The sequence below is a fragment of the Lepidochelys olivacea genome (assembly GCF_965140295.1).
Source record: "Lepidochelys olivacea isolate rLepOli2 genome assembly, chromosome: 2".
In the NCBI taxonomy this organism is placed as follows: domain Eukaryota; kingdom Metazoa; phylum Chordata; order Testudines; family Cheloniidae; genus Lepidochelys; species Lepidochelys olivacea.
In genome coordinates, this window is record NC_140412.1 from 234,335,687 (window position 1) to 234,397,525 (window position 61,839).

General features: G+C 39.7%; 1 protein-coding gene and 1 long non-coding RNA gene across 2 annotated transcripts; one reads left to right on the forward strand and one right to left on the reverse strand.

Annotated features, from left to right (window-relative positions):
- Positions 1–22,049: 22,049 nt before the first annotated feature.
- Positions 22,050–40,605, reverse strand: LOC311515348. The gene is made up of 3 exons (XR_014710113.1): positions 40,514–40,605; positions 39,408–39,507; positions 22,050–22,951 (listed from the first exon to the last, which is right to left on the reverse strand). It is a non-coding gene; the product is annotated as an uncharacterized lncRNA (long non-coding RNA).
- Positions 40,606–42,287: 1,682 nt separating this feature from the next.
- Positions 42,288–60,528, forward strand: LOC311516792 (polycomb complex protein BMI-1). The gene is made up of 18 exons (XM_084621130.1): positions 42,288–42,501; positions 44,166–44,277; positions 44,376–44,439; positions 44,525–44,559; positions 44,905–44,965; positions 45,053–45,109; positions 45,205–45,264; positions 46,343–46,398; positions 51,262–51,374; positions 54,627–54,743; positions 55,090–55,186; positions 55,924–55,979; positions 56,081–56,131; positions 56,401–56,509; positions 56,596–56,641; positions 57,219–57,317; positions 57,846–57,926; positions 58,012–60,528. Exons 1-18 carry the CDS (start codon positions 42,363–42,365, stop codon positions 58,339–58,341), a joined length of 1,683 nt encoding a protein of 560 aa, XP_084477256.1. The 5' UTR covers positions 42,288–42,362; the 3' UTR covers positions 58,342–60,528.
- Positions 60,529–61,839: the final 1,311 nt, after the last annotated feature.

Below are 61,839 nucleotides of genomic sequence, written 5' to 3' on the forward strand. Positions count from 1 at the left end.
TCCCCTCTGGGCTCAACAACAATCCCACAACTCCCAACATTATTCAGTCTAATTTAGTTCTTCATATTTTCTAGATGACGGTACAACAATTTGTTTGCCTTTAACAAAACAGTGTTTATGTTTTTAGAATGAGAGTTGTCCTTTAAGACATTTTGCACTAAGAAATCGGTGTCTGTTTTTCCAGGTTATCTGTTCTAGCTTGTGCATCTGTTTTCTAATAACACACATTTTCAATTTTTGCATCTAAGTACTTATCGTTTGCATTTTATCAATTTTGCTCCCTGTATTTTCCAAAATTATTTTTCTCCTGTGGTTTCTGCTTGCTTATGTTTTATAAAGTCATGAGCATGCTGCTTGATTTTATAGAGCCTTTCACCCACAGGCTCTCAAAAGATTAATGAAGTCTCACAACACTCCTTTGAAAGAGTTGAGAAATAGTTCGATTTCCATTTTACAGATGGGGGAAAATAAGGCACAAAGAGGTGAAGGTAAAATTATTCACATCTGTGTGCCTAAACATATACAACTAAATCCATTCTCAGGCACTTAACATAAGCCATCTGATTTTCAGAATGAGTGCAGCTTTTGAAAATCTTTGAAAAAAATCAGACCACTCACTTAGGAGCCTCGCTTTAGGCACCCAAGTTTGAAAATTTTGGCCTGTGTGGTTTGCGCAAGATTACAATTAGTCAGTGGCAAAATCAGAGCAAAATCCAGCAATCCTTACTCCTAGTCCTATTTTCTAATCGGTAGACAACACTCTTCAGCTGTCTAGTGTAGCACTCCCTCTTTTAGCTCCTGTTAGCATATTTCTCTACATTGATCCTGCCAAGCTTATCCACAGAGGGAGTGGGTCCAAGGTAAGTAAACAGTAACCAGCAAAATGAAGAAAAAAAATTCACATGGAACAAGCCCGTGAGCTCTCTGTAGTGTCTTAACTTCTGACTTATCTCTGTCCCCACCAAGACCCCCTTGGTTCCTGCCTACCCCCAATGTTGGTTGTTTTTAATAATTTATTCCTTTAAATATGCAAAGGCCTGAATCCACTGTTGAGATTAACAGCCTTCAAAATCTTAGTTTTAAAAAGGAAGCTACTTTTCAGTTACAAGGGGAAAAAATAAAGCATCTAAAAGCACTAAGCTGTACCTATTTTACTTTTCTCCCCTGCAGTTTAAAAAACAACTTCAATAGCTATTTTTGAATTTTGATAAAAAAGAAAAACAAATCTTGAGGACCTTCTATGCTTAATTTCAGCCCAGAGTGATTTTTTGATGGCCAGCTGATGAATTCCTAAAAATAATGGTTCATATCATGAATACCCACACAAGCCTCTAACCAAGGACCTGATCCAATTTCCAATTAAATAAATAGGAATCCTTCCTTTGACTTCAGTGAGAGTTGGACCAGGCCTCATAAAAGCAACACCGTGTTGTTATATTAAAAGTGAAAATTTTTTACAAATGTGTTCTTGGTAAACATATAGCAGTTACTTGTTTATATTGAATGAGTCCTAACAATGTTTTTTGTGGTACTGCATGTGACTTGTATGTACTGATGCAAACAAATCAATATAAATCATGTGAAAAAATTACAGAGATACTAAATTTCCAGACCATACTATTCACATTATTATGATAATTTATTATGATTTTATATAGATAATAAGCTGTGGTATTCCTTCTAGTTTCACTGCCTCGTGCCAGCTGGATTCTGTGAGGGATGGTGTTAGAAATAGAAGGATACAGTAAAGTTAACTATGCTGTTTCCCTCCAACATCCATTTTGTTCCAAAGAAACACTTGCCAGAGATTAAAATATTCAAGATGGCTGTTTTCTGCACCCTTTCAGGGAGCTCTTGTTTTTCATGATTCAGACCTTTCAGATCTTCTGCTTTGTTCAGTCTATGAATATTTTATTCCACATCTAATCTGTCTCTCAAATAATTAGATATTGGCAAAAGTTCAAAAGAGCTACTTAAAATATACTTTTTAGGTTATAAATTGATATACCTTTTATTGTGCTATTTTGATCAGAGGTCTAATCTAACGTGATTTTAAATACCGTATGTAGCCTAGGTAAGATGCACACAGCCGGGTTTAGTGGACCCACACGGTGAAGGGTACAGTAGTTCAGCTTTAATGATACATTGAGCACACCGCAATATTCTGTTCATTTCAGAGAAATCACGTTTAATATCCATTGAATAGGATTTTCACCGGCTGTCTTTGTGGTCCACAGCTTAGGCCCAATCCCCAGGTCCTTCCTCGGGCCTGGATTGCCTCCTGGAGATCCATGAGTGCAAGGGGGTGTGTGCTCCCAGTGCACGGCTCCCCCCTTTCGCAGCAGACCGCGGGGGTGGGGGGCGGGGAGGGCCGCATCTGTAGCGTGATCTCCCGTCCCTGGCGCCGCGTGGGTGCCGCTCTGTGGGTGCTCAGCGCGCGCGGGGCCTCCGTGGGGCGGCAGGGGGCGAGGACGGGGCCCGGGCCGCTCTCTACCACACCGCCCCCCTCCTCGGCACCTGGATCCCCTGCCGAAAGCCCCTGGCTCCCCTCCGCGCCCGCTACGGAGCAGCTGCAGGGAGGCTCAGCCAATGGCAGCGCAGCCCCAGCGGGAGCCTGCTGCCAGGGGGAGGGGGCGGCCGAGCCGCCGCCGCCGCCGCTGCAGGACGCTGCTGGGTCCGTGCGGAAGGGGGGTTCCGGGAGCCCGGGAGGGCGAGGCCTGCACAGCCCGCACCTCCCCGGACGGGTCTCGGCGAGCGAGCGGAGCCGGGCAGAGTTTTCCGCCCGCCTGAGGCCCCACCCGTGGCGTTGTCTGGGGGAGGGGCCTGGGGTGTTCCCTCGGGCTGCACCCCCGCCCGGGACAACAGCAGTGTGGCCGAGCCGGGAATGAATCGGGGGCAAGCCCAGGGTTTGGCTGCCCAGGACCGGGTTTATTCTAGCGCTCCCCCAGCGCTGTGCCCGTGCAGGGGGGGACGGGACGCCGCGCCCGCCGGGTCCCATGGCAGTGCAAACTACGGGGCGATCGGGAAGGAGGCAGCGGAAAGCGATGGGGGAGTGTAGCAAGCTGCCCTGCGCCCCGAGTCGCTCAAGTGATTAACGCGGAAGCCAAACAAACTGCTGTTGGGTCACTTCTGCAAATGCCGTGAATAGAAGGGAATGCGGGATGGGGGGCCGCAGACAACATGGAAGGGGTGAAAAGTATTTTTTGGGGGGGGGGGATTATGGCAGAGATCAGCGGGTGGGGAAAGAAGGATTTATAGGACAAGTTACTGAAGGAAAAGCTGAAGGTGGGCAGGGTGAGAGACATCAGTGTAAACCAGTATCAACACACACCGGCCAGTTGTCCACTGAGCTTTGCTTTCTGCTGTCCCGTCTGAGCCATCAATGTGTCTTCATTAAAGCCTCCCCATCATCAAGTGTGCGCGCACGGATAGAGAAAACAGATTATATTCGTGTCTCTTACTGCAAAAATTGTGTAACAATATCATAGACAGTTGAGAGATTCTCTTGCCTTCAGTATTGTGTAATTCTCATCTTTTCAGCATGTCAACCGCTCATTTCAAACCTTCAACCGTTGCAGTAAAGTATCAGAGCAGACAGATACATAACGTGATGGTGGAATTTAAATAAATTTATTTTTGTAATGGATAAGGTCACTTCGCGTGTATCAAGTTTTTCTTATAAAAATTATCAAACACTACTAGGTATATTTAGATCACAGTATTTCTTCTCAATTGAATTTGAATAAAATTAATTCATTTAGGAAACGTGTTTTATTTGTGTTTATCAGCAAATTAAAATGAGCTTTTTTCATGCTTGATAATGGGAGGCTTCACTGATCAATAAATACATTTCCCCTCGGTCTTACACGGGTTCTGCTCCCTCCCCCCAAAACATTTCCCAGATTTCTCTCCCCTCCCCCACAACACACCCTTGATTTTAATTAGCTGGTGGGCAGATGGGTTGGGGTGCTTTTGTGAACGGAAGCAGTGCATAAATTTGAATGCACAAGCCTTGTAACTACCTTTATAAAATTAGTTTTACTAAGTCTTGCCAACATGCCTAGTTATACAGCTGTACAAATCAAGGGGATTTGAAATATCTTTTTGCTGTGTATATTACACATATACATAGGGACAATTATGCTATCCTGGCTAAATATGTTTCAACATTTTTCTGTAGACATATTTACTCAACACAATGTACTAACTGGGGCAGGATTTGCAGTCCATGAGGTAAATAATAACACACATATATAAAAGGTATTCTATGACTTACTCTAGAAAACAAGACGTATTTTATGGTTTCATTTTCCTTCCCCTTGTAGAGTCAGTTTTATAAAACCTTAACTCCTACGTAATTGCTACTAGTCTGCCTTTCTATAAATGCTGCCACAGCTGCATACATTCACATTTCAAGAGTTTTTGTGGCTGTGTGTAAATCTCTCATGTCTCGATAGCATATGAAAATAATGTACAAATCCAAACACATATATATGTATATATTTACATCTCTATTCACATACCCGGCTTTTGCCAAATGCAGTTAATGTAATGCCACAGGGCTTGATGCTTTTCTGGAAATAATGTGCAACAGCAACAAGAATAACATTTATTCAAATGATTATTAAAATAATAATAATAATAATAATACCACTATTGGGTAGGAATTATTTATAAATAAAACATTGTCAGCTATAATTGCTTGGTACTGTAGTGAAACATGTTTATACTGTTTGTCTGCACATGACCTGTGGCTGCCAATTTTTCAGAATGGTTTGCTGAAATTTAAAAGATCTAAACGAGAGAAAACAATGCCAGCAAATTGCTTTAGATATATTTTAAAGTTTTTGACTGCTTTCCTTTTTAATTGATTTTCAATTGTTTAAAAATACAGTTTTGTCAACGTCAAATCCAGCTAGGGCCATATCCTGTCACCACTGGAGAGCTGCAAGTCTAAATCTATTGCACGACATGACTTTTGAGAAAACTGTATGTTTTTATTTGAAACAGACACATTGAAAAGAAAGATCTGTGAAGTACAACTTTACCGTGGAAGTAGGCAATTTTTAATATGAATTCTGTTGTCTAGAAATTGTAAGTAGATCATTCCAGACTTTGCAGAAGCTGATCTCGAAAACAGCCGTATTTCCACCCAGTGAAAAGCTTCTTTGAATCAGGCCACGGGCTAAAATTTGGTAAAGGTGCCAACTCCTAATTGATACGTTTAGGTGAAGCTTCGAACGTAATTGCTTTTAACATTCATTTATGCAAAACACTTCACACGGCCAGTTGAAGGCTGATGAGCTGGTGCTCAAGGAGGGAAGAAATCGGGCCTGAAAATAGCTGCAGCTCCGGTATAAAACGTATAGAGGGGATTCAAACGTATTCTGGGAGAGTTTAACAAACCCAGAACTGCTGCTGGGGGACTGTCCAGACCGATTTCAAATGTTCCTGCGGAGACATTTGCAGCTGAAAGTGAATTTGGCTCGACTTTCCTATCGACCCTCTTATGTAAGATGTTTCCTTGGCATCTTCGCTTCTTGCTCCCCCTCCCCGCTGGTTATTTGAGCTCATATTTTAAATACTGTAAAATGCTGCTGCTGCCTTCGTAGGGTGGCCAGCTCCCTAGCTGACCATTTTAACTTCCACAAGATAATAACTAATAATCCCTTTTGCAAGTGGGGTTTTTCCCCCTTCGGGCTTCGGCTCCAGCGTACATCATTCAGATGGAGCAGGCCAGCCACAAGACTGACTTAAATGCAACGTTTCCTGACGCCCCGATCCTAATGACTCATGATCAGTACTTTATTCATGACTGTCACGACTATAGATTTAAAAGGGGACTTTCTTGTCCTCTTTTAGACCGGACTGGAGAGTAAATAAATCCCCCCCACCCCACCCCAGCCCAGCCCCCTGCAGCCCCGGGGCAGAGTTTGTGGCAGGGAATTTAAGGCGCTGGACGCTCGTGGCTCACGGAAAAGCAGCTGAAGTGGAGACTTGGGGGCCACAAGCAGCCCGGGGGGGGGGGGATAGGCGAGCCCTGGGGATGGTGGTGGGGAAACCTGGGGAGATGGGCAGCGGCGGTGCCGGGTGGGGAAGCAGGAGGGGCGGGATCAGTGGGGTCCTGGAGGGAGGAGGCGGAGACCGGGGGGGAAGAGGGGTAGAGACAGGTCCCCTCGGCACCCCCCCGGGGGACCGCGGCAGGGCGGGTGTTGCTCGGCAGCAAGCAGGGGGCGGGGAGTCTTTGCCCGGGAGAAGGCGGCGGGGGGGGGGGGAAGGATCCGGGCCGGGGGCCCCCCCTGCATCCCACCCCGCTCCCCAGGGATGGTGCGGGACGGGCAATAATCAGCTACTGTCCCTGCCGCTGGGGCGGCTGCTGCAGCCCCGGGCTCTCCCTCCCCTGCTGGGGTGGGCGCCCCGCTCCGGAACACAGGGCGGCTGCTGCGCCGCGGGCTCTAAGGAAGCCCCGAGCCCCCTTCACCTGCACAAAAGGGCGGCTCTTGCAGGGAGAAGCAAAAAGCAACTTCGTCCCTGGGTGGGCTCGAACCACCAACCTTTCGGTTAACAGCCGAACGCGCTAACCGATTGCGCCACAGAGACTCCGACGGCAAACAGCTTCCCAGGAACCCTGATAAGTAGTAAAGTCTCTGACACCATCATAGGAAAATGTTCTGTCTTGGTTTTCTATAAAATAACGTAGGCAAAATTTAAATAAACACAGGATTTGACTGTTAAATCTAATCGCACGAAATTACTTGGTAGGGAGAAAGGGAGGGTATTATAGGTTTTCTTTTTTGTACGAAATCTATAAGAGTTGAGTTATTTCTAAGCTCTCCCTTTAAGGAAACATTCTTTCGCTGGGAAATAAAGATTTTTACTTCCGTTACTGATTCATCCATTATGCATACACATCCAAAAGCTATTCCTGAATAGCATTCCAAATGTGCTTTATTAGAGCTTTCACTAGTGTGATTTTAATTGACTGGGGATTCTTGAAAAGGCAGGATTTTATTAGATGTACAAAAGCAACATTTGTGTTTTAATTTAGTGGTCAGAAACACCAGTGAAAGGGAAAGCTAACATTTCCCTTATTTTACATATTACATTATTAACCAAATCCATACCAGATATCCTGGAATAAATCCACATCTACACCTTCCTAGTGTAAGACCTACACCTCTAAAACACTCTTGAAGTTTTTCCTTATCTTCACTCACCCTTTTAAGGTTTTGCTTGAGGGCAAACCTGTCTCTGTCCAAGTAAAGCTAAAGCTAGTCAATCAGTCTGAAGAGTCACCATACAGGGATAATAGGTAATAACTCATCTCCTTGCAGAGTTTGTGCACCTACAATGCTCCCAGTTTCTGGCTACCTAAGAGCCAGAATGGGATCTGAGGCACCCTCTCCATCTCCTATTGAAATTAATGGGAGTCTCTTCATTGACCTGACTGAGAGTTGGATTAGGTCATGAGTTTGCATTCCCAGGAATGGTCAGCTCTCAGAATGTGTGTGATATCCTGTAATCTTTTTGTGTTTAGCATTGGAGTCATGGAATGGTATCTTGTAAGGGCTTGGTTCTTTACTCTGTACTGCCATTACCCACTGTGTGACCTTGGGGAAAAATCACTTAATTTCTGTGTCGCAGAATCCCCATTTATAAAAGAGGCAAAAGAGGCACTTTTTCAAAGGGCTTTGAGAACTTTGGCTAAAGATGCTATATAAGTGCAGTTACTATTACTCTGTTCTTCTGTGTACAATTTCACACTGTTGGTACTTTTGTTGGTAGCACCTTTCATGCATCTTTATGACTATTAAGAGGGTGGAGAGAGAGATGGGGATGATACCCAGGCCCCAAACAGCATTTAAAATAATCTTTTAAAATGAATTATTTTTAAGGCACCTTGCACCCTGTCAAGTGCTTTCCTGCTTCTGATAAACGGGCTATTCTCAGTGTGAAGAATACTGGTGGTGGTTCTATACATGTCTGAGTCCCATCAGCTCTCCCTCGCCCTGCTGTGCATAGTAACATGCACAAACACACACAGCAAAGACCAGAACAGCAGAGGTAGCATATCAGGACCCCAGTTCAGTAAAATACTTGAGCATGTGCCTAACTTTAGGTGCTAGTACTCCCATTGACTTCCATGGAACAACCCAAGTGCTTAAAGTTAGGCATGTGCCTAAATAACTTACTGAATTGAGGCCTAGGATATCCTCAGGACCAGCATGGTACTAATCAGTAATTTGGGAGTGCTTTTGAGCCTTGATCCCATTGGTTTACGTACATGTTTTACTTTACACACATGGGTAATCCTACTGAATTCAATGGACATACATAAGCCATTAGAAGATTGGAGTGTTGGAGCTTGCATGTAAGAGAGCGATGATGTAGGAAGTGGGAAGGGATTGGCTACTATTTAAACGGACTTTACACATATCCTATACCCTGTGCCCTCCTTAAAAAAAATGCAGTTTGATGATCTAGAAAACTGAGAAAAAGTTTCACATGTAATTTCAGCACTATGGGGGCTGGTGTCAGAGGGCTTTCCCAATTACACAATAATATTACCAAATTATTAACTACATTCCTACACTTTTTCTTGGGAAGCGTCCTTTCTGCAATTTGCTTTAGATGTATACAGACCTAGAAGAAAAGGAGTACTTGTGGCACCTTAGAGACTAACCAATTTATTAGAGCATAAGCTTTCGTGAGCTACAGCTCACTTCATCAGATGCATATCGTGGAAACTGCAGCAAACTTTATATATACACAGAGAATATGAACCAATACCTCCTCCCACCCCACTGTCCTGCTGGTAATAGCTTATCTAAAGTGATCATCAGGTGGGCCATTTCCTGGTCACCAGCAGGAGAGTGAATTTGTGTGGGGGGGTGGAGGGTGAGAAAACCTGGATTTGTGCTGGAAATGGCCCACCTGATGATCACTTTAGATAAGCTATTACCAGCAGGACAGTGGGGTGGGAGGAGGTATTGGTTCATATTCTCTGTGTATATATAAAGTCTGCTGCAGTTTCCACGATATGCATCTGATGAAGTGAGCTGTAGCTCACGAAAGCTTATGCTCTAATAAATTGGTTAGTCTCTAAGGTGCCACAAGTACTCCTTTTCTTTTTGCGAATACAGACTAACACGGCTGTTACTCTGAGACCTAGAAGAGTAATTTATCATTCTATACATCATTTTCTGAAAGCTAGCTGCTTTCAGGGTGCCATCCATTCTAGAGCCCAGCTAAACAGCCTTCTAGACATTGCAAATGTGGAAACACCCACTCCCATGTCTTCCAAAACATAATAATTGCTTATTCTGGAGTTGAAGCTTGGAGATATAGCTTAATGCTACAGAGTTTCTTGCACCTTTCTATGAAATATCTGATGCCAGCCACTCTCAGAGCTAGAATACTGAACTAGATGGGCCACTGGTCTAATCCAATATGGCAATTACTAAGTTTCTATGACAAAAAATAATCAAAGGCTGATTTCCCTCTGGAAATCCCATGGGCCAACTTTTATTTTTACAGAGCTCCCAACAACAAATCATAGAAAAGTGTGGTTTCAAAAGAGGGATTCAAAACTGAGGACGATTAAAGAGCAAGCTGGTTTTCTTGACTGAGAAAAATATTTTTATTCCCCCAGTAAAATGTATTTGTGAATGGCATCCATAGTCTTTGTATTTTTATCTGTATTATTTTAAATAAACATTGGTTAGTCATGAATTTTGAAAATGATTTAATACATGTTGGGTCTTTATTAGCTGTTGCTAATCGCAGGGTATTTAGTAACATCGGAAGTCGATCATTGTTCAGAATGTTTCAGAGAGTCATCTTTTATAGGAAGGGAAAATGGGGTAAGCTGCATGGTTCTGGATCACAAGGCTCAGTCAATACCATGTGACAGCCATTCAGTGACAGAGAGTATGTGAACTGAGTTGGTCGTCTCAGCCCAGTTCTTTCCTAACAGTCAAGTGTCAACATCACAGAACACCCACTACTACTGGCCATAATTCACAACCTGGCCGGCAATATCAGCTGAGGGGCCAAGGACTGAATGAGAGAGAACTTTCCGCTTACTCCTAGGCATGATCTCATCTGAGGCACAATAGTAAGAAAGTAAAGGGAGTTTGCATTGCCACTCCTTGTAATATACCTGTCCTGTGGATAATGTGAGCACTTCAGTCTTTAGGACTGTCAATTTAGCAGCTTTCACAAGCACTAAAAGAAACTCCTCAAATATAGAAAAGCATTTTAAAAATGGGAAGAGGAATAAAAATGGTCACTAGTACAAAAAGTATGAATCATGCCAGTGATGGCTACACTGATGTAGCTTCCACATGTCTCACGCACAATTCTGTTTGACAGTCCTTGGAAAGGGTAATCCTTGTCTTTGCAGTTTTGTAGAACTGCATCTACTTTTATCACTTCTTGCTCTACAAATTGCTTCAGAGCTACAAGAGACAAAGTGGAGAAGTTATTCTTTTCTGTTTAATATTTGGAAGCTTTATTTTTTGATAATCCAATTGCTGCTGCCCCCTCCCCCCAAACACTCAGAGTTCCAAATAACTATTCTTTTTGACTGTCCTGAGATAAATTTGGCTTCAGGTTTATAAGTAGTATTGAAGACAAATGTACCAGAATTATTTTGCTAGATTCCCTTATTTCCAAGGAAATGTCTCACTGTCTTTGTTTCTATACCTCACCACAGAGCTCAATAACAAAAGATCATAAAGCTGAAATCTGTTGCTATTCTTTTGGCTGGAACATTGTTTCTTTCTTTTTCTTTTTTTTTCTATTAGGGGCCTCACTGTGTAAGTAGAAACTGCCATAAAACCAAATAATTGTATATACTCAGAAGGAATTAAAAAGGGAATCTCTTGTGGTTTGCAACAAATCCTAAATTTGCAACACTGCTATTATCACTAAGTTTCTTACTGGAGCTTGAATAGCTCGTGAAATATAATTAATACTGAATATTGTTGAGATAAATAAGTCTGATGCTACTCAACTTTAGTGCAGCCACTACTGACTGAATGTTTTATGGAACACAGAGGGAGGCAGATGAATTCCTAGATTCTACGCTTCCAGAGACAGCAAAGCTTTTCTAAGGTTCCTGGTGGTCCAGCACTCTGAGGTTCAATATCCAAAAATTGGCTGCATCCAGGAAAGTAGGCTTATTCAGGACAGCACCTAAGCATGTGCTGAAGTCCCACTGAAGTCTAATTAGGAGTAGATCACAGTTTACAGTAGGATTTTCTTAAATTGGTAATGATGGGAGGACAAATTCTACAGCAGATTCAAACATTTAGAACTTTAAAAATCTTCTCTCAATTTGAAAAAAATAAGTGGATTTGTACCCTTACTCTACCTGTCACTCTGCTCAATAGATAAGCCCAAAGTGAATTAAAAATATAAAGAGAAAAAACACTTTTTCCTAAAAGGTTGATTGCCTGGTATTTAGTCCAGGATGAGCATCTTCATCTCCCTTCTGGAAAGCCTCTAAAATTGGGTTGCCAGTTGGTTTCTGTATGGTTGAGCCAGGATATGTTGGATGGTTAGATAAGCATCCCTACCATTCCTCTCTATTTCCCCTCATTATAAGTGACATCCTTCAATATAGACTGCCTAACACAAATGCTGTGATATCTCCCATTTTGGTTGTACATTACTTACATCATGCATGCCAACTCATAAGAGTCCAGTTACATAATGTTATAGATGTTAATCAATCCTTCATATTTTAAGAGTCCTACTCAGTTTTTTTCTATGTTTACCATGTTTTAGGATAGGTCTTCATCCAAAGTGTCCCAAAATTTGAATCTTAGTAGTCCAAGAAACAATATTCCCCACTAATTTCAGCATTGCCAAAAAAGATTCAGTGGATTGAAGAGTCTATAGATACATTCCCAAATCCTTAATAAACTAATTTCCAAAAGCATCTACTTCAGCTCCTGTCAAAATTAAGCAACATGGCCAACCACATTAGGGGAAAAAGCAGATAGCCCTATGGCTTCACTACAGACATTTCCAACTAGTGTCTTAAATCTATTTAAGGGTGTTTTCTGCCAGCTCAAAAATTTTGGTAATCCAGCCAACAATCTCAGGGAATTTAAAATGGCAAGTCTAATTAACATGATGGGCCCTTTCCTGAGGCCTTTGCCTAATCAGGAAATTTAAGAGAGGAGACTAACATCAAATTCAGGTGTTAATGCTTCTTTATGGGCACATTTACACCCTTATGTGGTTCCTGCGTTGCATATCAAAGGCCTTTTCGAGGGAGGTCTCTGTATAATCTGACACACAGAGTCTAAAGAACCACACTAAGGACTCCATATATTTTAGGCCTTCTGGGCTGCCTACAGTTCTCTGATAATAGAGTTTAGCTGTCAAAATTGGGGGCCCAAACTTTCATTTAATCTAATCTTCTATTGTGAAAATAATCTTAAACTACCTGGGGTTAGCCCTGGCATAATTCTGCCTGAATCCTCTCTCCCTGAGAAGCAGTGCTAAGAAGCTCCTTTCCATCACTGTCTACCTCAGTTGTCACTTGTAACACCAGAGGGATCCTGGTGAACTCCAGGACAGCATGAAATCTGATAGCCCAAACCTGCAAGAAAATATTGCTTCCCATGGTTAGTGCAGAAATGATGTGACTCAGGAAGCATAATTTCTTTCCCAAAAGGATTCTTTAAAAGGTATTTAGAGTCCCCAGACAAAAGCAAGAGACTATTCCTGCTTCTGCTTTGTGATTTGGGAAAGTGGTCAAGCACCAAATGTCTATCGGACTAAGAAAAGGGATCCAGATCAGACATGCCAAACCTGCAAAAAAACACAGAAATTTGGCTTGTTTTTGGCTTAATTGGCTTGTGAGTTGCTTGTTGGCTAGTTTTGGGCTTTTGGCTTGTAGCTTGTTGCGTCTTTTTTTTTTTTTTTTTTTTTATTGGCTCCCAGCAAGCAGGGGTAAGGGGCAAGCAGGGGCAAGGGGAAGGAGAGAGTCAGGGGTGCACAGCAGGCCCACCACAGTCCCAGACTGCATGCCAGGGGGAATCTAGTCACATAGAGTGTTAGGTTTCTTAGGGATTGGCTTGTTTTGGCCTTGTTTTGAAATGGGATTATCTTGATTTTTGGCTTATTGTGAAAGTTGGGGTGCTTATTTACCAAGTGAAAGTTGGCAACTGTGATCCAGACCTATATATTTGAATTAATTAAGTCAGTATAGGCCCTTTAAGACAAGGAATCTGAGGTGAAAATACATCTTGCTAATCCAATGAATGAAAACATCAGAATAAAACCAATGTGAAGATTGCATCCAAACACCTTCTCATGTTTCTGAGAGGCACAGATGCTATGGAAATGGAGGCCCAAAGCATACCTATATATAAAAGTGAGATTGATGGTCTTCTCAGTGCTAGGAAGGATAGGGGACAAAAATGGGACGTGGGTGCGGAGTAACAACATTTATAGTTAAAACCATAAAATGGAGGACAAAAAACAACTTTTCCTTCTTATAATTCTGGGAATTAAAATGAATCCTGCTTTATGATGACTTAACATATGTAGGGATTTGTGGAGACATTCTAAGTTAGATCTATAGGCACAGAGATTCAGGCAGTAAGGTAACAAGACTAAAGAAGTGATTTCCTTCTTCTGTGCTTCTGTCTTGGAGCAAATAAAGAGATAATGAATGAAAAATAAATCTCTGGGTCCTAAAATTAAATGTATCTATCTGTGACATTCTGTATCTTGGGGGAGGACTCTGTAAGCCCCATATTCCTCATTTACATATGATTGTGATCTTGCATATAAAGCATGCCTTGTAAGGTATCAGGGGAAAGGTTAGGAGTACTTGTGGCACCTTAGAGACTAACACATTTATTTGAGCATAAGCTTTCATGAGCTACAGCTCACTTCATCGGATGCATACATGTAGCTCATGAAAGCTTACGCTCAAATAAATGTGTTAGTCTCTAAGGTGTACAAGTACTCCTTTTCTTTTTGCGGATACAGACTAACACGGCTGCTACTCTGAAACCTGTCATTATGCAAGGGGAAAGGTTATGATCTGCTGAAAGTCATTTCTCTATCCCTACATGTATATCGCATCCATAGAGGAGTGTAGGAACAACAATGGTCTTATAGACCTGGATCTTGGTGTCCTGCCATTGGTCACAGTCTGTGAAAATGCATCAGAGAAATTTCCCAAAGGAAGCACTTGCGCACTGGATCTTGTGCTGGATCTCACTGTCGATTTCTGCATTTTGAGAAAGTTGGCTACTGAGCTCTCCAAAGTCTGATCCTCAATGGTGATTTGTGGTGGGTCATGTGCAAGGCCTGAAGCATGTGGATAGAGCACTTTAGTCTTCTCAATATTGAGTGAGCGTGACCTATCAACAGCACCTCAAGGGTTTGGAGAGGTATCACCAATGATATCTCTGGAAGACCCTTCGCGTCAAGTGGCAAGATCACCGTACTAATGCCAGCATCCTTGCTGAAGCCAAGGATTGAAGCAATGATCCTCATGCACCAACTTCACTGGGTTGGATATTGTATGTGGATGCTAGACTCTCACCTCAAGTTGTTGTAGCTTGTTGCTTCTTTTTTCTTGATTGGCTCCTGGCAAGGAGGGGTAGGGGGGGCAAGCAGGGGCAAGGGGGGAGAGAGTCAGGGGTGCACAACGGGGCCACCACAGTCCCAGACTGCACGCCAGGGGATCTAGTCACATAGAGTGTTGGGGTTCTTAAGGATTGGCTTGTTTTGGCCTTGTTTTGAAATGGGATTAGCTTGATTTTTGTGACAAGTCGGGGTGCTTATTTACCACATGAAAGTTGGTAACTGTGACAATGGCCACATGAGGGGGCCTTTTCTCCTGACCCCACCTATGCTACAAGCAACAAAGACACTGAGAAGAAGACTGAAGACCCCAACAGAGGAGACTGGCCCAGATTTAAGGGACAATTCTGTATATTAAGGATTGCAGTATCCAGTAGGGTGAGAAAAACTGCTTAATCTAGTTGCTGCCCAGTCTAACAGGGTTGAGAGTTTAGACTGCATGCATATATTTTATTTCTTTTGGTAACTAACTCTGACTTTTTGCCTATCACTTAATATCACGTAAAATCTATCTTTTATAGTCAATAAATTTGCTTAACTGTTTATCTCTACCTGTGAGTTTGTATGAAGTGTGTGGGAAATCTGCTCAGGTTTTGCAAAGACTGGTGTATGTCCACTTTCCATTGATGAAGTGGTGAACCAATTAATAAATTAGCACTACTCATCTTGAGCAGTGCAAGACGGTATCTTCCTGGGGTACAGTGCTGGGAGCTGTGTGTGGGGGGGCATTTGGCTCTAATGCCTTTCTCAATGTGATTCATGAGTGGTTCTGGGCGCATTCATGCAATCTAGCTGGGTGTGGGGCTCCACATACTGTTGTTCTGAGTGATCACAGTGCCTGAAGGGGTTTGCTGCTGGTCACTAGCAAGGCATTGTGAGAGACAGCCCAGGCTGGAGAGCGTTCAGGGGGCACAGCGGTCCCACAGTTCCAAGCTGCACCCCGGGGATCCCATCACACTATCTATCTGTCTTTAGTGACTGGTCCTGGAGAAAGAGGAAAAGAGAAAGAAAAGGGTGCAGAAAACAAAAGAAGGGAAGAAAATAAAGATATAAGGGAAAAGAGGACAGAGAGAACCAAGAGAAAAAAAGCAAAGGAAAAACATAAAAAGGAAGTATAATATTAAGATCAATTTTTTAGCAGTGCCATATTCTTGCTTCCTTGGATTTTTTGCCAATAGAAAGATGCCATTTTTGCAGCTTCAGCAGCCTCTGGTGGGATTGATGGCAAACGGAGAGAATACAGAGGGAATTAGCTTCTCTTAATGCCCCAGTTACTGCTGCCTTCTTGGATGGTGGTGTCTCCACTAAGGCAAAAGAACAGACAAGGTACCTATTGATTTACTCACAGTCAAGCCTCCCCCTCTTCCTTCTCTTGGCCCCTGGCTTCTCAGATCTTTCTATTAAACTTTTAATAGTGGGAAACCCTGGGCTCAGGGTAGCACTGCAGTCATTCATTAATGTCTACCTAGCAAACAAATAACTCTTTAGCTGCACCCTAGGTGTCCAGCTTGCTTTGTGCCTGGAGGGGGATTTGTAATCGAAACAGGGAAGCGCAGGAGCAAAGGGAAAAAATGGGCTATAATAACCTGGGAATGGGCCTTTCATTCAGGTAATGTACAAGACACATGTTAATGATTTCAGCTTAAGTACCAGGCAGAGAACTAACTAACCATGCAGAAAACCACCTGCATGTACCAATGTAGTTGCACGGGGACTTCTAAGGAAAGGGACAACAAGAGGTAGGTTGCTGGATTTGGGGGGGAATTGTTTTGTTGTTTCTTGTTTTATTTTTTTCAAAAATACCTTTTAAAATATCTCCCTAATGGAACAACATGCTAAAAATTCTCCCAGATATGTCCTCCTGTCCTTTTGGCATAATGTAGTTCTGTGGTTGGATTAGCAGTTTTTATGGATATTTAGATACAGTGAATTGACTTTTTTGGCAGCTGTACTGTAAATAGAACCAGGAGAGCAGGCAGGTATGGTCTAGGGTGGGAGAAGAAAAGACTGAAGTGTAATTAAGTCCATCTTCAGAATTCAAAATCTGCTTTGCAAAGACATTCAGGATGAATTTTTGTGCATAGCAAATTAACAAAAATATAGATACAAAGGAATCTAGTTTTGCTTTCTAGAATGTTATATCCAAAATGATTTGGATGCAAAAAGGACTTTTCTCATCTCTTTCTTTTTCTTCTTCTTCTATTTGTCGATCTAGGTCTGTCCTCTCTACAGTGCCAGCTGACTGAGGCACTAATTTGTCCACATTGCTGATGCCATAAGATGGACACACCAGACTGCTGCATGTAATAGTGAGATAATATAATAGTAATAATAATAATAATAAGATAAATACAACAAAAGGAAAATCACTTTAAAAAGGGAGAGAGGACTGTAAATTCCTTAAATAGAGGCTAGATTTCCTTTTTCATCCCTAAATATTTGCAATCAATACTTCACTACTACCCAGGCTACTCAATAATCCAATGACAGTATCAGAGATGTAGTTAGTTACTACAAATTGCCGACGGGGCTTTGATGGGTCTTACAGAAGAGCTATCATTTTTTGGATAATCTCTTACAGAACACCCTGGAGCCTTAGACTTTAATATAAAAATATGTCTATAGGAAGGGAACTGGAGTGATATTTAGGTTTCATCCCAATCCCTTTGAAATTAGCTGATGTTATTTTGTAGCATCATGTGCTAAAACAATGACAAAAGGTGAAAGAGGAGTATATTACTAATGTCTAAAAGTCTGAAAGTAATGTACAAGATATTAAGAGTCCTAAAAGCATTTGGACATTAAGTGAAGCTGAGCAGGTCCATAGGCAAACAAGCCAAGGTAAGGGTGTTTTATATAATGACCCATAGTCCTTTCTTCTCATCTCTGTTGACTTTCCCATGGGGGACTTCAGAGGAATGTTATTAATTATTAACTATCATTATTAGTCCCTGTTATAATCTATTACAGAGGTAACAATGATCTAAATCCTTCTCACTTTGCACAATTCGTTCGACTCATTTCAACAGGCCAACTCATGTCAGTAAGCCAAGAAGAATTTATGCATACAAAAATAAAGAAGGTTATTAAGATTCTTTAATGCTTAAGAATAGGAAATATCAGTTCTCTGCTGCTTAATACATTTGGGCTAAAATCCAGACATCAGCACCTAGCTCAAGCAGCCACAACCCGCATTGAAATGTACAAGGCCTCGTGGAAAGGGATCCTCCCATCCAAGCGACTCCAGGGCTGCAGAGTACATTCTTCAGCCCTTGGCACAGCCCTCCTATGGGGTGGAGAATGGCAGGATCTGCAGAGCAACAAATCCCTGACACGGCTCAAACCCAGCTTTCCCACTCTCCCCCTACATGCTGTGATGCAGAGACCCTGCACAATCAGCTCCATAACAGGCAGGAGATGTACATCCCCCTGTGACTCTTGGCATCCAGCCAGCTTCCCTCCCTTGGGCAGCAGAACCACACCTGCTCAACTGCACAGGAGCGCCCTATAGCTGCAGGAGGGGCCCCTTAGTCTCCCTCCTCCTCTTTCTGTCATTATATGAAGTCCATTCTAAATTTCCTGAGGTTCCTATTTGAATTATATTATAACTGAGTGCTCAGTTTACATACCTGAAATTCAACTTCAGTAAAGCAAAAATGAAACACAAAAGGGCATATATAGCCATGGTCATTGTGTAGGCACCTCGGGATCACACTCTGGGATACTTATGTTTAACACACATTTTTCAAAAGAACATAATCCAAAATTGTTTCCTTTTTCCTCATTCCCTTATATTAACTAAAAAGGATTGTAATTAACTGTTTTTTTTCTCACATTGCAGGTTGCTACGCTACATACCTTCTGATCAGTGTCCAGGAGAAACTTTACCTCATTGGAAATACAAAACATGAAAAACATATGACCACGTATGGCTTAAATGTTATGGCCCTGCTATTCTTGCCATTACACAGTTAACTGGCATTTAAAATATTGTAATAACATTTACATTGCTTTAACAATTGGTTTCTTTATGTATTCGGAATTTCCAGATTTTCACAGATTTTACTTTGCTTCCTTTGCAATATATAAAAATAATATGCTAACCTGCTTACAGAGAAGACGTGTGCGCCTGTTTATGCACCTGGAAACCTTTAATCTTTTTTTTTTCTTCAATTAAAATAATCCATTCAATTGTACAATTCAAAACATTCCACTCCCAAAAAGATAAGTAAGCAACCCTAAAACAGCTCTTGTTTTCTGAATTTGTTCTGTATGTTTTAAATACATGATTTGGTTAAATTTGTTAAAATATCAAGCCAAACAATATAAGCTGGAACAACCCATTAATATAAAACCAATACAGAAAATAATAATAATTATGATCTTCTATAAATATCTAAGGGCCCTATTCAACAAAAATACACCCAGCCCTTGTGTCCTACATGGCCATAGAGAACCACAGAAGCATTGAAAAATTCATGTTTTGGGGCTTCTTCCACCTTTAACAGGGTTTCGCTGTCTAGTCAATAGATGTATTTTTATCTAATACAGCCAAAAGCCATTAACCCACTCCCCAACCCATATTTCTCTTAAATTACATAAATTGGAAAATTGCTCACTTCCTCTTCCTCCAGTTGTGGCTTAATATATCATGAATTTAGCTAAATTGTGCTGAGAATGGATGTGAGATTACACTTATATACAGATATCCTTGCATAAAACTATTCAGTGATGCAAAACACCCAGGGACTTCAACTGTTATTATATTATAAATAAGGCCCTACTTGAACTGAGGGATGATTGTCAAAAAATTGTTGCTGAGCTCTGGACAAGCCATGGAAAATTGCAGAAAAGTAATAATGGACCTTATTATTTGTGGTAATAAAGTCCGTTATTACTTCTCCACGATACTGTATTCTGCTGTTGGCTGCCTGGGGCTGAGAGCGGGGTCTCCTGCTGTCGGCTGCCCAGGGCTAAGAGTAGGGGTCCAGGGCTGACAGGGGAAACATGGAGCAGAGAGCGGGGGGCTTCTGCTGTTGGCCGCCCATGGCTGAGAGCTGGGTTTCCCACTGTCAGCTGCCTGGGGCTGAGAGTGAGGGATCCCGCTGACAGCTGCTCAGGGCTGATAGCGGGGGCCCAGGGCTGACAGCGGCCGCCTGGGACTGACAGCGGGGGCTCCCGCTCTCAGCCCCAGAGTGTCTGGGGTTCCCACTGTTAGCCATGCACGTAGCGGGGCTCCTGCTGTCAAAACTGAGGTGGAACTAAGTCTAATGTTGCAGAATCTGCAATTTCTGCAATATTATAATCTAAGTAGACCCTTAATTATAAAACATATCACCGCATTTTAAGTGTATTTCAATAATGCTTACTGTTTGTCCTAAGTAAAAAACAATGGAAGAGGGATGTATAAAGGAACTGATTATTTTAGCATTTAATATTATCAATACTTTTAGATACATTTACAGAGGTTTTGGAGCCCAGCCCTGGAAACCTGACTCAGTAATTTTCACTGGTGTAAGTACTCATGTCAGGGAGGGTTCCAAGATTGAGCCCTTCATTCCCATTTAATATAATATAAATTTAGGGGGAAAATCAATCTAGGGGCCTGATCCTGCAATCCTATTCCTCTGAGAGAAGTCAATGGGACTATTTGCCTAAATAAGATTTATTCAGGTGAGTAAACATGGCAGGATTGAGTCCTAGACTCAAGAGCTTTATAGTGCATTTAGTAGAAGGAGACTCATCACACTGCCTTTGTACTTTGTGTCAAGTCCTGCTCACCCCGCTCATGTGGGTAGATCTATTGACTTGAATGGGATTATGTGCATAAATAAGGAAGCAGAACTTTTGCCTTAAATGTAAAGTATGCTGACTGACATTAATAATATGAAGATCATAGACTGGTGTTCATTAAATCTGAGTTTAGTAGTCTAGATAGAGGATTGTGTCAGCATTTCCATTATAAATCCAATTTTTCACTAAAGCTGGCACACCAGGACTCAGCCCAGGAGAATCTTCTCTACTTGACATTTGCAAAATATGTTTTGTTCATTTTTATGTCATACAAGTGAGGAAATTGATTACTATTCTGAACTATGCTTGTGCAACTAAAAATTGGGTTGGCTGCAAGTATGCACAGTAACTAGTATTTGTAAAGATTTTTAGAATGAATACTTAATTCCTATTTTTGAAACATAAAATTTAGCAGCTACATACAATCATCACAAGGTACATGTAAATAAAATGTGTTTCAAAATGTATATACATTTATAGGTACATTATCAATTAAACTATCACAAACATTCTCTTTTGTACATTTTCTTTTCAGTTCAAATTTGTACTGTCTTTGCATAGATGTATGAGTCACACACAAGTCTCCTGACATTTTAAGGATGCAATCTTGCAAATACTTATGCACTTGAGTAACTTCACTCAGACCGGTAGTCCAACTGAGCTCCATGATACTAATCATCTGAATAAAGCTACTCACATATGTGTTTGCCGGATCAAGCCCTAACAAAGAGCACAGAAATCCCTAGCCAAATCTTGTTTGTCTTACACAAAAAGACCAACATATTAAGTTAGGAGAGTACCTACACGTGTAAGGTGAACAAAATCTGGCCCCACATCTGACAACAAGACTTCTATATACCAGACAGAGCAGCAAAGAAAAGAACATAATTCATTTATATGAGCAAACTGTAGGTATCTAACCATAAAACCATCTATGAGACTTAAAATAACTAGCGCACACTGATAACTTTTTAAACATGTATTTTTTTAAATCTTGAAGCTTTCATCTGTATATTATTTTTAAAGAAATTATCAAATAACTAGTACAGCTGTTTCTCAGTGATTAGTAACTATACTTTTATCCATTATCTGAAGAGATAGTCTGTGATGCACTAACTTCTAGTCTTTGTTACTTGTTTATTTTTATAACATGTTCCTATTCTAAGCTTTAGGTGAATGCAAAATTTCATAATTTAAAAATACATAGAGACGCCTTGTTCTATTACAAAGTTCAGATTTTTTTTAAATCATGTTAATCTGATTACGATTTACATGACAATTAAAATCGATATTGAATTGTGCTTGCTTTCAAATAATTACAATTATTATTTCAATTTAATTACATTTATTTCTGTATATATTTCAGTGCCTTATATTTCCTTCTGGCATATATCAAGAATAAATCGTGAACCAGAGGAATTCCAGAAGACTAAAAATTTTAAAACTTCCTACAGACTTGGAATTTGACAGACTCTTTGTTTTAATTTTATATGATTTGCCTCGGGTAACATCTTGTGAAATTGTTCTTAAAATAATTACCTCTAAAAACTATTTAAACTGAAGGGACATTAAAAGGTCTGAATTTCACAGACTTTTTACTTTACTAATAAAAAACTACAAATGAACCAAATATACCTTTTGCTACTTTTGAGTCTCTTGTAAACATAAAAGACATGGATCCTGTTCCCAAGAAGTCAATTGCAAAACTCCCATTGATTTCAACGAGATCAGGAGCAGCAGGTCCAAAGCAGAAGCAATTCATATTGGTTCGTAGCATAAAACAGTCCTTAGAACAATCATCTTCTGGACCACCTCCCTGCCAAATCATGCTCCAATTTGTGATTGCACAAAACACACAACTACACACACACAATACGTTTGTTGTCCTCTGAGCTTAGCTTGACCCCTCTAGCCTAGTGCATCTCTTCCCAGACACTAATTCTTTCCTCCATCTCCACCCCAATCCCACTTTCCAGCTCTTTCCCCAGGTCCCATACACCGACCTCCCTTGGGTGCACTAGTGACTGCTTCCTGGCTCCTCCCAACTCTGTGCTCTTTCTCCCATCTGGACCCTTCCTCTCCTCTGTTACCAATCTCCTTACTTCCCTCAGACATCACGCTCCTTCCTCCTACCCAACCCCACACTGCTTCCTCCTGCCAGACTTCTAGGCAGCTCCTTTGCTCCAGTGCCTGATTTCTCTCTTCCTCCGTCTAGTCCTGTTGTTCATCAATCCCCTGGTTATTTCCTCTCTCTTCCCTCCTCAAAGTACCTTCTTGGCCTGGGGACAAGGCCTTTATTTTGACTCCTTTGCCTCTGGCATGTGCTGGGGAGGCTGGTGGCTTGAGTCTACAGTGTGGCTGTTCTTGGAGGGGGAAGAAAGAGGAGGCTTTTTTTCAGCACAGCTCATTTGATAATACAGTCGCCTTTACTGGCAGCTCCACTTTCCTTCTACAGATGTCCTGGCTGCAGTGCATCAAGGGCTTAGAACCAGAAGTCTAGCTCTCTGAGAGTCACTGGGAAGGGCTCTGTTAAGATCCTCTGCGATACATAAAACATAACAATTACACATTAACGTTACTGGATACATATACTATTATTACAATTATAAAATATCAAGCTATTGTTATAAATATAATAATATGAAACAAAAATACATCGCAGTCTATCAGACACCCCTAAATAAAGACCAGATATACCTCCCATATAGCTCACTGGCAAAGAAAGAAAGAAAGAAAGAAAGAAAGAAAGACCCCATGGATTTCAGTGTGAGTAAAGTCAGGCTGCAGCCTATTATAGCAAAATAAGTTTATTCTAATGTAAGGTCACAGCAACACTAAAGCAACTATTTTAAAAACACGACATGTACCAAAGTTACGAGAGATAACCTCATAGCCTTTTAATATAAGATTCAAGTTTCAAAAGTGAAATTTATGTTTAATATTATTTGCACATTTTTCTCGTACTCTGTGCTGCTTTAATTTTACTATTGCACATCAATCTTAAATGCAATTGTGTCACACAAAGAAGAGGACACAAATGACTGTGTACCAGAAATAACCATTAAGAACTATTGGATTTCTTTGCTGCCAGCTATGGTCTAACTCTGGATCCAATCCTGCTGCTGCTGAAGATAATGGGAATTTTGCCATTGAGTTAAATGGGAGCAAGACTGACAAGGTTTCATAAATCAATTATATTGTCTGTGTGAATATTCTGGGACTTCGTTGTCTCATTGCACCCAGCCGAACCAAAACAACATTTTGAAGTATTAAACCATTTCAGTTATTGTCTTTACATTTTGTTGTAACAGAGATCTTCTAAAATTCAGTTAAAATAATGTATTAAATTGAAATAAAACATAAGACCTGATCCTGCAGTTCTCAGTCCCATTGACGTCAATGGAAGTTTTGCCTGAGAAATGACTGCAGGATCAGGAGCAAGGAAAGAATACAATGTTTAATCAATAACATAAAAAAGACTATTTAACAACATGCTACCAAACAATGAACTTTGGATGCACTTGCCCTTGTTGGAGATGGAACACCACACTAGGGGAATCTAAAGGAGACATAATCTCTCTCCAAGCAGACCAAGGAGTGGGTGTAGTGAGCAGACTGCATCATCCTTTAGGATGGCACAGCCTGCTCATCCTGGGGTGGTACAAAAGTGGAGACACAGCCATGACCCTGCCTTCTCCTTGCTCCATGTGAGGGGATGTCCATCTCCCAGGAATGCATAGAGGGAGCGACCCTTGGGCTCCCCTAGGCACAGGTTCTGTAACTGATGCTGGACCTTGCATACTATCATACCAGTTCCGTTGCGTAAAGGCCAGTCGCAATCCAGCCCATAACATATTAATCCAATCTGCGGCATCTATCCGGTTCCTCAAGAACAACTGGATTGTCAGTTCCATAAATCTATCCATCAGCTGTTGGGAAACCCAGTGCTCTTTCACAATGAAAGGAGCCTTACATGAAAGGAATATTTGAGGTGGGGAGGAACATGAATGTCTGCATCCACGTGTATCAGGAAGAAGCCTTCTACCTTGAATCGGAAATGCTTTATTATTGGAGTCTCATACAAGAACATTTTATTACAATTTTATTTTTTCTATTATTCAGTATTTATATAACACTATAGGTTTTTGTGGTCATGTACAGAAAACACTTGTAAGAATACCCTTTTCTGGGATTCAGACAATCAGCAAACATGTATAATTATCTATTTCCTGGAATGCTATGTAGAGAAATGATGCTAAGAGCTTGTCATTCTTTTATATGTCTTACAGTTAGGAAGAAGAGAAGAATCATTATTAAACAACACTATTTAAAAGGATTTTTAAACAAAATCTCAGTAGCAGAAGGTACAGTAGATAAATGATACACAGCAGATCACTGGAAATCAATCATCATCATCATGATTTCAAGGACAACCAGACTGAGCCAAGTCCTGTTTGCCCGACACGTCTGAAGAGTCCCATTGAGTTCATGTGAGTAAGGAGAGCAGGATTTAAATTTAATAGTATTTTAAAACATATATTTTATCATGCTCAGCTAACTCAAAAACAGGTAAACAGATTTAGCTCTTTTTTAAAAAATCACCTTTAGGATCATAATAAAGGTACCATATGCAGGAGTATTGTGAGAAACTAATCTTTAGTTCTTTGCTCCAGTCACATGACATTGGTCCGAGTTATAAAAGATTATGCAATCACATGGCATAAGGGTCAGTTTCCACTGATTCCAGGGGCTACTGTGACGGGGGTCAGGCAACCACAGCAAGTTTCAGCCCAAAAGTTGAATGTTTGGAGAGATTTATGAGAAAGTAAAAACTCCGATTTCTAATAAAAATTTGTGTGTAACCTCAATATAACATTTTTGGGTAGAGAATGCTTTTATATACTGTGCATAATATTACAGTTTTATAGTAGTAACTTCCAGTTGTGGCAACAGAGATTATTTAGTTTTCCTATAAACTACACAATACTGATCTCAAATAGAAGCAAACCTACATCACAATTTAACAAATTGGACCAGTAGCATACAAAACAAAACATTATTCTTTAATCCAAGATAAAATTAAGAAGAATATGAATAATGAATCAAGAAACTCTATTTTCAAGTAATAATTCAGCATTTTTCACACATTTATATATTTGTTTAGAAACCTAATATAAATTCTAATTATTCCATCATTGCAAATAACCTCACCATCACATTCTGCAGATAGTGTAGTAAAGTTTATTAGGGCTGTCAAATTATTAAAAAAATTAATCGTGAGGTTAAAAAAATAATCATGATCAACTGCATTTTTAATCGCACTGTTAAACAATAACAGAATACCATTCATTTAAATATTTTTGGGTGTTTTCTACATACCACACTGCTTTGGATAGGTATGGAGCAGAACCCATCATCAGCATGGAAGCATGTCCTTTGGAACATTGGTCGAAGCATGAAGGGGCATACGAATGTTTAGCATATCTGGCACATAATACCTTGTAATGCCAGCTACAGAAGTATCATGTAAATGCCTGTTCTCACTTTCAAGTGTCATTGTAAATAAGAAGTGGACAGCATTATCTCCCATAAATGTAAACAAACTTTTTTGTCTCAGCAACTAGCTGAACAAGAAGTAGGACTGAGTGGACTTGTAAGCTCTAAAGTTTTACACTGGGTTTTTTTTAGTGCAGTTATGTAACAAAAAAATCTACATTTGTAAATTGCACTTTCATGATAAAGAGATTGCACTACAGTGCTTGTATGAGGTGAATTGAAAAATATTATTTCTTTCGTTTATCTTTTTTTACAGTGCAAATATTTGTAATAAAAATAATATAAAGTGAGCACTGTACACATTGTATTCTGTGTTGTAAATGAAATCAATATATTTGAAAATGCAGAAAATCATCCAAAAATATTTATAATAATTTCAACTGGTATTCAATTGTTGTTTAACTGTGTGATTAAAACTGCGATTACTTGTAATTAATTAGTTTTGAGTTATTCACTTGAGTTAACTGCGATTGACATCCCTAACATTTATATAAAATAATTTTATAACTGGACACCATAATAACCTCTCTTAATTAAAGGCAGACTTTGTATACACATTGGCTAGTTATCCATAGACTACATTAAAATACAAAAATATAGGTGTTTCTTTATTTTAAAACTATGTACACATTGGTGTTTTTTATATGTGACATTATAATTCACTACTATTACCTATTCCTGCTCCCACTGAAGTCAGTGGCAAACCTCCACTTACACCACTGGGAGTGAGAGCAGGTCTTGCTTCTCATTTTATAACAGATGACAGGTAAAATATCCAACTTTTCCCACTCCTTATAAATGGAAATAGCAAACAAAGCTAGTTTTGAATAAAGAGCACTGTCATATAGATATCACTTTTTCTAAGTAATTAGTCCATCTATCTAGAAAACCATTTCAGAAAGCATGAATATGCACAAGATTATCCAGTATGAATGCTTAATTTGAATGAATGCATCTTAGAAAGGTGGGGTGTTAAGTGATTTGTACCAGATGTAGGATATTACTTCAATCAAAAGCTATACTAAATAAAGGTAGAAGTACTGAGTCTTGTGCTAGTGAAGATTAACACTCTACCAAAAAGAAAGACAGGAGGCTAAATCTTTTGTCATTTAAACAGGTGCCACCTCACTGGAGCCAAAAGTCAATAGGGGCTGCGGGAGTGTAACTGATAGCATATTCTGGCCCATTGTAGGCACAATCCTGCAGTTTTTACACAGCCAAAATTCCCATGACTTTGATGGTCATTTTGCCCCAGACCCTTAGAGTGCTGCATTGCTTTTTCAATAGAAGCAGCATTAATAAATGAGCTGTCAGTCAAAATGTTGCAGCCATACAAAGTAATACATGTCTAATAGTGCACAAAAGATTGACATACACTGAATATTTATTTGGTTAGTTAAGCTTGTGCATCAGCAGCAGTATACTTCTGTATCAGGAAGGTAACATCAAGAGCAACCTGAATTCTAGAAATGGATTCTGCTTCAGATAAAACCAGACACATTTTATTCAAAATATGAAAAAATAAACAACAAAGTTTTATATCAAATAGTGCAATAATTCATGAAAATTAATACTATGAGCAGGTTATCCTCTCATTTTGACAGCACTGGTCAACAAAATAAATGAAGAATAAGAATAAATGGGAATCAATGCAAAGGCCTAGAGAGTAATTACTATTTTAAAATATATTAATTCTGTACCTAGTGTCAAATGCAATGACAGTAGGTACTGAATAAATACAAAACTGCTTTGGCATTGCCATTTTCTTTTCAAGATGAAAAATGCACTGGTTTGGAATGTTTATTTTGAACCAACCATATGGTATTACTATAGAGAGCCTGGAAGTGAATGTATTCTTTGGAAGTACAGTATCATAATAAATTATTCTAGCAAGCATGCAGAATGAACACAGATCACAGACACAATCTGATTTGGCAGTCCAAATGCAGACACTGCCTGCTCTCCTAGAGGCAAGCCTGTATAGCAGCTATAAGTTACCAGCAATGGGCCCAATCCTGCATTACATATTCAGGAACACTCTCACTGATTTCAGTAGGAGTTTTGCCGACATGAAAAGTGAAAGATCAAGTTCAATATTTAAATTTATTAGCACACATGATGGGATTAATCACGTTCTCACTGAAATCAACAACTAAAAATCCCATGAACTCCAATGGGGACAAGATCAGGCTCATTATGTGCTACATATATATTCTTCCAGTTGTTACAGTATTTTGTTTTATTGAGTGTTTGTCTCTTACTGCTAATATGATTGTGACTTAAGTCCTCATTAGTGCAGCGCTGGTGACATAACAGCACGTTGCTATATGAAGCACTGGAAAGCCAAAGAAATCAGTTTGGCCAGAAATTTCCACAACAAACTGATGCACAGATCTTTTTTTCAGATATTCTAATAAAGAGTGCACACAGTCATGAAATCTGTTTATATCCTGGCTCCTACAATTACTAATGATGAAGTACTTCATAGTACCATAATCAATCTTTCTGTAGCTATTTAATAGCTATGTGAGGCAAATCAAAAAGATTATTCTCCTAACCAGTGATAAAATAGTGACCAAACCCAACACATTTTGTAATCCATCAAATCGGAAACTACTGTACTGGTGTAATATTAATGCCCCAAAACAAACTGTCAGGCTTAAATAATATTAATGTTTAAAAGTAAGAGAATTCAAAATAAGGGCTGAAATGTAGCCCTGGACTTGCCTTGTTGTGGCACTGCAGTAACTAGTCGTAACAGGATAAATTATGGATGGGGTGGTTGAGAGTTTCAGTTTTAACATTCCATTCCCTTCCTTTGGTTAATATTGTCATAACCTTCATGTTGCCTACATATTGGTTGTTATTATTGTTATTAGCCCAATCCTGCAGCCCTTTGGCAAATCTCCCAGTGATGTCAAAGGGAATTTTGCCTGAATGACTGATGCAGCATCAGATATTATTTATTCATCTGTCTACCACATAAAACCATATATTTACAAAACAATTATGGAAGCATCATCTCTTCACAGGTAAGGTGGAAGCCAGCTTCCCATAATAATATAGATATTGCTTAGAACTTATGTAACACTTTTTACCTTCAGTGAGCTGTACAGACATTAACTAATGAACCTAGATCTCAGCGTGAATTAAATTCTGGGGTACAGTTTTTTTCTTCATTTACTGATGTTTTAAGTTAACTATTTTATCTTAACTCTGTTTCAATTCTGTGTAACTTGTTTATTTGCAAAAATGTCAACATAAGCAATAACATTTGATTGATTGGTTAATTGAAGTAATTAGTCTGTAAAATATCGATAACATGTGATTTTAAAGAGATGGAGCCAAATTCTTTGCTGGCACAAATTGGCACAACTCCACAGTCTTCACTGGAGCTGAACCATTTATACCAGCAGAGAATTTGGCTCATAACATTTGACTAGCAGACTGTAATACATAATGGATTAGGTAAATAGGTACTTTGTAAGTCTCTACATTTGAAAATTCATATTATCGGCCTGATAAAAAGAGCTTTTTAGAGTCAATCAGGTGTTCAGCTATATTGGTGAGCCATCTATTTCTTAAACTATATTCTAAAGGAACAGCTCTCTTGGATCCATTACAATATATTCTGAATTCTGCCTCATTTGTGTAAAGTACTGTCATTTTATGACAATATAGACTGACACAACTACATAATCAAATCTGTTAATCTCATAAATGGTATGTGTTTGTTTTTATCCACATGCCCAAAATCCTGATGAAATTTTTCTAGCAAAAATTTGTCTAGCAGAATGGCTCAAATCCTCTTCTTATCCCCTCTAAATAACTGGCCTGGGTGCTTGGGAGCAGGCAAAGAAATCTGCCTCCTAGGCTGTGATGGGGTTCTACAATTGCTACTCCAACATAAGGACAGAATAACTTCTTTGGCACTAGCAGCCCCATATCACAGGGTGGGAAAACTCCCACAATCAGTGCAGCCTATGGATCATCAGCCCCATCACTGCCACTTCCCTGGTTTGTCACTACTCTGGGGTTCAAAGCCAAGGACTTTCTATTCAGGACAAAATTCATTTTAATAATAAAATATATAAATAAAAATTTTATTATGTGTTTAGCACCAACAACGTGCTTAGAGCTATATACTGCAGAAAAATAGCAGTCCTTGCCAGGAAAAGTTTGCAGTCTAAATGATGCACACACAGAAGACGCAACATTCAGGGAAATTAAGAGGTAAGGATAACCGAGGTTTATCTTTATCTTCTTCTTACTTTTTTTTTCCCCCTCAGCACTTTCTCTCGGGTTTCATCAACTAAAGTTCAAAATTTCTCAGCATTGGTTCCTTGTAAAGCTCCTTGAAATCAAGGCTTTGCCGTAGCCCCTGCCTATCATGGAGCAAAAGTCAGACTGACCCCATATGCTAATTCAGATCTACACTGATGCCTTCAAGCTGTCTCAACGGGGCCTTCTCAGAGAAAATACTAAAAGAATAACAACATCCTTACTTGCAGGTTGGAGAAAATTTTGGCCCTGTTCACACACCAATGGACTACATCCCCATTCACTGTCATTGAAAGAAAGAGAGACAGAGAAGGAAAAGGGGAGGGGGGACGGGGACAGAAGATAGACTGAGACAGAAGGCAGCAGCAGAAACAAAGAATCAGTAGCTAGAGACTAAAGAAGGGAGGAACAGCAATAGAGAATGTCCAAAACACCAGTTTCCTAGCTTTGTAAAAAACAAAACACACACACAAAACACACCATTAAAAGCTAAAATAAAACCATGCACACCTATGAGGGTTTACCCTTTTCTGCTGTCGTGTTCTTTGCATAGCTTTCTTCTGCCTTTCAGTCCCTGTCCTCTCCCTTTCCTGCTTTCTCTCTTACTTGTCTGTCTTAGTTTTTCTCATTTTTCATTCAATATGTCTCCCTCTAGCACTCACACTCTCCTTTTTCTTTGTCCCCTGAATCAGCATTCTTTTGTTCTTCTTCCTCCTTGCTCCTCTCTGGCTGTGTCTCTCTCTCCTTTTCTTCCTGTTCCTGTCCTCTCTTTCTTTTTTTATTTCTGCTCTTGCTTTCCTATTCTGCTTCCCAGGTGTTTTCAGTGAATACGTGAACACAGAGCACAAGCAGTGGAAAATATTTTTAATCCTGATGCTCCTTTTCCATCTCCATGGGCTTTTTAGCTGCTGTAGCTCCGTTAGCTTTAAAGCACACATGAGGAAGTCACTTGTACTCCCATGTTCTTGAAAACTATCAACAGTAGCATAGTGAAGTAAAAGCACATGGGAAGGGAATGTGTCAGAAAAGTTGCTTGTACTCCCTCCAGCACGTGGGCCACATTTAACAAGGTCAAGGGACAAGTGTGGCCTATGGGCATTAGTCTGACAGGCACTGCAAAAGGGAGCATAATCTTCTTCCTTCTACCTGCCTACACTTTGCAATTAGGCATTTACAAATGCAGGGTCATGAAGTTTCAAGTGATCTACTTCAATTCACAGGCTGAATGAGACTAGTGACAGACAATCATCTCATTTCTGATTTGACTATTTTCATCATAACCAGGGGCATTTCCTAGGCACAAGACCATGGAAATCTTTTGTTTTCCTTTGCTCCACATGAAATGGCATCATGCACACACGCTGGTGCTGACCACTCTGGGGTATGCCTCTTTGGCATGTATTGCCCACTTCTTAGGGCAATGCACAGTGCATTTGTGGAGCTCTGCTCGATTCACTCCTTTGTGGTTCAGCTAGCCCCTTTGTGACATTGCCTGCTCTGCTGTTTGCTCATGTTATGCACATTTTGACACCTCTCAGCTGGCCTCCATGGGTTTCCAAGGCACCTGCTCCAGATCTATTTGTCTTTTTGGAACCATCAAGCACCAGTAATTGCATAGTTTTCTTTCCTCCCTTGTTCCAGTACCTCTGGAATCAAGTGAAGGAAGACATGTAGTGCCCAGTTTTACTGAGTATTAGGCCCACACTTTCTGCTGAAAAAATCACATTTGCATTGTTGTACAGGCTGACTACATGAACTGTTATTGCCTGGCACCTATATTCTAGGGCAAAGGTCCAAGTCACTAATGAGTGGGTAGTAGCCATGCAAACTGGGGGCCCAGGGATTGGCAGCCAAGAGGCTATGTGTCAGATCTTGACACAGCTACTCAGTTTTCACTCAGGCAACCTCTCATTGGCTTCAATGGAAGCCTGCCTGACTAAAACTTGTATAATGACCTCAGGATTTGGCTCTATGGATGTGTATTACATGTAGGTATTGAGAACAGGATTTCTGGCTGAGACGATCAATTACTCTGTCAATAAACATATATCTTGATCTTATACAGCGACTATATGCTTAAGACATTGCAATGCTGTGATATGTGTGAAAATATTGGAATTAAGGAGTACCTCATTTTTATTTTGAACAAAGGGCATAAGATATTAAAGCTTTTGTCAAGAGAAAAGGTGCTTCTATACGTAATTTCCCCATTTAAACAAAGAACTGACAGATGATTTTAAAATAAGAAAATTCTTCATGTATAAGATAAACTATACCTTTTCAGGGTGTGCTTTCGATACTTATATTCATGTATAAAATAAACTACACTTTCAGGGTATCACATTTAAATATTATTGATTATACCATATGCATAAAAACACTATTTATTATTTCAAATTCTTCATATGTGCACATTGACAAATACTGAAAGAAATATATTTTGATCTTGTATTAAATAAAATTATAGCAAAAAAAACATATTGTTGAAAAAGACAGTGTTATTTTAGAAAAGCCCCACTCATCAGCTTTCTAAATCCTGATCTTGCAATGTGTGTTCACCTAAAACTCCCTCCAGAGTTAGTAGGAATTTGGGATGTGCAAGCGATGCAGATTTAGGCCTTATATCTCAATGATGAACTAATTAAAAAAAAAATCATCAGCAATCTGTACTATAAAACAAAACAAAACACAACCCAACAAAATAAAACAAAAAACACCCCTCACACCCCGAAATCACTTTATAACCAAACTATAGGATCCTCAAATTCCTTCATATCCTTTGGATCCTTGGGATTCTTTTGTAAATCTAGCTCTGCTTTTTTATCATCTCTACTACATCCACATTGCTTTATATTAATTAATGTAAGAAATCGCAAGATAGGATCCTAACATTTATGGTTTTGGTGTAATAACATTATTTTGCTTTGTGGCTCTTGTTAGTATTCATTTTGACAGAATATTGACAAATCTGCAAAAAGATTTTCAACAATATGGACCAAATCTTTAAGTCCCTTCTCAGGCAACATTCTCTTTGAAATTCAATGGAAGTTTAGGCTGATCAAGGACTTCAGGATCAAGCCTTATATGTAACATGCATTTTCTGTAGTAAGTGTTAATACTAATTTTATGAGACCATTATAATTAGTGTACATACAGTTAAGCTCATATGCAGGTAACATCCACATCGGTATCAACACCGTCATATTCTCCAGTGTATAATAACATACAAAAACAGCAGTTTCCCAGACTCTCCTTCCATTTTTTTCCATCACCCCAGGCCTAATGCTAGTTGGTAAAGCGAGATTAGGGTATCTGATGATTCCTATCGATTCAAATGTGGTGCTAGGATGCCAAAATCCCCAAGAGTAAAAGAACCTTCCCCTATCACTACACCACTGCTTATTGATCTAATTCACCAGCCAACCATTGTAATTTTCTCTCACAAACAAATAAATCTTGCATGAAACAGAGAGTACATGAATACTGGTATTTTTATGTGGCATTGCTAAATTATTATATTTAGGATCAGCATAAGGGTTCTTCTCTGCTTTCCCATGTTGACCATCATGTAAATATGATCTAATAATGGGCAGGATCCTAAACTGTATTTTGAAATCAGAATTATTTGCATATGCTGAATAAACTCAGTGTTACATAATCAGTGGGCACTACCCTTTATTCCTTAACCTGGCAAAATTCCATTGACTTCAATGGTACTAGTTGTCTAAGGATTATTTCTGTAATTGTTGCAGGATCAGATCCAGTATATGTAGCCAATAAATGAGATAATCCACATACCCCACTGATTACTGCTTAAAATTCTATTAATTGGCATCTTTCTTCTTTTATGAATTGAGCCCAAAAAATTAAGACTAGATCAAGATGTTATAAATTGTTAGTCTATATCCCTCTGAAAATATTGGTTTATATAGGACAGAATTTTAATCTAAGAACTATGACTCTGATCCTGCAAACACTTAAACACAACCATCATTTTCAGCACATGAATAGACTTGGATTTAATTGCTTAAGTGTTTGCAGGATCTCACTGTATGAGCTCAATAGTTATGTCAGAAATGCTAGGCATTGGAATTGAAATATGGGATGTAACTATAAGAAATCTAACACATTTCCTTCACACAATCTGTGAATTGTTTGATGTACAGAATTGTTTCAATGCAAGGGCCTGATGCTTCCCCCACTGAAGTCAATAGGAGCAAAATAGAGCTCCCAAGTTGTCAGTTCTCCTTATCAACATTAACTTGCATATACTATTATAGTTTCATAGATTATTAAAAGTGACCAATGCAATATGTAATTGTTGATATGATCAAACCAAAATAATTTGACACCATACATAAATTTGCCCAATTTTGAACACATTGCTCAGGTTAATGTAGGTATTTCAAGAAAACATCAATACGCTATTCAAACTATATTTGCTTTGGGATATGCAAGTATGTTTTATGGTAGCTGATACCCTTTTTTGAGATAATTTGTATGGGGGAATGTTTCAACTGTTGTAAATCGATGTAACTCCAGTAATTCAAGGAAGCTGCACTAATTTAAATAATCTGAAATCCTTACATTTTCTAAAAATTGCTCAGGTATTCCCCACTAACTGTAACGGAATTTTGCTGTATGAGGACCACAGAATTTATTTGTCTACCCTAGCTGTTTCTAAAGTACCTATCATTTGGTATCTAAGCACCATTTTGGGCCATCTGTCAAACAAACACTTTCAATTAAACCCCCCTTCTTCCCCAAATTTCAACACTTTTAATTCTCCAAAAATACAATATAGTTTCATTCTGGCACCTGCTACATTTGTTACTTTCCTATCATTGTTACAGACCACACACTATCTTTGTGGCTCTTATACAAATACTTTTGCTGCTTGCAACTACTGAATCTTTCATGTGAATAGAAGTAAAACTACCATAAAAAAATCTCTGTAAATGTTAGAATGTAGGTAACTGTTTATATTTTGAGTATCTATCTTCCTTGATAAGAAGCTAACTAGATACAGAGCTAAGAAAAACACCTGTTTGTTACACAAACATAAAATTATTTTATCAATTTGGCCCCACGTGAAATCAGATTTTAGTGGCCAGATATTAAGCACCTGGAGAAAAAGTGATATCTAAAAACATGTTGCCTTAATTTCTTTTGAGGGGTTTATCTATTTTATAACTCACATTTGCTGAATGCCATCTTACAAAAATTACTCCTTTTTTGTTCTTCTATATGCTGCCTAGTATTAATGTGACAGACTGCGAATGCATGGTGACAATAATAACCACAGAACATAATATTTTCTGTATAGGCTTCCAACAGCAAAGCTATGATCTTTGCAACAAGGAGATATAAACAGGTAAAGTAAGACTGATTTAAAACATTGACATGTCTTAAAATGTATTTGGTTTGCTTTCTAAAAATACTTGCAAAATGAGATTCTTTTCAATAAAACTAAAGCACATAGAAATTTAAATGTGCAGGACAATTTCTCACTGTAGTGAATGCATGTCTGTGTTTGAACCCTTCTTGGGAAGCATAAATTATATACACAACTTTTAGATTTCTATAAATCATTTCAGTGTTGTGATTTGAATGGTAGCAAAAATGTTCGTATTAAAGACTACTGCAATTAAATGTGTGTTCTCCATAAATAGAGAATAAAAATATGAAAACCCAGAAAGATTTATTTTGTATCGTACTTTGTAAGTATTTCAAATGGTGTTTATTTGCAATATAAGACTAAAATTTACAAAAACTAAATCAGCATTTCTGTTGATGCAGCAGGGTTTATTTTTTGTGCTTCTCTGTTCACTGCTAAAGATTTGCACCCTTTATATAGGCCTCATAAATAAATCTCCATAAATCTGGTAAGATATGCTAGAATTTTATCTTGAAGAAATATCAAATGTCTACATAGACTGCTTTGTTTGTGTGTGAGAAAGTGGGAGGCTGAGAATGCAATAAATTGTAATTCATCTTATTAGCAAGACTTAAAAATGATGCTGAAACTCACAAAAAGGCAGAACTACTATTATATGAGATTTATTATATTATACTATATATTACAATGGTGCCTGCTAAAACAGCTATATAAGTCTTATATTATTTTAATTAATAACCCCTTTTCTAGGAGCTCAGGCATATGAGTATACAAGTTATCTCTGTGCCACTGTTAGGCATATGAGGTCTCAGCCTCAAATCAATTTTATAGTGAAATTTGGTGTAAATTGATTTGACATTTTTAAGTAAAAAGAGGGGGAAATGTAAAACCTTTATGCTTTAAAACACTTGCTTGTATTGTTATAATTGAGAACTGACTTTGATTCTTTGAAAGAGCGCAATTACCCAGACTACTTCTACCTCTGAATATTTATTAAAAGAAAAAAATTCAAATAACTAAAATGTTAAGATTAAAAAGTGGATAATTCAGATATGCAGAATCTAGACCTTCATAAAGATTTTTGGTTTTTGTTCTCTGGACATATGGGACTGTTCCCATGTGCCAAGGGAAAGTGGAAAACAGATCCAGATTTAACTTTATTTCTTGACAAATAGAAGTAATTTGTGACTAAGTCAAAATGAAGTCAATTAATAGCAAATAGATAATGCTTCTTTTTCATTTTTGTAAATGAAACACCAATCCCACTTAATCTAGCAAGATTACAAAACTGGCAACATTAGTTTTCACAGTAAAACTGGAATAAGGTATATTGAATACATGATCAGAAATAAACTAAACTACAATAGTTTTCATCACAGGTTACAGAAAGTATACAATACATCCTTAATGTTTTTGATATATTTCACTTAAAAGTTGATTTGTTACATTATTGATTAGCACTATCTCTGGGCCACTTTTAGGCATGTTTTGTTGGAGAGGCCCTTTCTACAACCAGACAATGTATTGTATTGGATCAAGGATTCAATACTTATCAAAAAATTGCCAGAAAAGCTGCATCATTATTTTTAGAAAATATATTGTGACTAGTTCTACGCTTATACCTTATGAAAGAAATACCTCCAAGAGCCTTATCAACAGCACAATCTGGGTCATGGTTTGGTTCAGGGCAGTATTTTGTTTTCTGTTAATGTAGATGGGAGAAATGTTCCTGGGCCATTTTGGTGTGTATGTTCTTTTTGTCTATCATTGCAATCATCGTTATTACAACACTGATTGATCTAAGAAAGCAAACAGGGCCTATATTTGTCATGGATTTCTCTTTAGATATGCACCAAATGAAAGTTATGTTTCATTGTTACTATTTACTTATTCCTTATCATTTTTCTTTTTCTCTTATAATCTGTTTCAAGTATTTTTTCCAATAAAATATGCTTTATAAAAGGAAAACTGAGTACATACCTAAAAGAAAAGGGCAGGATCCTAAACTGTATTTTTAAATCAGAATTATTTGTACATGCTGAATACACTCATTGTTACATAATCAGTGGGCACTATCTTTTACTCCTTACCCTGGCAAAATTCCATTCAGTCAATCTGTGGATGAAACTCTCACTGATGTCAGTAACGGTTTTGCATAATATCAATGGCAGGATATCTTCCTAGGTTATCATATCTTCTTTTCCACTGGAAAAGACTACGCAGAAGACAAGATGCAAACCTAGAACCTATTATTTTGGTCCAACTTCGCACAATTCATGAATAACTATTCTAGGCATGCTAAATGATTTATCATTCAATTTTGAATATTATTGCAATGTTAGTTTTAATGAATTCTTTACAGCTGAAAAAAATAGAAAATGGGTTGTGGCAGTTAGTATGACTCATTAATTATTGTTTTAATCTTAATGTATTTACTTTGTACCGTTTTTAATATTCAGGTTAGTTTTCTTTTGGAAAATACAATCAATAGAGTTTTTAGTATATATATATATATATATATATATATATATACACACACACACACACACACACATTATGCGAGAGCAACAAAATAGCACTTACATTAACCTGACAAATTTGTGAATCAACTTGGCCTCCTATCTGAAAAGACAAAAAGACTGAGATATTGGGGCGGATTAAATTAAAAATATGATTTTTGCAATGAAGATAAACTAAACTAATGTATAATCTTTTCATGAATTTCAGGCATTTAAGGAAATACATTGTTAATTATAATTTAGTTTTCAAAATGTCGTAAATGTAAAGAAAACTCTAGAGTATGAATTTCTGTAATAGGCTTTTGTGCTATTTATGTGTATTTCAAAATCTTTCTTTCAGTAGTTATCCTTTATTTTATACCGGTGATCTCTTTCCTCTGTAACTCTATGTTCATATTTCTGACCTATCCTCCATTTTATGTTATCTCCTCTCTCCTCCATTTTATATAGTCTCTTTCATATGTGTGTAAAACAGTCACTATATACTATTATTATATGACACAGCTGCACAGATAGCCTTCTTTTCTCTCCCCTTCTTTCTGTGGTCTTTCACTATTGCAAAAGGAAACTAACCAAGATCCCTGTCTGCCCAGGCTTCAAAGATCATAACACCGATGACTTTCACTTTGCAGCCAATGTGTCAAAACAGAAATATTGCTTCAAAATGCAGAGCAGATTTCTAATTTTTATTTTCCAATAGTATGAATGCATTATCTTGAAGCCTAGTATGGTATGTATACAGTACATTATATTTTAAGTGCCTGATCCTGCAGCCAATGGGTGCTTCCCCCACCCCTAATTAGGAAGGTGACTGGGCCCTAAGTACACAAACTCTGTTTATACAATAGCTTGACAAGACAGCCCATAGTACAAGGAAAATCGGAACTAAATGCTGTTCTTCTTACCCATTTACATTTTAGGCTGTGCTAATGTGAAGAGTCATATACAGACTCTTAGCTCATTTATTTTTCTTTTTTAATTAAGAAACATAAAAATGTATGTTAGAGTAACATTAAAGAATTTAATTAAGCCTACACAACGAGACTGTCTTTTTGAAAGGAAAACTACAGTAATTCTAAACCTATAAAACCTAATCCTGCAATTTGTACTCAGGAAAAACTCTGATTGGCTTCAACTGCAGGATCAGGCCCTTTAGGTATCTATCTATCCAGCCATCACTAGACAGAGAGATAGATACCAATATGAAATTTTTAAAAGATAAGATGCTATTCTTTAATTACCTTGATAACTATAAATGGTTCTCGTAACTCCCAATGAAAACTGTTTTTTCACTGCTGCTTCCCAGCAGAAGTCCAATCTGCTGAAAGCCCTGTCATCAACCTGCAAACAAAAAGTGATAGCAACATACTTCAGAAGATGAGCAAAATTGAAGTCTCAATTTATGTAATAATTGTGTTGATTTTAATTATAATATTTAATATTAAATATAGGTATATGTTACTTGTTATTCTTACAAATAACAGCTAGGATGAGTAAAGCTGAAAGAAATTAAAGAAAAATATTTTTCTTTCTTTTTATATTTTTTACTTTATGCATTTGGCAGCACAATGTGCATAGACAGACAGTTTCACTGTTTCCCCTGTCATTTGTGTAGGTCTTTAACATAGCAACAGAGGAGAGATAAATCTTTTTAAAAATAGGAAAACGTGAATTTAAAATCACAAAAGTAGACAGGGACACTCAGGAGCAGGTGTATACTTTTAAATCATATTTTAAAATTACCTAGATTTTAAATTGATGGTGTCCCTTTAAGAAAAATTCTCCTTGACTTTAGTGGGAGTTTTGCTTGAGTAAGGAGTGCTAGATTACACATGGAATGGCTAAGAACATTCAGGTATGCAGGGCAAGTATCATGTCTAAAAACGTTTCAAATTGTTCTATTTTTTATTCAAGGATTGTCATTTTATTTTTATACAACAGCATTCATATATTATAATGATAAGGCCTTTTACACTGAGGATGTCAGATGAGAGTCAATCACCTGATTTGGTCCTTAGCTGACTCAAAATACCATCAAAGGGCCTTATTACTGAATATAGACTGTTAATCTTAAAACACAGCATTTAAATAACAAGTTAACAAAATATAAAGTGCTGATATAACATACTATGTCAACACCTTGTATCTTAGGAATATATTACTTCAACATTTACAGGGTCATCAATCAAAATAATACTATTTATCAGGTGGCATCTATCTACACCAGTGTTTTCTATATATGAGAATGCATATTATATTGTTGCTATAGGGATAATATAGTTGTAGTTACAGGAGCATTTTGCTTTTAAGCCCTTATTTTGGTTGCTTATAATTTTGCAAAACTTACCATTTTCGTTGACATTTCTCCTGCTAGTTCACTAACCCAAATACTGGGTCTTCCTGGGAAAGCTTGGTAAAATTCCATCCAGCAAGTTTCTGATAAAGTTTGTCCTGTTTATGAAATTTTTAGGCTGCACTTTTTTCACACTCATATTACTCTAAACCAATTTAATGTGAAAAGTTATGCTTTAATAAATTGGAAAAAATATTAAGAAATAAAAGTATTAATGAGTTAAAATAGTTGTGCTGCAATACATCATTTCCTTACTGTTTCAAGCACCAAATCCTTCACACAATGAAGTCGTTGGAAGATTTGCCACTGACTTCAAATAGGAGCAGGGCTAAGCCCACAGTGCAATAATCCAGATAAACACAAACTGTATGCATATATCTGAATATGCTCCCTGAAATACAATCACTCGTGTTTATTATAATATTTACATGTTCAAGCAAATAGTGTATTTGTGTTGAGGTATCATAATTTGGATCTAACTCAAGTAAATGCACAAAAACTCTGGTTTTGTATTTTTTGTAAAGACATACAAAAAGTACATTAATAGAATGTTACAGATGGGATTTTAAACACACAAATTACTCACAAAATTCATAGTTAGTGTTCCCGCAGCAACATTACATAGTTCATATATTTAAAGCATAAATATATTGCCATATATATTAATAGAAAATTCTATGTATATGAAAAAGAGCTGAGTTATATTTGCTGTGGAAATCATAGCACTAAGGCTTAAATCCACAAAGTATTTAGTTTCCTAACCTCCACTGATTTAAATGGAAAACCTTGGGGGTCTAGGTCTAAAGTTCTCTGATTTTTGTGTATGTAAACTCTCAACCATAACATTACACGGATATCAGTTTTTTTCATTTTATAGGTATACATATTACAAAATGTCTGTATGTACAAAAGAAACTTTAAGGCCCCAATCCTACAAATACTTATGGGACTAATAGTATGTAAACTTAAGCATGTGAATAAGTGCTTGCAAGATCAGGCCTGTATTGCATAATGGAAGAACAAATACTAAATCAGACAGATTCAGATTTCCACAGCACTCGAGAAAGTATCAGGTCAAAATATACATCTACTATTTCAGCTTTAAAAATCGTATATAATAATACATTAATAAATAATAATAACAATAATTATTATTATGGACAATTTGAATGCCCTCTCTCCATAGTGTCCATCTACAAGATACTAGTAGAGTTATTCAGCAATTTATTTGTGCAATTCCTAGAAGAAAGAGAGACATACAAAGATCTGGAAGCTGCACATTGATGTAAATAACATGTAATTCATTTCACAGATGATAATGTAAACCATAGGAAGATATATAGCAGAAAAGAGGAGAAAAAATGTATTCCCTGGGGCTGGAAAGTTATTTAAAGTTCAGAGCCAGGGTAAAGTCAGTTTACAGTGTGTGCGTGGAATTTCCTTTGCTGTTCCCTACAAATAAATCAGTGGTGGTATTTACACCGCAAAAAAGGGGGATGGGGGTTAACACCAAAACTGTGTAAAATTAATGGACGTCCATTAGAGTTTTATTATTTTTAGTTAGAAAATGGCTTTGCTCCTACCCTGGTAAAGGAGACACAGAAGACATTGAAAAGCTGAAGGGTGGGGGGGGCTAAATACAAAAGCACTTATGTGTGGTGTCTAGCTCGGCAGAAAGGGTGCCCAGCCTCCAGCAGCAGCAGCAGCTCCTCTCGCTTTCTGGGGCTGGGCTGGAACAGGCAGCCGCCGCCGCCGCCACTCTAGCTGCGGCTCCTCCGGAGCGGCGAGATCAGCTGAGCCTCGGCGTCACGTGGGCTGTGTGTCGAAGGTCACAGCGCTCACAATGGAGCTGTCGGAGTATGTGCAGAGCGGCTTGCAGATCCTAGCCGATTCTGGCTGTTTTTCTCCCAGCGCCTACACGGTTCTGCTCCAGACGGCTTTCCAGAGCCTGCTCAACGCCCAGGCGGACCAGGTAGCTCTAGGTAAGCGCTGCTTCTCGAGTAAATGCCAGGAGAGGAAAGGAGCCCTGCAGTGACTTTCTGGGAGCTGGAGAGAGACAGGAAAATGGATCTATTTTTATCTTCTGCTACATTATTGTGACTTGTGTTTGTAGCTAATTGTAGCTAGAGCCAGACCCCTAGGTCCCTGCACTGTAACGCATACGATGCCACCTGCACCAAGCAAGTCAAACGCCAATGTAATCGCTTGCCCACGTAGTGTTCTTCCCCCATGTTTTGTTATTTCATTGCAGAAATAACTGCATTTCTCGCTCGTGGCCTAAAAGAGATTGCAAGCTCCAGTTGAATGAAAGGAGTGTGGATGTTTTGGACAGCTGGGTAACTATCACTTCTTGTCCTGGCTGGTTATTCGAAACAGCTCTATAGAGAGGTTAAGCCAAGTATATTTGCCAGTGGGAGAGGTTAAAATGAAGATGGCATGGGTCAAATTTGTATGTGGTAGTGGGTCCAGTTTGGTTTTGGCATCTGCTGTCCCAGTCGTTAGTCGATGTCCCTGGTATGTATTTTTAATTCCCAGACCTATTTATTTTCAGTGCAGTTTGGGTCGTACAAATCTGTTGCCTGGTCAGTCATTGCACATGCAAAGTAATCGTGTGTTGACATTTGGCATGCAGCTTGGCACAGCAGTAGGGTGGAACAACAGGGTTTGTTTTAATTATTCAGCTTGTGACTGCAATATAGTCCAAAATGTTTATTTGAAAATGGAAATTACTTTGGGGGTGATTGTAGCTAAAAGTGTAATTGTTGAACAAAATTCTAGTTGGCTTGGGGGAGGGGTTAATCGGTCTTTTGGTGAAATTTAATCTGCAGATAGTTCCGACGTAAAGTGTTATTTGGAGGAGTATTTACACTAAACTCGAGTACTTGAGTGTTTAATTGTGTGACTTATATAGCAATTAAAAGGAAGGCATCCGCCTATTTGTGTCCGTGCGTCCTCCTGGGTCAGGAACAAAAGTTTTGTTTGGTTTGTTTGGTTTTGTTTTCCCTGTGGGATGTTTCTTTCTATGGCAATCCCAGCAAATTCGTGCCCTTAGTTTATCATTTACATTATTCTTAATTGGATCATGGAATTAAATTCCATAAATGAACTGAATAAAATGGGGGTGGGGGATGGCTGGAAGGGCAGATTAGGAGAAAAAGAGCTAATATACTCAGAAAATCTGTGAAACCTTTGTATTTATGTTCTTTTAAATTTTATGATCCGGATTCTGATCTCGGTTATACCGGTGTCAATCCGGAGTAATTCACACCGATGTAATTGAGGTCAGATTCTAATTCCATGTCTCTGGTGATAAGGCTCTGAGAAATGCTTGCGGGTGGGTGATGGGAAGTTAAGGGTTTCCCTGTGATACGTAAGATTTTTAATGGGTTGAGGGAAGAAGCATGTACCCACTTATTACTGAAACTAACGTATTACCAATTATTTTCACAATATGAAAATACCTGTCTTTTGTGCTGTATTTGGTTTAATAAATTGCCTACACATTTAGTTTGCTGCCACCCTCTAAATTATGAAACATTTTACTTTGTTACGTCTTAAAACAGTTCATTTTAAAAAGGAAGACGCCCTTTTAAGTTGTTTTCAGGCTTCAGGAACAAGTATATCATCAGTAATTCATTTATTTTAGATCACCCAGTCTTGAAACATATTGACCCAACAGTATTAAAACATTGCCATGCAGCAGTTGCAACTTGTATACTGGAGGCTGGAAAACACAAAGCCGACAAATCTACTATAAGGTATTTTGAAGCTACCCTATTTTTCTGGTGGCTGTTACTTAAATTATACTGCTAATTTCTATTCAAAGACTAATACACTTCTGTTTTTCTCTCTCTAGCACATATCTAGAAGACTGTAAATTTGATAGAGAGAGAATAGAACAATTTTGCACCGAATATCAGGTTTTAAGCCAATTTTAAACTATATTTCCCTTTTATAATTATTCATTCAGTAGAAGTTGGCAAATACATGTTTTCCTTTTTTCAGAAAAACAAAGATACGTTGGAAATCATATTGGGAAGGTAGGTTATTCTGCCAGCAGAAGTCATTTTTCAGTTAGAGATATTATTTAAACAAGCAAACAAAAACTCAAATATATTATGGGGGGGGGAATTATAATGAGCTATTTAAATTATTAAAGTAACAAAAGCCGTTCAATTGTATTTAATACTTTTGAACACAAATTTAAACAAAATATTAACTTTTCCTTTCCCCATTTAACACTCTCTTCTTTAAATAAAGTTTGTGAACTTTTGAACAGTCATTTGAGAAAATCGTAAAAACTTGTTAGCGTTTGTTGACCAAAAGCCTTGAAAAACTGACCTTTACTTTTAGGGTAGGGTACACATAACCATTGTATCTTTCAGTATAGGCAGATGTCCTCTGCACATAACCGATGTTTCTTGGCGCCTGGAATATCAAATCAAGGTAATCTTACCACATTAGGAAACTTTGATTTGATTTCCTTCTCTGTGGTAATGTCTGATTTTTGTGTGTGTTTTGTTATCACTTTAGACCAACCAACTTCATAAAACTTATCGACCTGCCTATTTGGTGACCTTAAATGTGGAGGTACTGTATATCACTTTTCCCAGCATAAGTAGATAAAAGGCAACTCCAGGCTCAGGACACATTTTAATTAAACAGGTGTTATTCTTTTCCTTCAGAACAGCGACTCAAGATCACACCCTGACGTTAGTTTTAGTTGCACTATGGAACAATTACAGGTATTTTCTTTCCTCATCACTGTTTCTGTATTTGACTGCAACGCTGTGAATTTTGATTGGGTGTCAATCAACTGCAAAGATTGTAAACAGTTCAAAAATATATGGGGTTGGGAGGAATGCCATTTGTAAAAACATATTAAATGCAATATTTTATTGTATCTGTACTTCTGATGTGAAGCTGCCACTGCCAGGTACACGAAGTTATTTACATGGTTTTACTCTTTTGTTGGTAAGGCTTTAGAAACGAATGGAAAACATTTCTTATAAATGTAATGCTAATCTGAAAGGAAATCCATAAATTTTTCTACAACTTTGATCTCCTGTGATACAGAGCAAATATAAAGGAGAAAACGGTATGGTATTTGGATAACCACTGCATGATTGATTAAAATGTATAAACTGAGGAGTTTTAATCGGTGCTAATTGCACCTAAAGAGGAAGTAATGAATTGAAATATACATTGATCTCTGCTTAGCTATTAAGCATGTAATTAAGTAGTTGGAGGGCTGTTATACCGAAAAATATTAGGGAAAAACTGAGAGACTGGGGGATAGGGGGATGCAAAGATATTCCAATTACACATTTTAAACTCAAGTGAAATGTTTCCCAGAAACTTTGTTTTACCTGCAAAGATATATTTTGGTTAGGTTTAGGTTTTGCTGAGTGAATTAAATTTGACATGCTTTGACTGCAGGATTGTGTTGGCATAAAAGTTGACATTAAATATTTTCAAAATATTTGAAATTTGCTTATGGCTATTGTGATAAGTATCTTTTAATGTTAACTGTGAATACACTGCTGGTACAATCTTCATGTTAAAAATACACTTTAATATTTTAGTAAAAGATCCATGTGAAAGGCTATTTTTTGCAAATATATGTGGAACACTTTAAGCATTGAAGCATCGTAAAAGTTATTACTTTAATTGACATTTAAATAATTTGTATCAAATATAAAAGTCCTCTGAGGCAAGTGTTGCTCTTCCCATTTTGAGTATCTAAAAATTAATATGTATTTGTCTCTATTAATAGCCAGTTTGTTGCAAATATATTCTAAAATTAAGTACTCCATCTTTTAGGATTTAGTTGGAAAACTAAAAGATGCAGCAAAAAGCCTAGAAAGAGCATCTCAGATGTGATCGAAGGAAATTGACAATCCACCGGGTTCAAGAGGAAGAAAAGTGCACTGACTCCTAACAGTTTCTTCGTAGGGAACATGACGAATCAATTTTCTTCTTTCTAAAAATATCATGTCGTCACACACTTAAACCTTATTGCTTATGTATCAGCTATTGAATCTGAAAGTCCCTATTCTAGGAAGTGTAACTACTCTTTCTGTGCAGTCAAATGTATGTTTTGTTAAAGTCCTGTTTTCTTATCACAACTACTCTTATGTCAGAGTGCTAGATAATTGATTTGTCTTTAAAATATTCACTTTATTTTACTTTGTGCTTTCTTCTGAAATATTATTTTTCTGATTTTTTCCCACACCTTATAATAAAACGGATTAATTTCTTCTCTCTATTTTTGTGGATGAAAACAAGCTCCGTTTAAAATGACGTTTCCTTGGAGGAACAGTATTATCGTTCAAAAGGCAAAAACTAGTTCAGTGCGATACTGTTAAGGGTCTATCGCTCTCATTGGTTAGATTGTAATGCGGTTGTCCGCCCATTGCTGTATCGTTTCACTCCCAAGTGATGTTGCACCTTGTGTGAGATTAAAATTCACTTAAACTTTACAGTAGGAGGTAAAACTGCCATTCGTTGATCTTGTCCCGGATTTGCTCATTAAAAACTCAGAGCAAGCACCAATCTACCGAGGCAGGCAATGGGTCAAGGTCTGCTCTTGCTGAGAAGTCCATCCTTTGTCATTTGAGTGTGGATGTAGAGATGGAACTGAAATGGGACCTGCGTTGTCTCCACAACCTCTTCACAGACACACCTTCCACCGCATTATCTGGAAGCTTATCCCTCCAGAAATTATACCCTGTGTATGAAATCCGTGTTGATACACAACTCTTCTCCCACTGGTCCTCTTCCTCGCAGCCGCTGGCTTTAATCAACAGGCAAGCGGGGGCGGGGGTGACCGACTTGCTGAAGAGAATAAGCACCTGTTTAAATGCAAAAGCGGGTCTGGCTCCTGCAGTCCTGACTCCGGCAAAACGCTGAGGAGCTCAGGTGAAGACTGCCACTCCTTCCCTAAAGCTCCGGAGCCACGCAGGGGGTTTTATTGCTCTGGAGCGATCCTAGGACGTCACAGGAGGGGAGGTTAAGATGGGACTGGCCTTGCCCGCTCCCCTCCTCCGTCGGTCAATACTCCCTGGTATGATCCCTTCCTACTGGGACCCGGGGGGTGGGGGGAGTTCCTCTATCGCAGCCCCTCTGGCGAGCAAGCCCCCAGTATGGGCGGAGAGCGGAGCTTTAGCCTGGGCAAGTTTACGCTGTGGTGGACCGTGTCCAGCACGAATGGGGCTCCCGTCCACACAGGGGCTGTGTCCAGCGGCGGAACAGGAGATGGGCACAGCCCCAGCAAGCAGCGCCGTGCCTGGGGGAGCCACAGGAGGGGCCGAGGCAGTCGGGGTGGGAGAGGGGAAAGGGAATATCCTCGGGGAGGTAGGAGAGAGCCAGGCGTGCGCGCAGTACGCACTGGGGACAGGGTGCATGTGGCGGGGGCAGGAGGTGTCAGGGCGTGTGGAGGATTCAGTGAGGAGCAGGATGGGTATGCTGGGGGTGGAGGATGCAGGGGGAACAAGGGTATGGATGAAAACGGGGAACGCGGATGTGCAGAAGAGAGCGAGGAAGGGGGAAGAGTTTGGGGGAAAGGCGGGCCCGGGGAGCGGGTGTGGGGGGGCAGGGTGGAATGTGCGTCTGGAAGGGGTAGAGCGTGTGTGCAGAGGGGCAAGGAGGGGGAGATGGGCGGCGTGTAGAGGGGAAGGAAGGTGGAATAGGGGAGAGGAGGCTGGTGGTGGCATGTGGATGTGGAGGAAGCAGGACGCAGGACGCAGGCGGTGTGTGGATAGCAGCGTGGAAAGGCAGCCGTGGGACTGTTTGCAGATGGAAGAGGGTCAGGAGCACGATGTGTAGCGTGGGGGCAGGAAATTGTGTGTGTGCACCGAGGGGGGCAAGGGCTATGTGTCGAGGGATGAGGGGGATGCGTGTGCTCAGTGGGGGGAATGCCGGGCCGTCGCCCGGAGTGGGGGCAAGGACCGGAGGAGATGCGTGGAGTGGAGGGGGGAAGAATGGGCACCGTGTGAGTGTGCGGGGTAGTGGGGAGAGCCCGCGTGGTGAGCGCGGCGGTGGGATTGAAGGGTGTGCGTGTAGGGGTGGGCAGAGCGTGGGGAAGAGGCAGCTCTGGGTGTGTACAGCCCATAGCCGTGCGGAGATGGGGCGCGAAAGGTGGGCAGAGGAGGAGGCAGCCGGTGTGTGTAGATGTGGGGAGAGGGAGAGGACGGAGGCGGTGTGTGTCGAGAGGAGGGATGGACCGTGAGTGCAGAGCGGGTAGCGTGTGTGAATGGAAGGAGGGGTAGCGGTGCTCGCAATGTTTGCAGCCAGCGAGAGAGAAGAATAGGGATCGAAGGGGTGTGGAGGGAGAGGAGGAAAAGGCAAAGCGTGTAGTGCGGAGAAGTGGGGAATGTGTGTCGAGGGGGGCCGGAGGGGGCCGGGGCAGCGTGTGTGCAGCGGGGAAAAGGAGGAATAGGCAGGGTCTGTGTGTGTGCAGGGTAGGGGGAGGAGGAGGAACAGGCAGAGTGTGTGTGGAGTGGAAGGGGGAGGGGGCGATGTGCGAGGAGGGGGAGGAGGCGGCTGAGTTGTGGGATTGGGTCATGGGGAGGCTGACGGGCTCCGACTACACCGACACTAATTCCCAGGCCACCCTTAAGGAATGAGGAGCCCCACGTGATGCTGGCGGGGCGGGCGAACTCTGAGCCATTTTGGGGACGGTGTCAGTTTCCACTGTGTGCCTTCAGCGTTGCATTTTTTCCCTCCTCCGCCCTCCCGTCCCTGTTTCCCCACCAACAACTATGAAATAATAATAATAAAAAGGAGACCAAGAGGCAGAGCAGGGGGCCGAGGGGGAGACAATGGGCTGGTGGAGACAGAACCCATCCGGATTAGAAAGATTTTAAACTCCCAGCTCCTCAGCCACCCAAAAACCAGACTCAGAGAGAGAGCGAGAGACAGAGGGAGTGAGAAGGGTCGGTGGAGGAGAGGAGAAAACCCGGTTGTTTTGTAACTAACATGAGCTGAGAGCAGCAGCAGCAGCAGCAGCAGCAATAAGCTTATTGCAATTGACAGCGTCTGCAGTTCATTTCAAGATGGCCGCTTGGCTCACATTCATTTTCTGCTGAACGACTTTTAACTTTCATTGTCTTTTTTGGCCGCTCCGATCGTCACCCACCGGCTCCTTTTTCCGGGTATGTATAAAGCGAGGTGTCTCCTTGCCAAGGACGGGGGGTGGTGGGGGCTTGGCGGCGGGTTTAGGCCGGTTTGGGGGCTGCAAAGGGGAGCCTAGGTGTCCCCCAAGCTCTCCGTATGCGAAAAGCGCTGACAGGCTGCTCCAACCACACACACACACACACACACACACACAGACTCACACAGCAGAAGCAGCAGCAGCCTGTGCACTCACTTTCGTTACGCACCCACATTTGCAAATTTTAGTTCCTTTCTTTCCCCAGCTGCCCCCTAAAACGTTTCTGTGCACATGGCCCCCTAAGAGAATATTTATATTTTCCGTCCCTGTTTCCAGCCCGGCCTCAGCGCCCTTTGTTTAAAGGCAGATTTTGATTAAACGGGGACGGTTCATGAAATCTGGAGCTGCCTAGGTCAAGTGATTTCAGTCCTCTCCGAAAGAAATATGCTGGGAGGGGGTTAAAATGTGAGATACTGCACCCATTTTATAGAGATAGGGTCACTGGGGGGTAGTGATCCCGCTGGGGGGGTTGTTAGACCGGGGGGGACCGGAAAGAAAATTTTATTAACTTAAGTTGGACAAACACTTCTGTGAAATTTGATGGCTTGTAAGATGGCGGTTCCCAGTTGTTTCCAATGCCTCCGTTTGCATTTGTGCTCAAAATGCTAAAGTTTCTGGGCTTGTACCTGTTGAGGGGGGGAGAGGGGAGACCAAAGTTGAAAAATAACTTTTGGTGAAGCAATCACTTTGACTGTGATCCTTGAAAAGTGGGTGTGCAGATTTACCATAGCGAAGATGGAGTAGCTGCAGGACATAGTGGTATTTTTGAATACTTTCTTTTCTTTAACTGGTATTTTCATTCTAAGCCCGGGAAGGGTAAATTAACATGAACTTCTTGGTAAAGTCTTTAAAGTGCCGTGGATTTACTCCTCGTGCTGTTTATGGGTGGCACTAGAAAGTTGATTGTATATGTTTATGTAATTGTGTGTGGCCTTGACAATACACAACTTGGAGCTTTCCTAGCTATTTACTGTTAATATTAGGAAGTAAACAGGAAAGGAGAAGCAAAAAAAAATAAATTTATATAAAAGGAAAAAAATTTCCAGAATCTAGAAACTAAGCGTCATACCCCGCTCTCCACAAAGTTTAGGGAAATGTAGACCTATATACCCAACGCCAAGTATAGCATTCAATAGTTTTCTGCGTAGTTTATAGTAGCCAGTGTTACTTTATTTTATAGGACTCTTAAAGACTAGAGAGATTCTGGAAATGTAATCCAGTAAAATTGCTTAGAGGGGCTATTTACAATACATCCCGTAAACTAAGACAGACTTTTGTTGCAATTTACCAGAGATGCAAACTATTGATCTATGCCAGATCATGGCGATACCTACAAATTCACATGTTAGTTTATTTAGGTAGACTGATTGGGTACTTCAACTAGTTAAATTTATGAGCCTGATTTTAAGGGCTGAGGGATTTTTATCCTCTTGCCATTCTTCAGTTCTTTCTTTATGCTGTGCCAAGACGTTCTTTGGGGAAATACTATCCTTACAATTCCTTTAAAACATATGTGGACATTCTTTAGTGAAGGGACAAGAATAGTATTCATAGTAAAAGTGGCTCTTATTCCTAAAGATAATAAGGCTTTAGATGACAGGCTTGTTATTACTGAACAGCCAGTTCTTCGAGCGGATATAGGTGCAAAGTAGGCAAAACCGTCAGAATGAAGTTTTAGGTAGACGTTTGTTATACACCTGGAAAACCGAATTAGAAAGTTTATTGCACTCGGATTTTTTTCATAGTCTATCTGATTATAACCACAAGAACGTGCTTCTGTTTTTCTTCAGTTTGACATAACCCATGAAAGGCCTCTAAACAGTCAGTTGGCTGTCACTGTTTACCGCTAGTAAGTTTTACCATCATGTATTGTTACATTTAGTTGGGGGTTTTTTTGGTTGTGTGTGTAACTATATATATATTCATGTTAAGGGACAGTTTGTGTTGGCTGTGGTGAGTCTCAGGGATTCTTAACGTTAATACCAGTAGAAAAACCTGAAAGGATTTTCCTCTAACCAAAATATGATGGTCAGGTTTTGCTGTAGTAAAATATGTGTGTATGTATAATGGACACACACATCTACAGCAGTGTATGTGTACCAGGTGGCTTGTAGTGAGTATTTGGGTGTTTGATTCAGTTTGCTGCATAAGATCACAGATTTCAAAGACAGCTCATAGTATGCGATTAGCAGAAAAAGAGCTAACTTTAGGCAATAAATAATACCCTGTAGGGGATGCTACGACTAAACAAGGTTCACGGTTGAATTAAATTCTCCATTTAGGAAGAGGCTACGCTTGTGTGAAATAAAAATATGTGTTTTGAAGGACTGCCCTGATATATCAGGGCTTGGGAAGAATTCTAAACTAACTGTCATATGTGACCTCTGTCACGGTTTATTTTGCAATATAGATGTGTATGATTTACACGGTGTTGGGTTTAACAAATAAAACATAGATCAGTGAAAGCAGCCTATTCATATTTGAGCAATGTAAGAAACCCCAGGTCAATAGCATTGCAGTAATATACTTCAGAGACTGAAGTGAAGCCGCCTTGCATTTATCCTCTCGTACAAAAACATGCTGTCCATATCAATAAAAAAGAGTGGCAGGTTGGAGAATCAGAATACAGTGACATTTGTGTCTTGACTCCCTGCGCTGTGCCACGCTCAGCCTTGGGGATATCACCTCCCCCGAGCCCTTTGCCCATTGCTCGCAGTCATTTCATACTGGAGAGTTTGTCTACTGTACCCTGCTCATTCAGCGAGCCTCATGCAGCAGCAAGGGAAGTTGTCTTGCTCAGGTCTCTCGTGGGCTCTGTGGACGCTTTCTCAGAAATGTTGTACCCCTCACCTGGCCAGATTGGCTGACGCTCACAGCGTTTCGGAACCTGGTTGCTATCGCTGGGTTTCACTGCCCGGTATCAAAGCTTGCGAGGATCTGAAGAGAATCTCAAGCACTGTCAAAGAGAGTTTCAGAAATTCAGATATTTCAGTCGAGGGTAGCTTCTAGACTGTGTCCCAGGAGGGGGTGAGATCCGGAAACTTGGTCCGTGGAGTGGGAGCAGTGAAATGGGGAGGTGACTGGCATGCATTTGAGCAGCATTGTTATGTCACACTGCTCAGGTTGTAGTTGATAGCAAATCATTTACTGTACAATCGGCGCAGCTGGTGGTTGTTGTTTTTTTCTCCTTGGAGTTTCCTCTTTTCCCTCTTATTCTTTCCTATGTATGATTTTTGTTCGTGCCGTTGCAGCCGTTGGGGGTTTGTAGGCTGCGGGCTGGGAACATGACATTTGTTTTTCACTCATGTCGCTGCCCAGCGTTGACAAGGTGTTGATTTAGCTTTAGGAATGGTCTGGTCACGTGGTCCTTTGCATATTGTCATTCCCTCACTGTTTAAAGTAGCTTTTATTGCTCAAAAGGTGACTGGTTCACACAGTCTGAGATTTGCACACCGGCTTCCTCCCAAACGGACACCTCATCCCCTTATTGCAAATCTCTTTTCACCTTAGCAAAACTTTGCACCGTTCCCGTCCGAGCCGCGGGAGAATTTCGTTTTAGACCCCAAAAAGCGTTAAAACGAGACCCAGTTAAATAAACATCTCGGTAATGCGATCGCAGGGAGCTGAGGCGAAGTCTACAGCTGGCGAGCTCGGGGGATCTGCCTGGGAACGCGGTTCGCCTGGGCTGGGAGAGGGAGGGGAAGAGGAACGATCTCAGACGAGCTCCTTGCACCGAGTCGACGTGGATAGAGGCCCCTGAGAGGATCCGAAATGGCCGAGACTCGGGAGGAGCCTCTTGCATTTGCCTCCACTAGTCTAAGACCCCAACACCGGCTCGGCGCAGCTCTCTGGCCGCCGGAGACCCCTCCCACCACCAGCTCCGCTTTCAGCCCCAATCCCCACCCCCATCCTTCCCTCCCAAATCCGGCTCCGCTCCCTTTGCACCCTGCGGGATCTTGCGGCCGCTCTGCTGAGCCCGGCCCCCCCAGCCCCCTCCGCGCCGGACACCACCTCCCCCAGCCTCCCCAGAGCCGCTTCCCCCAGCTGCACCCCAGCCCCTGCCTAGGTTCCTCCAGGCCCAGGCTCTGCCCGGCGCCGCTTCGCAGACACCCGCAGCCTGCCCGGGCCGCGCCCCCTCCCCGGCCCGGCTTCCCCCGGCCCGCATCCTCTCCCCCGCTCCCCCCCGCCTGGCTCTCGTGTGTTCCCAGCGGTGGCAGGATGCCAAGTGTAAGTGTAAGTTGCTATAGCAACCCCCTCGGATAGCTGAGCAGTCCCGAGCCTGCACCGAGCGCGGCGCGAGGGGGGAGCGGCCGCCGCCCGGACCCCAGCCCCGGCCGGGTGGGCAGCGGGCAGCTCCGGGGGCTGGCCGGAGCAGCTCCGAGGTGCGTGTCCCCCATCCCCACCCCCTGCTCTCCGGAAATGCCAGGGCGGGCGCGGCGGGAGGCGCCGGTTCCCCTTTGTGTGACTCCCCGGCAGCCCAGTGCCCGGCCCGCCCCACGGAGAGGGGACCCGGCTCCCTCCGCACCCCGGGCTGCGAGCCCCAGCCTCGCCGAGGGGAATCTGGGCCAGCGAGTGACCGCCGCACCCGCGCGGGAGCGGGTAGGTGCTGTGCAGCAGGCTCGCCCTCCCGGAGCTGGCAGAGGGCTTGGACCCCGGTCCTCAACAACGCGGGGCTGCAGGCTCCCTGGGCTGTGTCACCCGGGCATCGCGCCCGCCCGCAATTCCCTGTCTGGCCACTTCTCCCCGTTCAGCCTCCTTCCATATTTCCCTGCGTTTTGGGGATGCAACTTCAGCGTGGGTGGGGAAACGCGGGATCTCTGTCCCTGGGACACTGAGCTCGTCCCCTAGTCAATGGTCCTCTGTGTGTGTCTTTCAGAGCCGCCTTTTCTTAAGCAAAAATGCACCGAACAACCAGAATCAAAATAACCGAGCTAAACCCCCATCTCATGTGTGTGCTCTGTGGCGGGTACTTCATTGATGCAACAACCATCATCGAGTGTCTACACTCCTGTAAGTACAGTAAGGCTCTTCGCATTGTCCCTGTGCTGCTTCGCACCTTTCCCGTGCCACCGGAAAAGCGGAGCTATTAGCTAGAACATCCAATATGCAGATTTGTGCGAAAGATGATTTGTTCACATTTCATTTGACAAAACCCTTAGTCTTTGTTAGCGTAGTGTGTATATAGCGTCTCAGTTTCACGTTAATTGGGGCTAATTAGAGAACTAGTTTAGCTTAAGCAGCGCATTTCTAACAGTGGACCATTTATTAGCTTGCGTAGTGTAAAAATCGCACCTCTGTCCATATTTGAGTATTGCCTAATACTATTACTAAAAGTCTTACGTGTTTTTACTTATAGTCTGTAAGACGTGTATCGTACGTTACTTGGAGACAAGCAAATATTGTCCTATATGTGATGTCCAAGTTCACAAAACCAGACCGCTTTTGAATATAAGGTAGGAGAAAAGTGTAATTTTACTTTATAAAAGGGGTCTAGCGGTGAATATTTTGATGTTCTCTCTTCATCTACAATTTAAATCTGAGAGGAGTTGTCAATTTACATGCTAACGTTTGCCTATGTTCTGTCTTTGGAGTCTTGTCACGGATTGATTGAAATCGAAGACTTGACTGGATGCGAGACAGAAATTTTTTGTATTTTTTGGAATACACTAACCAGTTGAACAATGTCCTTTCCCCTCTCCTTATTTATCACAATCCCATATTTTGTATCTCCATGTTCCATTTCACACAGACATCCTGAAGTGCAACCTCTTAACTGCTCTTTAGAAACATCAGAAATATTTATGAAACTTAAAAGAAAAAGTTAAACTTTAAAAAAAATCCTCATTCTTTAGTATTATCCTTCATTGCTCCTTTGTGATATTTATCTCCTCATTTTGGTTGGTGGTTACACGTTTTTAAAGGCCTTCATTTAGACTGAGTGAACACTAGGAGACAGATTGCTAGTGGACTGAAAATATTTTCAGTCGGATAAATTGTAAAAGAGTTAACATTTATTTAATAACGTCAATTTGTTTGTAAAGTCTTGTGGGTTAATTTTAATATAGCTGAGCATTTTATTTTTGTAGACGATCCCTTATTGCCACGGAATTGGTTGTAAATGAAGAATTGTAACTTTTATTCAAGTATTGCTGCATTTGCTTATTTGTATCTTGGGGTTGTTGTTTTTTAGGTCAGATAAAACTCTCCAAGATATTGTGTACAAACTAGTACCAGGCCTTTTCAAAAGTAAGTAGTTAAATCAAACAACAATACATAACTAATATGCTGCTTTTTTACCTATAGTACAGAGTAAATTAAGTGAAATATATATATGCTTTTCCATCCAGATGAAATGAAAAGAAGAAGAGATTTTTATGCAGCTCATCCATCAGCTGATGGTAAAACTTTCTAGTTTATTAAACCTTTAGTAAACTTGACCTTATACTTAAGCTAAAACATCTTAACTATTTCCTCTTTCATTTACAAATTATTTAACCATAAATACATTTAAGACACCCTAGATTCAGCTTTTTGATTAAAGATATAATACTGGCTACTTAAATACTAATAGATTATCTTAGTATTGAGGTTTCCCCTATTACTGAGAATTGCCGTTCTGTCCGATTTTAATTTAAAAATATAAACTGTTGTGGAAATTTCCGTGCAGCTGCCAATGGCTCTAATGAAGACAGGGGAGAAGTTGCAGACGAAGACAAAAGAATTATAACAGATGACGAGATAATAAGCTTATCCATTGAATTCTTTGACCAGAATAGGCAAGTTCTATGGGAAATATTTTAAGTTTATCAATATTAACAGCTCTATCTATTATTTGTTGTAATTGTTTCATTGTTTTCCCCAGATTGGAACGGAAAGGGAATAAAGAGAGAGAGAAATCAAAGGATGAGGTAAATAATCTAGCTTTACTAGAGACAAAAGCCTAGACAGAAAAATAATAATTAATTTTTGGACAGTTTGGTGGGTGAGCTAAAATAATTACATCTATCTGCCAGAAGAAACAAACCCCCATTAAAAAGATATTAAACAGAGGTTTGCAACCTCTTACAGCTATAGTTGGAAAGAAATTACTTTGGTAGACAAAATAGAAGATGTGTTAATACTTTTTAAACGGAAATGGAAGTAGTTTACTTTTATTTTTTAAATGCCATTTATTAGAATTTGAATTTTTAAAATATAATCACTTTAAAAAATATCATTAGTAGAGATGTTTCATTTGTTTTAGCACCCTTACATATACAATTACTTATATAGTATTTGATTTTGCTCTGCAATTTTTTTTTTTTTTTTTTTTAGTATTTCGTGCCTATTTCCAATTTTCTTCATAAGGAATTCTCAATAGAAATCTTAAAACTGTAGTTGGTCATTTTATAAAGTTTGTGTGCTTTTATTCAATTATACTGTGTCATTCTAAATTTGCTGTTTGGTCTCAGTACATGGACTGACTTTTTCCAATTATACTGTTAGGTGAATGACAAAAGATATTTACGATGCCCAGCAGCAATGACAGTGATGCATCTAAGGAAGTTTCTCCGAAGTAAAATGGACATACCTAATACTTTTCAGGTACCTGGATATTTTTATTTATTTATTTACTTACTTACTTATTAATTTTGAACAGTCCTTTTATTCTAAACCTTCCAGAGCTGGTTAGCTGTATTGTTGTTTGTTTGTTTGTTTGTTTTATTTTAAAGTGGTTTTCTGATTAGCTGTTTAACTCAGAAAAAATAAGAAGAACTAGCCATATTTCAAATGTATAATGTAATATTTTTATGAGTAAGGAAATACTTTTAAATCCCACAGAAGCATTTGTGTTTATGCTATAATTCTTTCAATTTTATTTCTGCCCTCTAAATACCGAGGACATTATTCTGCATAAGTTTTTTTAAAAAATGAAATACTCTTTTCATATATGCCAGATAAATAGTATGTATCAAAAGTTCTCCTCTGCCACGCAGTTTTGGAGTAAAAGGTTTTGAAGTCCCTTTGATAATATTGCTTTAAGACCACTTTTCCCTGGAAGAAAAATATATTCTGCTTTAAGTTATTTTATTCTGATACTTATTAACTGAAGGGTTAATGTCTTAAAAATAGATCGATGTGATGTATGAAGAGGAACCTTTGAAGGACTACTATACACTAATGGATATTGCCTATATTTACACTTGGAGAAGGGTAAATACCTGCCGTTCCTCTTCTCACGCTGTAATCTTTCCTGGTGCAGAGAGTGTGCTTATAGTGCCTTCTCTTTGTTTTGCAGAATGGACCTCTTCCTCTGAAGTATCGAGTTCGACCGACTTGCAAAAGAATGAAGATCAGCCACCAGAGAGAAGGCTTAAATAATAGCGGAGAATTAGAGAGTGACTCTGGGAGTGACAAGGCAAGCAGCCCAGCAGGAGGCATCCCCTCTACCTCTTCTTGTTTGCCCAGCCCCAGCACGCCAGTGCAGTCTCCCCATCCTCAGTTTCCTCATATCTCTAGTACTATGAATGGAACCAGCAGCAGCCCCACCAGTAACCACCAACCCTCCTTTACCAACAGAGCGCGGAAAACATCAATAAATGGCTCTTCAGCAACTTCATCGGGCTGACACCTCAATGAGACTGCCGAAAGCCCTGATTTATATAGATCTCTTCATGCCATTACAGCTTTATAGATGCTAATACGTGTGACTATCCTCCAAATCGCTTTCTTTTGTAGTGACACCGAACTTGGCTATGAAAGATGGACTAGGTGACTGTTTATATGGACGTTCATCACAACGAAAGATTGTTCTGTAAAGAATTATTTTCAAGGGACTGGGAAGCAAACAGACGTGTACCATGATGTGTTAGGAAAGAGTTGGAGTGATTGCTGTCCCCATCATTTAGACGTGGGAACCTCCGGAAGTGGATCTAAACCTTGGGATGTAGTTTGTTAATCCAGACTAACTCCTACATTACATTCTCTTCAATTGTTATTGTTATTATGCTGTTTTGTGAACCTGTAGAAAGCAACTGCTTTTTCATCTTGAAATTCAACAAAACGGAAAGAATATGCATAGAATAATGCATATATGTAGCCATGTCACTGTGAATAACTATTTCTTGCATATTAGCCATTTTGATTCTTATGTTGCATCCTTACTTTTCTGTTGCTGCGCAGAACCGATCAAAATGAAAGTAAACTTCAGTTTTACAGTTTGTATGCCTAAAAGCGGGTATTACCGTTTTATTTACTGACTTTGTTTAAATGATTCGCTTTTATAAGAATCAGATGGCATTATGCTTGTTGTACAATGCCATATTGGTATATGACATAACAGGAAACAGTATTGTATGATATATTTATAAATACTATAAAGAAAATATTGTGTTTCATGCACTCATGATATGGTTGTTAAATTTCCAAACTGGTTCGACCCTTGCAGATGCCACCTGTTTGAATTTTGCTGATATTGCAGAGAACACTTAGTGTGTGTGTGAAAGCTTCATTTGAGAGCTACCACAAATCTCTGTTAACCTGAAAGCAATTGGCAATCTTAATAGGATTTTATGGGCTTTATCTTGTTTCAAGTGATATATTTTTACTTTTACCCAAGGATACTAATAGTTTAAATGGTGCAGTGAAGAAAAATTAAGGAACATGGAAGTGGTTTACCTGTTTGGTTAGTTTTATTATTTGGTGTGATGGGATTGTGTTTTTTAAAAGCACATGAAATCATTATAGAAGCCATAAAATATGTGGTATAAATTTTAAGGAACCAGCAAGTTGCTGGATGAAGGCATTTTATCTAAATTTGTTTTAATATATATATGTATATGGTACAGTACTAACTTCATTAACATTTAACAGGTACTTTAATATTTCCAATAAACTGTGGAGAACGCCTCCTCTTTAATGTTCTGCCAATAGGAGCATTTTATCAGAGGCTTCCAAAGGTATTATTTTTGAACTAGAAGGAACACTTTCAACTTAAAATATGAATAGCCCGGAACACTTTTCAGTTTGTGCTTTGCTTTGGTCGAACTTCGTGTGTGTTCATCACCCATCATTTATACATTTGTGAGGGTGTTTATTCTATATGGATATTGTTTCATGTTTGTACGGGAAAATTGTAGTTAAACATTTCATTGTCTCCAGTCTGCAACAGAAGCACAATTCTATTGCTTTGTCTTGCTTATAGTCATTAAATCATTACTTTTGCATATAAATTGCTGTTACTTGTCCTGCTTGTTTTTATAGATCAGGTGACTGCAAATCCTCCCCTGGGATTATTGATGTATAATGTCTTGTTAAACGAGATTTGATATTTTTTTCCTGTAGTAAACATGTACAGTTCCATTTGAGCAGTTAAAGCGTCCAGTTTTATATACAGGAATATCTTTCATTTATAGTTGATCAAAGAAATAAACAAATAAAAGGGATACTTCATTGAAGAAATAGCAAATGAGCTTTGTTAATCATGTGATATCGAAGGACAAATAGAGTGCTGTTACTGAAATACTCTGTGCGTGTATGACAGGTTTCGGTAAATAGAACAGGTCACCATAGAGTGAAAATAACACAATTGTCTAAACAGTGCTGATGTATTTATTTCAGATGCATGCATAGTGAACAAGCAGTGTTCTTTATTTCACCTGAGTAGTTCTTGGGACTAAGTGGTTAATTCTCAAATGTTGACAAAGGAGATTTATTTTGCTTCATATCCGTCCTACTCACACTTTAGGAATGGTGGGGCGAGGGGGAGTAGAGATTGTGTCTCTCCAGCTCTGTATTACTTTTTTAAAAACTTCAATGGAACAAAATATTTTTTAAAAGTAAAGAGAGTTCAATCGCACAGAGAATTGTCTTGGCCTGGTTTCCTATCCTATATAAAATATGACTTTATTCACAACAAAGGCCGACATTGAACCCAAAACACTGGATTGCACATAAATCAAACTAAGCTTCTTTATTTTGGAACCAGTTCAATAAGGACAAATGTTGCAATAAAAATGAGTTAATATTGGTATATACAACCTTTCCGTGAAGAATAAGTGCAACGAAATGTGAGTTGGATAGTTCCCTTCAGAACTTACACAATTTCTAGGGTACACAGGACTTCACTTCATCCAGTCCTTCTAAAAATGATAAGCACCTCTAACGATCTAACGGAGCTGTAGTACGTCTGTTCCTCCCTAGAAAATGTTTTGCTACGTGCTGTTTTGTTGTTGTGATGCACATATATTGTTAAATTTATTTGGAAAAAATCCAAGATAGCATCTTGATGTTTACATCAAAGCAGTTCAATCATTCTCCTGGTGTCACAGGATTGTCTTAGCAAGTAAAATGCACTGTTGTCAGCAGAAGTATGGGTAAGTCTTTAAGTGATTCTTTATAGCCGTGAAGATTAAATGGACATTGAGTGTGATAATTCAAGAAACTCCTCATACTCGGGGCCATTTTAAAGATTATTTTTACCGGGAAAATAAGCCAAAGTGTGCGATGTCCAATTGCATTTGCTGTAAAAAGATGTTAATCAAATGTATCCTATACATGGATAAAGTTTAAGGCATAGGAACGCTACGTTTTTTCATTGCTCGTTGCTCCAAAATTCAGTTCCGGTTCAGCTGCTAATTGCTCCACGCATAACTTGTGTCCACCCAGAGTGGGGCATGCGAATTTAATGGTCCACTCGATCCACTCTTTTGAAAAGTATTTAAGAACTTTTTTCCCACAAGCAGAATTGTGTCCCCTGAGTTACGAAGCATTGCTTAAAACAACCCATTTCATTGTCTTTCAATAGGCCAGTATCAGCGTGTAGCTATTGCAGTTCCAAGGTGAACTCCAAGGAGCCTTTAGCCTCACGTAATTAGACAGGAGAGCAAGAAGCTTCTTTCATTCACATGCCAAGGTGCCTGAGAAAAAAGGCATCTTTTTAGATAACTCCGTTCAAAGAAGCTTTTCTTCAGTTCTCTGGAAATGAATGGAGGCATTCAGACTCTGATGTTTCAAATTCAAAGGCAGAGAAAATTTAAGCGTTAGATAAACATTTTTGTAAAGTGCAGGTAAATTTCTTCCTTTCATTCTCCAACACTATCAAGCATGTCACTCCATCCCCCACCCT

Excerpts from the sequence above, each read along its gene's own strand:
- LOC311516792 (XM_084621130.1), top strand. The coding sequence starts at position 42,363 with ATGGAGCTGTCGGAGTATGTGCAGAGCGGCTTGCAGATCCTAGCCGAT. Across the intron at positions 55,187-55,923 it reads AGACCGCTTTTGAATATAAG|GTCAGATAAAACTCTCCAAG; the intron begins GTAGGAGAAAAG and ends GTTGTTTTTTAG. Across the intron at positions 57,927-58,011 it reads ATATTTACACTTGGAGAAGG|AATGGACCTCTTCCTCTGAA; the intron begins GTAAATACCTGC and ends TTTGTTTTGCAG.